Here is a 72,089-nt window from a genome sequence, read left to right as displayed (position 1 = left end):
GGAGTTCGATACCGTCGTCCATATAAAGCTTCAAAAGATGCCATCTTGATACTTTCTTGATAGCTATTATTATATGAAAACTCCGCTAAGGGCAAACATTCATCCCATTTTGGTGGGGAATTCCAGAACACATGCCCGCAGCATATCTTCCAGTATTTGGTTTACCCTCTCAGTCTGCCCACTGGTTTGAAGATGATAGGTCGAACTGTGGAACAACTTAGTACCCAGGGATTTATGAAGTGCTTCCCAAAACTTGGCTACAAATTGAGGTCCACGATCCGACACTATGGTCTTCGGAACACCATGCAGACGAAGAATACGAGCAATGTACAATTGGGCATAGACAGTAACTGGGAATCGGTCTTGACTGGCAGAAAATGAGAAATTTTCGTATGCCGATCAATAATAACCCCGATAGAGTCATACCCTTTTGTAGTCCTGGGTAATCCCACAACAAAGTCCATACTAATGTCTTCCCATTTCCATGTTGGGATTGGCAAAGATTGCAATGGACCAGCAGTTTTCATGTGTATGGCCTTGACACGTCTGCAAGTGTCACACTTCGCCACATAGCGTGCAATCTCAATCTTCATTTTTGCATACCAAAAGAACACATAAGGTTCTATGTGTGCAACTTGCTTTTTCTGATGACACTGTACTATCTGAGTCTGTTGGGTGGCAATTATGCAACTTTACCCAAATAGAATCAGATGCACCATCTTGGGTAAAACACACAAGAAGAGGTTTACCAACAAGTGGTTTCAGTAGGTTCATAGCACACGAGACGGGGTGAATGTCGAATAACATCACGGTCCACTCGTGTTAGCTAGGGAATCCAAGTCCACGTAAGGTGATATTGTTTCAAGAAAAATCACCAGTGGAGGGATCTATAGATGCGGACTTTGCAACTAGTCCATTTTATCGAGCACTAGACATGGCTCGACCCAATCACTTATGCTGGAAAAGCATACATGAGGCAATCGAGGCACGACTAGAGCGATGGTTAGGTGGTTATTGACCGACTTAATCTTGATTCTTGAAAATTCTTCCTTAAGAGGGGTTGTACAAAAGTGAGCTTAGACAACTCGACAAAACGATCTCTAAACTCAACCTTCGTTCACCAGGCAGTTGCACGTTAGTGAAACCAACTTGTTGAACTACTTTTGACATTGAGCAAGTCCTCTCAGTACCATCGGTAAGCCAAGGGTTGAGAGTTCACATTTGCAAGCCAAAGGTCATGCATTTGGATAGAAATCCATTTGGTCAGGTTGTTCATCCGTTTCTTCAAGCGAGATGAATTATCCACTTGGTTAGGGAATACATAGATTAATTAGGAAAGCGAATGAACAAACTCCTGCATTTCAGCAGCAGGGGAAAGTCAATCTCCAATTTGAGAGCTAATTAGTTGTTTTCTTACACTAAAAAGCTCCAAGGCTTCACCTTTGCACAAAGGATGCAAAGGGAACTTGTGTGAATAGTCACTACCAAGATCAAAAGAAATAAGACCACACATGAAAGTGGTATGCCCTTTTGATCCAATGGAAATGACAGATGTTGCTTGATCTCTTCAAGACAACATAGAGAGTGTTTCAAGGAAAGGTCAATGGAAGACAACACATCAGTGTAATTCCATAATGGATCATGACTAGAGACCTCGATACCGACATGCGCCAAGCAGCAAAATCCTGGGTGCACATTCATAGGAGCCTCTCAGCTTCGCCGCGGTACCATAAGTTCTTAACCATGTCCCCAACAGATTGAGCAAGGGTGATTATACACAACGAAATACTCCACTTAGTAAAGATGGTTACAAGTAGAGAGCCAAATAGATCATGGCCCAAGGCATGGCCATAATCTAAACTTGATAGAAGGAGTACGATGGGAGACTGTTAATTCAGCCCAATCATATTTCTATGCCCATCGCAGAGATAACAAGGTCAAGGCTTAAGTTGGTATGCCTTCGATAGATATGAAGAAACCAAAGGCATCAAATTCAAGGAAATGGTCGGACATGTCTTTCCTAGGTTGGGTTAATAAAGTAACCTGACGATCCACAAGGAGAGGCCAACTATACTAGAGACTTCAACCTGCATCAGCTGATCAAGAGAATGGCTCTAAAAGGAGGCACAACTTGAGATCCTTGTTTGAAGTCTAGGTATACTCTAGGTCCGACAAAGAAATTATCTAGGCATTTACTTGTACGGGTGTGGTCATGAAATGATAATGGAAAATTCGACTTTGGGTCGGGTCATGGTTCACTAAAGCCTAATTCTTGGGTTTAGGCAACCAAGTCATCAACTCTCTATTGGTCATAACTCAACCTGATGGTTCTCGGATCAAGGTTGAGAATTGCTTTTTGCTGGGCTAACCAGTTCATGCCCAAGATGACATCCATGTCTTGGCTTTTCAGAACAATCATATTAGTAGGAAAGTCCTGTCTGGCCAATGTTAAGGGCACCTGATAAGCCACTTCTTTTCACTTTTGGTAGCTTTACCGTCGGGCGTAGAAGACCATTCGTCAACCAACTTCATAGAGGGAGGGGGCCTGAAAAGGTCCGGTTCACCATCACGTGCTTCTCCCGCTACATGAGAAGGTCCGGCTTCTGTCCCGACAAGATTCGCAGGGACGTTCGGGTACAGCTGTGAATACAACACATGCACTTCTTCATGTAGTGCATTACAACAGACCTGCAAGTTATCCATGGCTAAGCTAAGCTCCTCCACACGGGCTCGAGCTTTGGCTTCCTTAGCCCAGACGAGTAAACGAGAGTTAACCACCCAATCGAGTGCTAAATCTCGTTTCGCGAGTTGGTCTTGCAAGTAGCGGATGGCTGCATCCGCGATCCATAGATCATTCTTGTGACGGAATCCTGACTGAAGCAGTTCGACTTGTGCTTCAGATCCCCGATAGGATCGTTGCTACCACAACTACTTTCTTCATGTCTTGGGGCAAGTTAATGGCAGGGTACGCCAATGGGTCTAGCAGATTTGCGCGCGGTCTTTCTGATGCGCGACAACATTTCTCTAAGGGGGAAATTTTATTAATATAGTGCTTAGCATGATGCATGAGTAAGTACAGAATCAACCTTGGTTGATTCAACCTTCTATACATTGCACTCTTCCTATCTGGTCTTTAAGATAAACTCTTCAGAATACTTAGGTAAGAAGAGAAAAGAACCTTTTTAGGTAAGACTTTTGAAAATCCTTTTGAAGATGCTTCATAATATCTGCCAAGAAGGGCTACGCTCCGATACCAGCTGTGACGGAACCTCCCAAGTAATTAGGCCCACCTACAGTTGTCCTTGTCCAACGGACATCAGACAACCCTGTAGGTGCCCCTGAACTACTTGACAAGTTCGGTATCTTTCCTTACCTCACCAGGAACGTCTCACCCATCTTGTAGACATTACAGAACATCGGAGATGAAGAAATGCGGAAGCGAATTACATAAACTTACATTTTATTTCGAAAGCAAGCTGGAGTTATTTTTATTACAGACCAGACTAAAAGTGAGTGCATAGAGTAATATTATACAAACCAGGGAGGCACAAACTCCTCCCGAGAAGCTAAAAGCAAAAGATCCTAGGTGGAGGACCGAGTCCTCCCGCACTTCAGTCTTGATTTTCTTCTTTTGGAACCACCTTGGCACAGAAGCAGCAAAAGTCTGCTACTTCCTCACCTAAAAACAACGAAGGGATAAACCCTGAGTATGGAATACTCAGCAAGTCTTACCCGACTAAAGAAAAGACTCTCAAGGGTATGCTGGTTATATGGGAGTCAAGGTAAGGCTTTTTAATAATCAAAGACTCTGTTTTGCAGAAATGCTTACTAAAGTGGATCCTTAAAAATCCAGTTTTAATTTGTCAAGTTAAGTAAAATTACCTGTACTAGAGTTCTTTCTACCCTAGTTCAATCACTGGTCCTGCACTAGCCAATTTCTTAACAAGAGCCCATCGTCTTTAGTGGAATGCTACGTGTAGGGCAGTGACCAAGTCTTCATAACCGCGAAGGTACGGCGATCCGAATCGATTATACTCAGCTGAGGATCTCCAATCACACGACATATGTAGCACTTAACCCTTGCATATGTCAACCCGCCACCGGGGTTCTTAAGACCGGATCAGGTTCACGCAGACCGAGAGCACAGATACACCACTGTCCAGCCTCTTGCCACGGAGGGTACACGCTACTCTCGCCACCGCTCCACGGCCATCTCGTGTTGTCTTATTCCGGCCTTAGTCTGCCCGAGGCAAGGCTTACCCATGACGAGGCATGTGACCAGTTAAAGGGTCCTCGATCATCAAGCCTACATCGAGACGGTCCTTAATCGACTCAGACGGAGACACTACACCGAGACTCTCTTCTCGTGCAAGTCACCCGCCCGGTCTCAGCTTAATCATTTAACCCAAAACTTGGTACCTGGCAGAGGTACATCTTTTCCGATGTTGAATCCATCACGGCCATGATGAATCCACCATCAAGGTTTATTTTTGAAAACATCCCACCCACTTTTGCCATATCATATTTGGTAAAAACAAAACCTTTTGTTTTTCTAAAGCAAAGCTAAGCAAAGTAAAACCTTTTGTAAAAACAGGATTTCAAGGGGGGGTAATCAAGATCAAGGAAGGTAATGCAGGAATTGTTTAACAATCAACTCCTATAACTTAATGCAGCAAGCAAGTGAGAAAGATTTTAAAAACATCAAGGGAGGTGGCAAATGCACCGGGGCTTGCCTTCGTTAACAGGTGATTCAGGCTCGGATCCACAAATGTCGAAGTAGAAACTATTCCCGGCCTGAGTGTCCAAAGGTGGTTGTACTTGCTCTTCGGTTACTTCTATCTCTTCTTCTCGTTCTAATCATAACCATACATATGTATAAGAATGGATGCCATGGGATGCTCATGAGGATGCAAAGACAACATAAACTTATTATTTATGTCTTGAATACAACTTGCCTTCACGGAGTTCCGGGAACTTAGGGTTTCCGGAGTCGGTAAAGGAGTTCATAGGGCAGGGGGGGTGGTTTTGGGGTTTGGTGATCAAACAAGGTCCAAATCAATTCAAACTTTACCCAAGGCTTCTCAATATTGAATAACACTCATATAAAAATTTTGGGCATTTTAGGACTTACCAATTATTTTCTAAAAATCTATAACCAAGACTTTTAACTACTTTAAATACCCTAAAATTTCTTACTTTCACTAAAAATCACCAACTTATTTTTATTAAATACTATGGAAAATAACAAACCTAGGAAAATTAGTTTCACAATTTTAGCATTTTTCTACATTTTCTACAGTTTTTCAAAGTTCTGCTGAAAAGAAAAAGGAAAACGATAAAACAGTACTGGGCCGATTCTGGCCCAACAAGCCCAGGTCCAGGGAGAACAGCGCGCTCGCGCCCGCGCGCGCGCGCCCGCGCCCAGGCGATTTTGCAGAAAGGGCCTCGCGCTTCTGGCTAATCCGAAAAAGGTCCTTTTACTATTGTACGCAGTCACTGACGATTGGCAGAAACGCCCTCAAGCTTCTGTTTCTTCCCCGCGATAGCCCCTGACCACGCCGCGCCCTGGATTCTTCCCGGCGTGACCCGTACTGGACATGGCCGGCGAGGACTACTCAAGCTAACGGTCGGAGAGTCTCTACGGACCTAAGGCGACCTAAGAACGGCCCTCAATTTCGAACGGTGCTCCAAGAAATTGCTCTGCCCACGCTCAGGGCGGAAACCGGGGCGTCGAGCTCACGTTCCCGTACAACCATGGCCGGACTGAGCAAACGGACGCCACCGAGAGCATCACAAGCATGCAGAGGCACGAAATCAGTATACGAATTGGATGGCGACTCACCAGAACGAGCTGGCCACGGGAGGGCTAGTTTTCACGGTGCGGCGGATGGAATTGGGGGAAACTTGGAATTAGAGCTCGTCGGTGAACCACTGGGAGCAATACTGGACGTCGAGGTACTTGACTACCATACGGAGCGTGTGGTGGCTTCAATTTATAGAGTTCATGGGCGGCGGCGATCAATTTGAGCAAATTGCGCTGGCGGCCGGATGGGAGGAAGAAGCTTGGCGCACGGAGTACGTGTCCCATAGCGTGGCAGTAACTCCGGTGAGCTACGGAGGGTTCAGAGAAGGTCATGGCGACACGGTGAAAGTGTAGAGCCACGCGGCACCCGGCCGAGAGGCGGCGGTCGACGGCGAGTACTTACCGCGGGCGGTGAGCCAGGGGGGAGAACGTGCCGTGGCCGAGCGGGGTGACTTCCAGCTCACCGCCTTTGAGGACACGTATCGGCAGTGCTTATCCAAAGACCACCGAGCACGAATCGTGACGAGTCGCGATCAACGGCGGCGGCTACCGGCGGTGAGGACGAACCCGATCTTCTTCAGTTAAGCGGTCACTGTACCATGGGAATACCGGTTCAGAGTGACTGAGAGTCCAGTTTCCAGAGCCCATAACTTCCAATTTTGTGCAGCAACTCGATTGCCTTTCTTAAACAAAATTGTAGAGCAATATACCATCTACAATTCGACTATAGGACTTGAACATATTTGAGCACTGGATTATGCGCAAAACCTAGCTTGAAGTCGAGGTCAGTTCACTGCTAGTCTGAAAATTCAGACATAACAGCCTGACAACCCAACTTTAGGCTTGGTTTTCTCTAAATTCTTCTTAACAACTAAGCTCACAACCTTAAGCAAAGTTGTTCTCCTATAATGGGTCTTCAACTTTGATGTGGTGACCTAGGGTAAAAACCCTATACTTTGTAAGTTACAAAGCCCCAAAGTTGAGCCCATTCACTGATTTTCAGACTTAGAGCAAAACTCAAATGAGGTCCATTTTGCATTTAGGTCCAAAACCTTGGGTTTTGCTTTCAAGTACACATTTTTGTGAACCAAGGGACTTAAGAAACCTATTTGGCTTGGTTTTTGCACTTTAGCCCAAAAGTGGGCTAATTTTGCACAGAAGCCCCTAGGGTTTGGTTTAGGGTTTTCCAGGGTTCCAATTAGGGTTTCTGGCATCCCAGGGGTATAAATGTGATTCAACTTAGTGTTTGGGGATATTTTATGACTTTTCTCACAAGCCCTAAAGTTTTTTCTCAACTTGGGTTAAGTTTTACCCCTTTAACCACTAGTTAGGGTTAAGTTCTTTAACCAGGGTCCTAATTTGTAAAACTTTAAAACAATACAACTTGTTTGAAATTTTTGCCTAGTGAATGCACTCTAGGTGTATCAAACATATGCAATGCCAATGCTATGATGTCATGCTCAAGTTTTAGTTATAGTAACACCAGGGATGTTACAGGCTAGCTCCGCCAGTAGCCCGTGAAGCTCGCCAAGCCCTCGGACCAGGCCGGACTTCACTGGAGGCCCGAGATCGACCTCACCGGACTTCGGTCTTCCGCCGCCGCGCGTGGACCGAGCTATCCAGTGAGTCTCCGACCAATTCCTTGCACCCATATCTTCTCTGGCATCCCGTGAACCTCTCTGACCCATCCAATTGCTCTATCTCGCCGTGACCAGGCCGGACTCCTCGCCGCCGACGAGCATCCCCGCCTGCGCGCGTGGACCGACCGACTCTGGCCATCTCCGACGGCGACCCGCACACCGTTGTGATCCCCGAGACCTCCCCTACGTCCTCGACCACTTCACCGGAGCAATCTCGCCTCCGGTAAGCCCATCCGCCCTTTCTTCCGCCGCGGTTACTGTTTAAGATAGAAGAAGGACCTCGGGTTAGGATTTGTAGAACCCGAGGGGTTTTCTGTAACGTCAGTGACTCATGTGAATAGTAGCTTAAGGACTGATTCACGAGGAAAACTTAAAAACCCGCCAGGGACCCCAGTGCAAAGTGGACTACCATTAAACCAATTCTGTTATTCTTTTTAAAATGACCAGAGAACTTAGAAAACCCATAACTTGATGAATTTTTCATAAAAAGTTGTCAAACCAATTTTGCTAGCTCCTGAATCTTATGAACTATCATTTAAAAATGATAAACCATATACTCTCTGTTCTAAATTTTAGAGTTTAAAATTAAAAACAGAAACCCACCAAACCTTGTTTAATTAAGGAAAATTAGTTTTTCATCTGTGCTGAACTTAAGAAAATTTGTAGATGTTCAAACCTCATTTAGACACTGTTTAAAAATAGTAGGAACCCCAGCATTGAAAAATATGATGTAGTTGTTCATTTAAAACTATTCTGCCCAAAACTTAGGAAAAATCAGAAAGGCATTAGAAATTAATGAACAGTGATTAAAATTATTTTTTCTAGTTTTCTTATGTCACAGAGAACCTAGGAAAAATACAGAGACCATTAATTCAGACCAGTGTTAATTTAAAATGTTTTATTTAGCCTTATATGGACTGAAAATCAATTATTAGAGTTGCAAAACTATAACCAAAATGAGTCATAAAAATCCAGTGGACTTACAACCACCAGAGCCCCACTACAAAAATAAAGAGCACCTCAGCCCAACTTTTTAAGTAAGGAAAATAAATACAAAGTGATAATAAGGCTTTTTCCCAATAATTCTTGAATAACCCCTAATGATGCAATAATGGGCAACCAAAAATTTGCTAAGTCCATAATGAGATGAACTACCAGATAAAAATGCAAACCCATGAAAAAGAAGCAAACTCATACCTATTGCTAATGACATAAGAGAAAGGCCACTTAATTCAAATAATGCATACCACCCTTTCCCTTAAGCAAAAAGATGCCAAACCTCAAAATGACTGCTCTTGCACAAAATAATAACCAAGAAAAATAAGAACTTTGTTGTTTGTTGTTTTTCAAATATAGTGGTAGTAGAAAGCACCCATTTGGCTAAAAACTTGAGAAAACCATAGAAAAATAATTAAAAGGTATTAATGACTAGAAATTTGTATCAAGTCATGTCATAACACCTAAAAGCCAGCAAAAATAAGTTTTGGAGAATTACCCACTGTTAAATAAGAGTTGTATTTCAAAGCACCCATTCTGCCCTAGAATTTAATAATTTTGTCCAGAGAAAACTATTCACTTTCTAATCCTCAAATTTCGAGACAGAGAAACATACACGAGTACCCAGCCACTGTAATTTTTGCAGAATTTTTAGAATTTTATAAAAGCAACTTGTAGTTCAAACCCCCTCCAAAACATTAAAAAGAATAAAAGAAAAGGGAAGAAGAAGTAAACCTCACCCCAATAAGTCTAACTTGAGAACATATCAATTCTCCCTAAGACTTAAAAGGAGTTCAGTAGAACCCCAAAAGTAAACCTACCACTTACCTTAGCTAAGTTTGAACCAATTTACCAAGTATACCACCCAAGGGACTTGCATAAGTAAAGTTAACTTAGTTTAACCCAAGGGATCATACACCTTTAAAGTGGTAATTTCTAGAAGCACATATCATATCATGCATATATCTTACGCATTGCATTCATTAGATTGTAATCTTGTCGACGGAGAGTACGTGCTCATCCCCGAGCAAGGACCTGTCCAAGAGGAGGACCAGGAGCAGGCTTCAGAGGCTGCTATTGAGGATCTCCCCGCAGCCCCAGCAATTGAAGGCAAGCCCCGGTTTATATGCATAACCATTTATATATGCTACTTTACTACACTTAATGCTTGTAGGATTGTAATGTGCACTTAAGTGTAGGAGTTGCTTGAAACCTCTAGTTGCATGAACTTAGGATTCCTTTTTGAGATGAATACTAGTATGCTAGGTTGAGTAGCTGCTTGCTAATCAGGATCTCGGTAGAAGTTGAGTGATTTTTCTAGCACTCGCGCGATGTCAGGAATTGATTGTATTCATCTTAACAATGGGATCTATGTTGGTCTATGGACTTGGATCCAGGGAGGATGCCTTGTCCATGAGACGGGAAAAACGAATTAAGGATTAATGTGTGGATACCTGAGTCAAGCTTTTGAACGTACTAAGCACATGCCGGGAAAAATGGTAACCGGTAAACCTAGTACCTGAGTGAAGCCGGGCGCGGACTTTATCCCTCATGCGACCTGAGACTGGGTCTCCCATGCTAGCTATGGTGGGTACAAGTGCGGTCACTGCACGGCGGCAGCCGGGGTTAGTGGAGCATTGTATGCCAAGGCGGTGAGGCCTGGACGCGAACGGGGAATCGATGGGGGCGGTTGACATGTGTGGGGACGGAGTGCCCTGACATGTCGTGTGTTTAGGTTTACCTTGCAAGGTTAAAACTCGATTCGAATCGTCTGCTTCTCGCAACTAATGAGACTGCTTGACCCCTTGTACTGCATCGAGTAAGAAGTGAAATGTGGTTACATGAGATAACTTGTTGATTGAACTAAATGATTTTTACCATGTATGCTTAGAAGGAGCAAATCTAGCTAAGTTAATGATGATAGAATTTGAAAAGCTAAAATTTGCTTTTAGAAACAGCTAGTGCTTTTGGCAAACCAAACCCCTCAGCCAAACAGCTGCATAGTCTAGAGGTAGAGGAGTAGACTCCTCACACCGGTTAAGTCTAGCTGAGTATTAGTATACTCAGCCTTGCTTGTGGCACAATTTTTGCAGGTACCATTCATGATATGGTTGATGGTGTGACTTGGCCTACCACCCTGCCACCGGGTTGGACGGTCGAGTGGGATGTTGCTCCGGCAGGAGAGGAGCACGAGGAGTAGTGGGCTAGGCCTTGCCCAATTCCTCGATACCGACGACATCGATTATCCACTGCACTTTATTTGAGAACTTTATTTACTACGCAAAAACTCTGATTTATGTAATAACTCAGTACTTAATTTGAGGTTTCCTATTTTATTGTATTTCTTTTGTGACTCACCTTCGAGTGAGATTGTGGAATTTGATCCTGGGTAAGTGGCTCTATCAGACTAGATCTGAGGGACTAACGGGTTATTCCGATTTAAGTGTGTTACGGCCCCGGGGGCGTGACTTAGGCACTTAAGCTGGAATAATTCGGGCGGTTACGCCACAGCTGGTATCGGAGCAAATTCCACCACAGAGAAGGACAATAAACCATGAATACCAATTTTCAAAATCTAAAACTTGCCTAGAAACTGCTATGGATCGTCAGGACTAGACCGCTAGACCTAGGACGAAAGGCCTTAGGCATAGAGGGAGAAATAGGTGGCTAACTAATTAGGCCCCGTGGGCCAGTACTTATATTTTTAAGGATGCCCTAAAAAGCACCCTATTTTCTTTTGAGAGGCAACGTTTCTTCCAGCATGCATGCATTATAAAACACAAAGAGGAATTAAAAATTTGAGCTAACCCACTTTCTTTAAAACCATCCGGGCTCTCTTTTCTTTTTCCTTCCACCATAATCTTTACCTTTGATTCCCTTCCGCAGATGAATTCACCCACCCCCGCCAGTGGAGGAGACTCTCGTTTCAGTTCTGACTTCCTTTCTCGCGATGGCTTTCCTTCCATCTTGTGGGAAGTGCTTAACTCCGCCGGTTACCCTACGCCCCCTTCGTACACGGTGCAGCTGTATGAGGAGCATCGGGTACCTCGTTGTCGGGTCTGGCTGACTTTGGAGGCTCATCCCCTTCAGCCGGGTTGGCGTTCTCTTGACTCTGAGACGATTGGACTCAGGACGGACGACACCGTTGAAGCAGCAGCCATGAAGACTCTGACGACTTTCTGTGGCTACCATCCCCTGGAGATGGTGATGCACCCCTTGGGACTCTTCCCTGCTGAGAAGAAGGATGATCCCATGTGGTGTAACCGTGTGAGCCATGTGAAGGATGTGTGGGCAATGTATCCTGACTTGGTTGGGAGGGTCACTGTCCAGTGCATGAGTGTGCTGTACCACCTTCAGGCTCTTCAGAGCGATGCTATGGCACTCCTTGCTAACACCGCTCAGACTGCCAAGCTCACTCTCGACAGCCGAGAAGATTTTGTGGTCGACCTATCCACCGAGTTGGTGGAGAAGGATCTGCAGGTGGAGAGGCTGAGCCAGCGCATCACCACCTTAGAGCAGCAGGTGGAGATCCGAGACAACACTATTGATGTCTTGGAGAATCAGCTTCACGATGTGCAGAGGGAACTCGAAGAAGCAAACGACCACTTGGACATGCACCACCTGGAGATGGAGGCCAATGAAGCAGGAAGCTAGGGAGAAGAGGCTCCCGAGGAGCTAGGACCAGCCCCTGGTGCCAATGGGACTACCTCCGCGATGCCTCCTTCACCCGTATCCAGTGTCGCTTCCACCGCTCAGGGTTAAGCAGTCACTTCGACACTTTTAGGCGGATAGAAACCTATGCGAGCTTAGTAATATCACATTTTGGACTAGGCTTATGGGTACTTTCCCTTGATTGATGTAACCCTGTGAACTTTTGAAATCTGTGGGATATTTGTCACCATGTTATCTTCATTTCGGACCTAATATTATGATTATGGCATTTTTCCTTCCATATGAGATGATATCTTGTTGTTCGAACTGTGAGTCGGGATAACAATGGCGACAATCTCTGTTTTCAGATGGCAGCTAGGCAGCGTCGCGGGCATAACGAGCAGGTTCCCCTGCCACCTCCTCCAGCTCCCATAGTGCAGGAGCTGATGACCCAGCAGAATGAGATTCTGCGACAGCTCTTGCAGCGCCAGCCCCACCCTCAGCAGCATGGTGGAGGCCAGCATCAGCGACCTCCGGCTATGGCAACTTACCAGGAGTTTCTGAGCACGCAGCCGCCCTTGTTCACCAAGGAAGAGGATCCGTTGGACGCCGACGTATGGCTTCGCGTCGTTTAGTCCAAGTTTCCCCTCCTCACGGGAGACTGCCCTGATGAGGCCAAGGCTCGCTTCGCCGCACAGCAGCTTCGCGACCCTGCTCGGACTTGGTGGGACCACTTCCGTGCTATGCTCCCCGCTGATCGTGAAGTGTCTTGGGAGGAATTCAAGACTGCCTTCAGAGGACACCACATCCCAGCTGGCATTCTTGATCGGAAGTTGAATGAATTTCTGGCTCTTAATCAAGGAACCCGCACGGTACTGCAGTATGCGCAAGCCTTCAACGACTTATGCCAGTATGTAGGGTATCATGCTGATTCTGATGAAAAGAAGAGGGATCGCTTCCGCAGGGGTCTCAATACCAAGCTGCGGGAACGACTCAGCACTGTCCGGGCTGATAGCTTCAATGAGTTGGTCAACATGGCCATCTCCTAGGAGGATTGCATTGTTGCTCACCGGGCAGAGAAGAAGAGAAAGGCACCAATGGCAGCACCATCCGCTCAGGCTCAGAGGTTCCAGATTGTTTCTCACAATCAGGGCAGGGGTTTTCAGCAGCAGGCAGGCAGATGGGTGATCAGGCCACCTCAGCAGCAGCAGCAGCCGGCACCCATCCGCTACCCAGCTCCCGCCCCAAGGAACAATCAGCCTTCGCAGCAGCAGCAGTTCCGCCAGGGCAATGGGAACAAGTGTTTCACTTGTGGCAATGTGGGCCACTATGCCAAGAATTGTCCCAGGAACCAGCAGAGGCAGATGCCAGCACCAAATCAAGACAAGGGAAGAAAGCAGAAGGTGCAAGTCAGGCAAGGGAAGCTCAACTTCACTACCCTGGAGGAAGTACCAGAAGGAGCTCCTATCATGACCGGTACCTTTTCAGTTTATAATCAACCTACTTTAATTCTGTTTGATTCTGGTGCATCTCATAGTTTCATTAGCCACAATTTCAGTGCTAAATGTAAACTGCCATTCTCTCACTCAAAAGGGTCATTCATGATAGTCACACCTGGGGGTAAAATTGCAACTAATCAATTAAACCAAAGTGTGACTATTCAACTGGGAAGCCACATTGTCAAAACCACTCTTCTTATGTTGGGTTTGGAAAATGTGGACATTATTCTGGAAGCTAATTGGATGACCTTGCACCAAGTTGTGCTTGATGTAGCCAGCCGTACCGTGGAAGTTAATTCTCCGTTCTGCGGGAACTTCACTTTAATTCTGCCTAGTCTGGATTCTACTCAGTCATGTGCTTTCTCTATGACGGAGCTACCTCTGAAGAAGATCCCAGTGGTCTGTGAGTATGCAGATGTCTTTCCTGATGAATTGCCAGGAATGCCACCGGACCGGGATATTGAATTCGCCATCGAGTTGCAACCGGGAACGGCCCCAATTTCCAAGAGGCCCTACCGAATGCCACCCGCTGAGTTGGCAGAGTTGAAGAAGCAATTGCAAGAGTTGCTGGATAAGGGTTTTATTCACCCAAGTACTTCGCCTTGGGGATGTCCAGCACTGTTTGTAAAGAAGAAGGATGAAAGCTTGAGGCTGTGTATAGATTACCGCCCTCTTAATGCGGTAACTATCAAGAACAAGTATCCCTTTCCTCGTATTGATGTTCTCTTTGACCAGTTGGTCGGGGCCAAGGTGTTTTCCAAGATAGACCTTCGCTCTTGCTACCATCAGATCAAGATACGAGCAAGTGATATTCCGAAGACGACATTCTCAACCAGATATGGGCTATATGAATTCTTGGTGATGTCATTCGGGCTGACAAATGCACCAGCATATTTCATGTATCTGATGAATTCTGTTTTTATGCCGGAATTGGACAAGTTCGTGGTGGTTTTCATCGATGATATTTTGGTGTACTCAAAGAACAAAGAAGAACATGCCGGGCATTTGCGTGTAGTGCTTCAACGTCTGCGAGAACACCACCTTTATGCCAAGTTATCCAAGTGTGATTTTTGGCTAAAGGAAATCAAATTCTTGGGTCACACTATCTCTCAGGCTGGAATAGCTGTTGATCCTGATAAAGTGCAAGAAGTGATGAACTGGAGGCCACCAACAACTGTTCGCCAGATTCGGAGTTTTCTGGGATTAGCTGGTTATTACCGAAGATTTATTCCGGACTTCTCTCGAATTGCGAAGCCTATCACTGAGTTGCTGAAGAAAGAAGTCAAATTTGTGTGGAGTCAGAAGTGCGAAGATGCCTTCCATGCATTAAGGCAGCATCTGACCACAGCACCAGTATTGGCGCAACCCGACAACAGCAAGCCTTTTGATGTATATTGTGATGCCTCTGGCACCGGGCTAGGTTGTGTCTTGATGCAAGACAACCGAGTCATTGCTTATGCCTCAAGAGCACTCAGGCCTCATGAGCAAAACTATCCCACTCATGACCTCGAGTTAGCAGCAGTGGTTCATGCATTAAAGATGTGGAGGCACTATCTAATGGGAACCCACTGCAACATCTTCACTGATCATAAGAGCCTTAAGTACATTTTTACTCAGGCTGATCTCAACATGAGGCAGAGAAGATGGCTAGAGCTGATCAAGGATTATGACCTGGAGGTACATTATCACCCAGGAAAAGCTAATGTGGTAGCAGATGCCTTGAGTCGGAAAATGCAATGCAATTGTGTTCTGATGGATTCTCGTATTAACACCTTGTGTGATGAGTTGAGCAAGATGCAAATTGAAGTGATTCCTTCTGGTTCTTTGTCTCACATTTCTGTTGAGCCAGCTTTGCAAGACCAGATTATCATGGCCCAGCTCAGTGACAAGGGAGTGCAGATTATCAAGAAGAATCTCCATCAGAAGGTTGAGAAGTATAATTGTTTCCGCCAGGATGAAAAAGGTGTACTATGGTTCAAGAGCAGATTGGTGATTCCTAAAGATCAGGACCTCAAGAGGAAAATTTTGGATGAGGCTCATCTCTCCAAATTCTCTATGCATCCGGGAAGCACCAAGATGTACCAAGATCTGAAGCCTTTGTACTGGTGGACCAGAATGAAGAGGGAGATAGCCCAATATGTATCAGAATGTGAAACCTGTCAGAGGGTAAAGGCAAGCCACTTGAAGTCAGATGGAGCTTTGCAACCACAGTCCGTACCTTCGTGGAAGCGGGATGACATCAGCATGGATTTCATTGTGGGTCTGCCCAACACCTCTCGTCATCATGATTCCATTTGGGTTATTGTGGACCGATTGACGAAAGTGGCACATTTTCTTCCTGTGCACACCACTGATAAGGCTTAGAAATATGCAGAATTGTATATTGACCGGATCGTGTGTTTGCACGGATTACCTCGGACCATTGTTTCTGACCGAGGAGCCCAATTTGTTGCCAGATTTTGGGAACAATTGCAAGAGTCTTTGGGAACCAAGCTAATCAGGAGTTCAGCTTACCACCCACAGACTGATGGTCAGACGGAAAGGGTAAACCAAATTCGGGAGGATATGCTGAGAGCTTGTGCGATCGATAGTGGCAAGATCTGGGATAAGCACCTCTCCTTGGCAGAGTTTGCTTATAACAATAGTTATCAATCCAGCCTAAAGATGGCACCTTTTGAAGCTCTCTATGGAAGAAGGTGCAGGACACCACTCAAATGGTCTCAACCTGGTGAGAGAGAAGTTTTTGGACCTGACTTAGTGACTGAAGCCGAAAGGAAGGTCAAACTAATCAGGAAGAATCTAGAAGCTGCTCAGGCCAAGAAGAAGAGTTACCATGATAGAAGAAGGAAACCTCTCCAGTTCGAGGTGGGAAGTTTTGTATACCTCAAGGTATCACCCACCAAGGGAGTGCAGAGGTTTGGGATCAAAGGCAAGCTAGCCCCTCGTTACATTTGACCTTATGAGATCAGAGAAGCATGTGGACCCGTGGCATACAAGCTGAAGTTACCTTCAAAGATGTCTGCGATTCACAGTGTATTCCATGTATCTCAGCTGAAGAAGTGTGTTCGATTGCCGACCGAGATCATAGCAGAGCCAGAATTGGAGATAGAGCCAGATCTATCGTACCAAGAGTACCCCTCCAAGATTCTGGATTGCAAAGAAAGATCCACTCGGGCTAAATCGATCAAGATGTACAAGGTCCAGTGGAGTAATCACTCAGAGGAGGAAGCTACTTGGGAAACCGAGGAATTCTTGAGATCCAACTTCCCTGATTGCCTACCTAAGGAAGCTGGTACGTAATCACCCCCAACCCCTCCTCCTGCCCTTCGAATCTAATTTTAAAAAATATGATCTTAATTCAGAATGAAGTAACTATGAAGTAAAAGTTTAAAAGGACTTCCTTCTGAAGTTGCAAAGAGAATGACATTCGAAGAGCAGTTTTACCCTAATAATAGCAACATTCACCCATTTCCAATAAGTCTCACCCTTCGCTTCACCCTGGAGGACTCTGGCCCGAATCTCGGGACGAGATTCCTTTAAGGGGGGAAGGCTGTGACACCCCAGTGTCACCTAGGGTTTCTCTCAAATACCAACCTAAGAGCCATTATTTTATGTGAACCAAAGTAAGCATGAGCATCAAATTAACTTAAGTAAGAAAGAATTCACCAAGTATATACTTAAATGTATCATGATCAAAACAATTGAGTCTTTAAAAAGATAAGAATGTACAACCCTAATGAAAAACCCTAAGTGAGCCCCATGAGCAAAATTCAAGAATTTAAGAAAAAGGGGATGAAAAGTTTAAAATTATGAATTGAGCCAATTATAAAAATTGAAGTATATTTAATGAGCAACAAGAAATGTTGAGAAAGCTTAGCCAAAATAACTCAAATAAAACCCCAAATCAAGCTTCTCATGTGGGGACTTAATGGGAATTCTGAATTTCAGAATTCTGAAATTCAGACCTTAAGCCAAAGATCAGGGATGTTCACCTTGATCCCTAACTCGAATCCTAATGGCCCCATTAACAAAATTGTGTCTAACTAACCCCTCTGTCGTGTGCCAGAAGATGGCATTGGGACGCGAGCCCTAGACACGACAAAACCTTGGATTTGCCTCGGGTTTGGGCAGGGAGACAGACCGGATTTCCTGGCTCCATATCTCTGCAACCAGTAGGCAAAATCCTATGACTCCCACACAAGAATGGTAGCTTGTAGGGAGGAGAAGAGGTTTTGTGCACTGACCAAGGCGAGAGCAGGCTCGGATGAGCGACCACACGCGCCAGAACTTGGGCAGAACGCACGGGCACACGTGTTCGACCCTAGTCGGCACGCCAGAGCTCGCCCAACCCGCGTGCGCGCTCACCCCGGCGTCCGGTCAAGTCTGCCGCGCGCCCACGCCCTCGGCCGTGCCCGCCCGCGCCTATAAAGCCTCCCCGGGCGCACCTCACTTTGCCCCGCACTCACCCTCACCGGCCAGCCCCCTTTCCTTAGCTCCAGCGAGCTCAATTCCTCCCGCCATTGCCGCCAGAGCTTCGGCCACCGTGGCCAGCCCACTCCAGCCACCCTCGAGTCGAGCCAGTGCTTCGGCTAGCTCCGCCAATAGCCCGTGAAGCTCGCCAAGCCCTCAGACCAGGCCGGACTTCACCGGAGGCCCGAGATCGACCTCACCGGACTTCGGTCTTCCGCCGCCGCGCGTGGACCGAGCTATCCAGTGAGTCTCCGACCAATTCCTTGCACCCATATCTTCTCTGGCATCCCGTGAACCTCTCTGACCCATCCAATTGCTCTATCTCGCCGTGACCAGGCCGGACTCCTCGCCACCGACGAGCATCCCCGCTGGCACGCGTAGACCGACCGACTCCAGCCATCTCCGACGGCGACCCGCACCGTTGTGATCCCCGAGACCTCCCCTACGTCCTCGACCACTTCACCGGAGCAATCTCGCCGCCGGTAAGGCCCTCCGCCCTTTCTTCCACCGCGGTTACTGTTTAAGATAGAAGAAGGACCTCAGGTTAGGATTTGTAGAACCCGAGGGGTTTTCTGTAACGTCAGTGACTCATGTGAATAGTAGCTTAAGGACTGATTCGCGAGGAAAACATAAAAACCCGCCAGGGACCCCAGTGCAAAGTGGACTTCCATTAAACCAATTTTGTTATTCTTTTTAAAATGACCAGAGAACTTAGAAAACCCATAACTTGATGAATTTTTCGTAAAAAGTTGTCAAACCAATTTTGCTAGCTCTTGAATCTTATGAACTATCATTTAAAAATGATAAACCATATACTCTCTGTTCTAAATTTTAGAGTTTAAAATTAAAAACAGAAACCCACCAAACCTTGTTTAATTAAGGAAAATTAGTTTTTCATCTGTGCTGAACTTAAGAAAATTTGTAAATGTTCAAACCTCATTTAGACACTGTTTAAAAATAGTAGGAACCCCAACATTGAAAAATATGATATAGTTGTTCATTTAAAACTATTCTGCCCAAAACTTAGGAAAAATCAGAAAGGCATTAGAAATTATTGAACAGTAATTAAAATTATTTTTCCTAGTTTGATTATGTAACAGAGAACCTAGGAAAAATACAGAGACCATTAATTCAGACCAGTGTTAATTTAAAATGTTTTATTTAGCCTTATATGGACTGAAAATCAATTATTAGAGTAGCAAAACTATAACCAAAATGAGTCATAAAAATCCAGTAGACTTACAACCACTAGAGCCCCACTACAAAAATAAAGAGCACCTCAGCCCAACTTTTTAAGTAAGGAAAATAAATACAAAGTGATAATAAGGCTTTTTCCCAATAATTCTTGAATAACCCCTAATGATGCAATAATGGGCAACCAAAAATTTGCTAAGTCCATAATGAGATGAACTACCAGATAAAAATGCAAACCCATGAAAAAGAAGCAAACTCATACCTATTGCTAATGACATAAGAGAAAGGCCACTTAATTCAAATAATGCATACCACCCTTTCCCTTAAGCAAAAAGATGCCAAACCTCAGAATGACTGCTCTTGCACAAAATAATAACCAAGAAAAATAAGAACTCTGTTGTTTGATGTTTTTCAAATATAGTGGTAGTAGAAAGCACCCATTTGGCTAAAAACTTGAGAAAACCATAGAAAAATAATTAAAAGCTATTAATGACTAGAAATTTGTATCAAGTCACGTCATAACACCTAAAAGCCAGCAAAAATAAGTTTTGGAGAATTACCCACTGTTAAATAAGAGTTGTAGTTCAAAGCACCCCTTCTGCCCTAGAATTTAATAATTTTGTCCAGAGAAAACTATTCACTTTCTGATCCTCAAATTTTGAGACAGAGAAACATACACCAGTACCCAGCCACTGTAATTTTTGCAGAATTTTTAGAATTTTATAAAAGCAACTTGTAGTTCAAACCCCCTCCAAAACATTAAAAAGAATAAAAGAAAAGGGAAGAAGAAGTAAACCTCACCCCAATAAGTCTAACTTGAGAACATATCAATTCTCCCTAAGACTTAAAAGGAGTTCAGTAGAACCCCAAAAGTAAACCTACCACTTACCTTAGCTAAGTTTGAACCAATTTACCAAGTATACCACCCAAGGGACTTGCATAAGTAAAGTTAACTTAGTTTAACCCAAGGGATCATACACCTTTAAAGTGGTAATTTCTAGAAGAACATATCATATCATGCATATATCTTACGCATTGCATTCATTACATTGTAATCTTGCCGACGGAGAGTACGTGCTCATCCCCGAGCAAGGACCTGTCCAAGAGGAGGACCAGGAGCAGGCTTCAGAGGCTGCTATTGAGGATCTCCCCGCAGCCCCAGCAATTGAAGGCAAGCCCCGGTTTATATGCATAACTGTTTATATATGCTACTTTACTACACTTAATGCTTGTAGGATTGTAATGTGCACTTAAGTGTAGGAGTTGCTTGAAACCTCTAGTTGCATGAACTTAGGATTCCTTTTTGAGATGAATACTAGTATGCTAGGCCGAGTAGCTGCTTGGTAATCAGCATCTCGGTAGAAGTCGAGTGATTTTTCTAGCACTCTCGCGAGGTCAGGAATTGATTGTATTCATCTTAATAATGGGATCTATGTTGGTCTATGGACTTGGATCCAGGGAGGATGCCTTGTCCATGAGACGGGAAAAATGAATTAAGGATTAATGTGTGGATACCTGAGTCAAGCTTTTGAACGTACTAAGCACATGCCGGGAAAAATGGTAACCGGTAAACCTAGTACCTGAGTGAAGCCGGGCGCGGACTTTATCCCTCATGCGACCTGAGACTGGGTCTCCCATGCTAGCTATGGTGGGTACAAGTGCGGTCACTGCACGGCGGCAGCCGGGGTCAGTGGAGCATTGTATGCCAAGGCGGTGAGGCCTGGACGCGAACGGGGAATCGATGGGGACGGTTGACATGTGTGGGGACGGAGTGCCCTGACATGTCGTGTGTTTAGGTTTACCTTGCAAGGTTAAAACTCGATTCGAATCATCTGCTTCTCGCAGCTAATGAGACTGCTTGACCCCTTGTACTGCATCGAGTAAGTAGTGAAATGTGGTTACATGAGATAACTTGTTGATTGAACTAAATGATTGTTACCATGTATGCTTAGAAGGAGCAAATCTAGCTAAGTTAATGATGATAGAATTTGAAAAGCTAAAATTTGTTTTTAGAAACAGCTAGTGCTTTTGGCAAACCAAACCCCTCAGCCAAACAGCTGCATAGTCTTGAGGTAGAGGAGTAGACTCCTCACACCGGTTAAGTCTAGCTGAGTATTAGTATACTCAGCCTTGCTTGTGGCACAATTTTTGCAGGTACCATTCATGATATGGTTGATGGTGTGACTTGGCCTACCACCCTGCCACCGGGTTGGACAGTCGAGTGGGATGTTGCTCCGGCAGGAGTGGAGCACGAGGAGTAGTGGGCTAGGCCTTGCCCAATTCCTCGATACCGACGACATCGATTATCCGCTGCACTTTATTTGAGAACTTTATTTACTACGCAAAAACTCTGATTTATGTAATAACTCAGTACTTAATTTGAGGTTTCCTGTTTTATTGTATTTCTTCTGTGACTCACCTTCGAGTGAGATTGTGGAATTTGATCCTGGTTAAGTGGCTCTATCAGACTAGATCTGAGGGACTAACGGGTTATTCCGATTTAAGTGTGTTACGGCCCCGGGGGCGTGACTTAGGCACTTAAGCTGGAATAATTCGGGCGGTTCCGCCACAGCTGGTATCGGAGCAAATTCCACCACAGAGAAGGACAATAAACCATGAATACCAATTTTCAAAATCTAAAACTTGCCTAGAAACTGCTATGGATCGTCAGGACTAGACCGCTAGACCTAGGACGAAAGGCCTTAGGCATAGAGGGAGAAATAGGTGGCTAACTAATTAGGCCCCGTGGGCCAGTACTTATATTTTTAAGGATACCCTAAAAAGCACCCTATTTTCTTTTGAGAGGCAATGTTTCTTCCAGCGTGCATGCATTATAAAACACAAAGAGGAATTAAAAATTTGAGCTAACCCACTTTCTTTAAAACCATCCGGGCTCTCTTTTCTTTTTCCTTCCACCATAATCTTTACCTTTGATTCCCTTCCGCAGATGAATTCACCCACCCCAGCCAGTGGAGGAGACTCTCGTTTCAGTTCTGACTTCCTTTCTCGCGATGGCTTTCCTTCCATCTTGTGGGAAGTGCTTAACTCCACCGGTTACCCTACGCCCCCTTCGTACACGGTGCAGCTCTATGAGGAGCATCGGGTACCTCGTTGTCGGGTCTGGCTGACTTTGGAGGCTCATCCCCTTTAGCCAGGTTGACGTTCTCTTGACTCTGAGACGATTGGACTCAGGACGGACGACACCGTTGAAGCAGCAGCCATGAAGACTGTGACGACTTTCTGTGGCTACCATCCCCTGGAGATGGTGATGCACCCCTTGGGACTCTTCCCTGCTGAGAAGAAGGATGATCCTATGTGGTGTAACCGTGTGAGCAATGTGAAGGATGTGTGGGCAATGTATCCTGACTTGGTTGGGAGGGTCACTGTCCAGTGCATGAGTGCGCTGTACCGCCTTCAGGCCCTTCAGAGCGATGCTATGGCACTCCTTGCTAACACCGCTCAGACTGCCAAGCTCACTCTCGACAGCCGAGAAGATTTTGTGGTCGACCTATCCACCGAGTTGGTGGAGAAGGATCTGCAGGTGGAGAGGCTGAGCCAGCGCATCACCACCTTGGAGCAACAGGTGGAGATCCGAGACAACACTATTGATGTCTTGGAGAATCAGCTTCACGATGTGCAGAGGGAACTCGAAGAAGCAAACGACCACTTGGACATGCACCACCTGGAGATGGAGGCTAATGAAGCAGGAAGCGAGGGAGAAGAGGCTCCCGAGGAGCTAGGACCAGCCCCTGGTGCCAATGGGACTACCTCCACGATGCCTCCTTCACCCATATCCAGTGTCACTTCCACCGCTCAGGGTTAAGCAGTCACTTCGACACTTTTAGGCGGATAGAAACCTATGCAAGCTTAGTAATATCACATTTTGGACTAGGCTTATGGGTACTTTCCCCTGATTGATGTAACCCTGTGAACTTTTGAAATCTGTGGGATATTTGTCACCATGTTATCTTCATTTCGGACCTAATATTATGATTATGGCATTTTTCCTTCCATATGAGATGATATCTTGTTGTTCGAACTGTGAGTCGGGATAACAATGGCGACAATCTCTGTTTTCAGATGGCAGCTAGGCAGCGTCGCGGGCATAACGAGCAGGTTCCCCCGCCACCTCCTCCAGCTCCCACAGTGCAGGAGCTGATGGCCCAACAGAATGAGATTCTGCGACAGCTCTTGCAGGGCCAGCCCCACCCTCAGCAGCATGGTGGAGGCCAGCATCAGCGACCTCCGGCTATGGCAACTTACCAGGAGTTTCTGAGCACGCAGCCGCCCTTGTTCACCAAGGCAGAGGATCCGTTGGACACCGACGTATGGCTTCGCGTCGTCGAGTCCAAGTTTCCCCTCCTCACGGGAGACTGCCCTGATGAGGCCAAGGCTCGCTTCGCCGCATAGCAGCTTCGCGGCCCTGCTCGGACTTGGTGGGACCACTTCCGTGCTATGCTCCCCGCTGATCGTGAAGTGTCTTGGGAGGAATTCAAGACTGCCTTCAGAGGACACCACATCCTAGTTGGCATTCTTGATCGGAAGTTGAATAAATTTCTGGCCCTTAATCAAGGAACCCGCACGGTACTGCAGTATGTGCAAGCCTTCAACGACTTATGCCAGTATGTAGGGTATCATGCTGATTCTGATGAAAAGAAGAGGGATCGCTTCCGCAGGGGTCTCAATACCAAGCTGCGGGAACGACTCAACACTGTTCGGGCTGATAGCTTCAATGAGTTGGTCAACATGGCCATCTCCCAGGAGGATTGCATTGTTGCTCACCGGGCAGAGAAGAAGAGAAAGGCACCAATGGCAGCACCATCCGCTCAGGCTCAGAGGTTCCGGATTGTTTCTCACAATCAGGGCAGGGGTTTTCAGCAGCAGGCAGGCAGATGGGTGATCAGACCACCTCAGCAGCAGCAGCAGCCGGCACCCAACCGCTACCAAGCTCCCGCCCCAAGGAACAATCAGCCTTCGCAGCAGCAGCAGTTCCGCCAGGGCAATGGGAACAAGTGTTTCACTTGTGGCAATGTGGGCCACTATGCCAAGAATTGTCCCAGGAACCAGCAGAGGCAGATGCCAGCACCAAATCAAGACAAGGGAAGAAAGCAGAAGGTGCAAGTCAGGCAAGGGAAGCTCAACTTCACTACCCTGGAGGAAGTACCAGAAGGAGCTCCTATCATGACCGGTACCTTTTCAGTTTATAATCAACGTGCTTTAATTCTGTTTGATTCTGGAGCATCTCATAGTTTCATTAGCCACAATTTCAGTGCTAAATGTAAACTGCCATTCTCTCACTCAAAAGGGTCATTCATGATAGTCACACCTGGGGGTAAAATTGCAACTAATCAATTAAACAAAGTGTGCCTATTCTACTGGGAAGCCACATTGTCAAAACCACTCTTCTTATGTTGGGTTTGGAAAATGTGGACATTATTCTGGGAGCTAATTGGATGACCTTGCACCAAGTTGTGCTTGATGTAGCCAGCCGTACCGTGGAAGTTAATCCTCCGTTCTGCGGGAACTTCACTTTAATTCTTCCTAGTCTGGATTCTACTCAGTCATGTGCTTTCTCTATGATGGAGCTACCTCTGAAGAAGATCCCAGTGGTCTATGAGTATGCAGAGGTCTTTCCTGATGAATTGCCAGGAATGCCACCGGACCGGGATATTGAATTCGCCATCGAGTTGCAACCGGGAACAGCCCCAATTTCCAAGAGGCCCTACCGAATGCCACCCGCTGAGTTGGCAGAGTTGAAGAAGCAATTGCAAGAGTTGCTGGATAAGGGTTTTATTCGCCCAAGTACTTCACCTTGGGGATGTCCAGCACTGTTTGTAAAGAAGAAGGATGAAAGCTTGAGGCTGTGTATAGATTACCGCCCTCTTAATGCGGTAACTATCAAGAACAAGTATCCCTTGCCTCGTATTGATGTTCTCTTTGACAAGTTGGTCGGGGCCAAGGTGTTTTCCAAGATAGACCTTCGCTCTGGCTACCATCAGATCAAGATACGAGCAAGTGGTATTCCGAAGACGACATTCTCAACCAGATATGGGCTATATGAATTCTTGGTGATGTCATTCGGGCTGACAAATGCACCAGCATATTTCATGTATCTGATGAATTCTGTTTTTATGCCGGAATTGGACAAGTTCGTGGTGGTTTTCATCGATGATATTTTGGTGTACTCAAAGAACAAAGAAGAACATGCCGGGCATTTGCGTGTAGTGCTTCAACGTCTACGAGAACACCACCTTTATGCCAAGTTATCCAAGTGTGATTTTTGGCTAAAGAAAATCAAATTCTTGGGTCACACTATCTCTCAGGCTGGAATAGCTGTTGATCCTGATAAAGTGCAAGAAGTGATGAACTGGAGGCCACCAACAACTGTTCGCCAGATTCGGAGTTTTCTGGGATTAGCTGGTTATTACCGAAGATTTATTCCGGACTTCTCTCGAATTGCGAAGCCTATCACTGAGTTGCTGAAGAAAGAAGTCAAATTTGTGTGGAGTCAGAAGTGCGAAGATGCCTTCCATGCATTAAGGCAGCATCTGACCACAGCACCAGTATTGGCGCAACCCGACAACAGCAAGCCTTTTGATGTATATTGTGATGCCTCTGGCACCGGGCTAGGTTGTGTCTTGATGCAAGACAACCGAGTCATTGCTTATGCCTCAAGAGCACTCAGGCCTCATGAGCAAAACTATCCCACTCATGACCTCGAGTTAGCAGCAGTGGTTCATGCATTAAAGATGTGGAGGCACTATCTAATGGGAACCCACTGCAACATCTTCACTGATCATAAGAGCCTTAAGTACATTTTTACTCAGGCTGATCTCAACATGAGGCAGAGAAGATGGCTAGAGCTGATCAAGGATTATGACCTGGAGGTACATTATCACCCAGGAAAAGCTAATGTGGTAGCAGATGCCTTGAGTCGGAAAATGCAATGCAATTGTGTTCTGATGGATTCTCGTATTAACACCTTGTGTGATGAGTTGAGCAAGATGCAAATTGAAGTGATTCCTTCTGGTTCTTTGTCTCACATTTCTGTTGAGCCAGCTTTGCAAGACCAGATTATCATGGCCCAGCTCAGTGACAAGGGAGTGCAGATTATCAAGAAGAATCTCCATCAGAAGGTTGAGAAGTATAATTGTTTCCGCCAGGATGAAAAAGGTGTACTATGGTTCAAGAGCAGATTGGTGATTCCTAAAGATCAGGACCTCAAGAGGAAAATTTTGGATGAGGCTCATCTCTCCAAATTCTCTATGCATCCGGGAAGCACCAAGATGTACCAAGATCTGAAGCCTTTGTACTGGTGGACCAGAATGAAGAGGGAGATAGCCCAATATGTATCAGAATGTGACACCTGTCAGAGGGTAAAGGCAAGCCACTTGAAGTCAGCTGGAGCTTTGCAACCACTGTCCGTACCTTCGTGGAAGTGGGATGACATCAGCATGGATTTCATTGTGGGTCTGCCCAACACCTCTCGTCATCATGATTCCATTTGGGTTATTGTGGACCGATTGACGAAAGTGGCACATTTTCTTCTTGTGCACACCACTGATAAGGCTCAGAAATATGCAGAATTGTATATTGACCGGATCGTGTGTTTGCACGGATTACCTCGGACCATTGTTTCTGACCGAGGAGCCCAATTTGTTGCCAGATTTTGGGAACAATTGCAAGAGTCTTTGGGAACCAAGCTAATCAGGAGTTCAGCTTACCATCCACAGACTGATGGTCAGACGGAAAGGGTAAACCAAATTCTGGAGGATATGCTGAGAGCTTGTGCGATCGATAGTGGCAAGATCTGGGATAAGCACCTCTCCTTGGCAGAGTTTGCTTATAACAATAGTTATCAATCCAGCCTAAAGATGGCACCTTTTGAAGCTCTCTATGGAAGAAGGTGCAGGACACCACTCAATTGGTCTCAACCTGGTGAGAGAGAAGTTTTTGGACCTGACTTAGTGACTGAAGCCGAAAGGAAGGTCAAACTAATCAGGAAGAATCTAGAAGCTGCTCAGGCCAGGCAGAAGAGTTACCATGATAGAAGAAGGAAACCTCTCCAGTTCGAGGTGGGAAGTTTTGTATACCTCGAGGTATCACCCACCAAGGCAGTGCAGAGGTTTGGGATCAAAGGCAAGCTAGCCCCTCGTTACATTGGACCTTATGAGATCATAGAAGCATGTGGACCCGTGGCATACAAGCTGAAGTTACCTTCAAAGATGTCTGCCATTCACAGTGTATTCCATGTATCTCAGCTGAAGAAGTGTGTTCGATTGCCGACCGAGATCATAGCAGAGCCAGAATTGGAGATAGAGCCAGATCTATCGTACCAAGGGTACCCCTCCAAGATTCTGGATTGCAAAGAAAGATCCACTCGGGCTAAATCGATCAAGATGTACAAGGTCCAGTGGAGTAATCACTCAGAGGAGGAAGCTACTTGGGAAACCGAGGAATTCTTGAGATCCAACTTCCCCGATTGCCTACCTAAGGAAGCTGGTACGTAATCACCCCCAACCCCTCCTCCTGCCCTTCGAATCTAATTTTCAAAAATATGATCTTAATTCAGAATGAAGTAACTACGAAGTAAAAGTTTAAAAGGACTTCCTTCTGAAGTTGCAAAGAGAATGACATTCGAAGAGCAGTTTTACCCTAATAATAGCAACATTCACCCATTTCCAATAAGTCTCACCCTTCGCTTCACCCTGGAGGACTCTGGCCCGAAGGCTGTGACACCCCAGTGTCACCTAGGGTTTCTCTCAAATACCAACCCAAGAGCCATTATTTTATGTGAACCAAAGTAAGCATGAGCATCAAATTAACTTAAGTAAGAAAGAATTCACCAAGTATATACTTAAATGTATCATGATCAAAACAATTGAGTCTTTAAAAAGATAAGAATGTACAACCCTAATGAAAAACCCTAAGTGAGCCCCATGAGCAAAATTCAAGAATTTAAGAAAAAGGGGATGAAAAGTTTAAAATTATGAATTGAGCCAATTATAAAAATTGAAGTATATTTAATGAGCAACAAGAAATGTTGAGAAAGCTTAGTCAAAATAACTCAAATAAAACCCCAAATCAAGCTTCTCATGTGGGGACTTAATGGGAATTCTGAATTTCAGAATTCTGAAATTCAGACCTTGAGCCAAAGATCAGGGATGTTCACCTTGATCCCTAACTCGAATCCTAATGGCCCCATTAACAAAAATGTGTCTAACTAACCCCTCTGTCGTGTGCCAGAAGATGGCATTGGGACGCGAGCCCTAGACACGACAAAACCTTGGATTTGCCTCGGGTTTGGGTAGGGAGACAGACCGGATTTCCTGGCTCCATATCTCTGCAACCAGTAAGCAAAATCCTATGACCCCCACACAAGAATGGTAGCTTGTAGGGAGGAGAAGAGGTTTTGTGCACTAACCAAGGCGAGAGCAGGCTCGGATGAGCGACCACACGCGCCAGAACTTGGGCAGAACGCACGGGCACACGTGTTCGACCCTAGTCGGCACGCCAGAGCTCGCCCAACCCGCGCGCGCGCTCACCCCGGCGTCCGGTCAAGTCCGCCGCGCGCCCATGCCCTCGGCCGTGCCCGCCCGCGCCTATAAAGCCTCCCCTGGCGCACCTCACTTCACCCCGCACTCACCCTCACCGGCCAGCCCCCTTTCCTTAGCTCCGGCGAGCTCAATTCCGCCCGCCATTGCCGCCAAAGCTTCGGCCACCGTGGCCAGCCCACTCCAGCCACCCTCGAGTCTAGCCAGTGCTTCGGCTAGCTCCGCCAGTAGCCCGTGAAGCTCGCCAAGCCCTCGGACCAGGCCGGACTTCACCGGAGGCCCAAGATCGACCTCACCGGACTTCGGTCTTCCGCCGCCGCGCGTGGACCGAGCTATCCAGTGAGTCTCCGACCAATTCCTTGCACCCATATCTTCTCTGGCATCCCATGAACCTCTCTGACCCATCCAATTGCTCTATCTCGCCGTGACCAGGCCGGACTCCTCGCCGCCGACGAGCATCCCCGCCTGCGCGCGTGGACCGACCAACTCCGGCCATCTCCGACGGAGACCCGCACATTGTTGTGATCCCCGAGACCTCCCCTACGTCCTCGACCACTTCACCGGAGCAATCTCGCCACCGGTAAGCCCCTCCGCCCTTTCTTCCGCCGCGGTTACTGTTTAAGATAGAAGAAGGACCTCGGGTTAGGATTTGTAGAACCTGAGGGGTTTTCTATAACGTCAGTGACTCATGTGAATAGTAGCTTAAGGATTGATTCGCGAGGAAAACTTAAAAACCCGCCAGGGACCCCAGTGCAAAGTGGACTTCCATTAAACCAATTCTGTTATTCTTTTTAAAATGACCAGAGAACTTAGAAAACCCATAACTTGATGAATTTTTCGTAAAAAGTTGTCAAACCAATTTTGCTGGCTCCTGAATCTTATGAACTATCATTTAAAAATGATAAAACATATACTCTCTGTTCTAAATTTTAGAGTTTAAAATTAAAAACAGAAACCCACCAAACCTTGTTTAATTAAAGAAAATTAGTTTTTCATCTGTGCTGAACTTAAGAAAAATTTGTAGATGTTCAAACCTCATTTAGACACTGTTTAAAAATAGTAGGAACCCCAGCATTGAAAAATATGATGTAGTTGTTCATTTAAAACTATTCTGCCCAAAACTTAGGAAAAATCAGAAAGGCATTAGAAATTAATGAACAGTGATTAAAATTATTTTTCCTAGTTTGCTTATGTAATAGAGAACCTAGGAAAAATACAGAGACCATTAATTCAGACCAGTGTTAATTTAAAATGTTTTATTTAGCCTTATATGGACTGAAAATCAATTATTAGAGTTGCAAAACTATAACCAAAATGAGTCATAAAAATCCAGTGGACTTACAACCACCAGAGCCCCACTACAAAAATAAAGAGCACCTCAGCCCAACTTTTTAAGTAAGGAAAATAAATACAAAGTGATAATAAGGCTTTTTCCCAATATTTCTTGAATAACCCCTAATGATGCAATAATGGGCAACCAAAAATTTGCTAAGTCCATAATGAGATGAACTACCAGATAAAAATGCAAACCCATGAAAAAGAAGCAAACTCATACCTATTGCTAATGACATAAGAGAAAGGCCACTTAATTCAAATAATGCATACCACCCTTTCCCTTAAACAAAAAGATGCCAAACCTCAAAATGACTGCTCTTGCACAAAATAATAACCAAGAAAAATAAGAACTCTGTTGTTTGATGTTTTTCAAATATAGTGGTAGTAGAAAGCACTGATTTGGCTAAAAACTTGAGAAAACCATAGAAAAATAATTAAAAGGTATTAATGACTAGAAATTTGTATCAAGTCATGTCATAACACCTAAAAGCCAGCAAAAATAAGTTTTGGAGAATTACCCACTGTTAAATAAGAGTTGTAGTTCAAAGCACCCATTCTGCCCTAGAATTTAATAATTTTGTCCAGAGAAAACTATTCATTTTCTGATCCTCAAATTTTGAGACAGAGCAACATACACGAGTACCCAGCCACTGTAATTTTTGCAGAATTGTTAGAATTTTATAAAAGCAACTTGTAGTTCAAACCCCCTCCAAAACATTAAAAAGAATAAAAGAAAAGGGAAGAAGAAGTAAACCTCACCCCAATAAGTCTAACTTGAGAACATATCAATTCTCCCTAAGACTTAAAAGGAGTTCAGTAGAACCCCAAAAGTAAACCTACCACTTACCTTAGCTAAGTTTGAACCAATTTACCAAGTATACCACCCAAGGGACTTGCATAAGTAAAGTTAACTTAGTTTAACCCAAGGGATCATACACCTTTAAAGTGGTAATTTCTAGAAGCACATATCATATCATGCATATATCTTACGCATTGCATTCATTAGATTGTAATCTTGCAGACGGAGAGTACGTGCTCATCCCCGAGCAAGGACCTGTCCAAGAGGAGGACCAGGAGCAGGCTTCAGAGGCTGCTATTGAGGATCTCCCCGCAGCCCCAGCAATTGAAGGCAAGCCCCGGTTTATATGTATAACCGTTTATATATGCTACTTTACTACACTTAATGCTTGTAGGATTGTAATGTGCACTTAAGTGTAGGAGTTGCTTGAAACCTCTAGTTGCATGAACTTAGGATTCCTTTTTGAGATGAATACTAGTATGCTAGGTTGAGTAGCTGCTTGCTAATCAGGATCTCGGTAGAAGTCGAGTGATTTTTCTAGCACTCGCGCGAGGTCAGGAATTGATTGTATTCATCTTAACAATGGGATCTATGTTGGTCTATGGACTTGGATCCAGGGAGGATGCCTTGTCCATGAGACGGGAAAAATGAATAAGGATTAATGTGTGGATACCTGAGTCAAGCTTTTGAACGTACTAAGCACATGCCGGGAAAAATGGTAACCGGTAAACCTAGTACCTGAGTGAAGCCGGGCGCGGACTTTATCCCTCATGCGACCTGAGACTGGGTCTCCCATGCTAGCTATGGTGGGTACAAGTGCGGTCACTGCACGGCGGCAGCCGGGGTCAGTGGAGCATTGTATGCCAAGGCGGTGAGGCCTGGACGCGAACGGGGAATCGATGGGGACGGTTGACATGTGTGGGGACGGAGTGCCCTGACATGTCGTGTGTTTAGGTTTACCTTGCAAGGTTAAAACTCGATTCGAATCGTCTGCTTCTCGCAGCTAATGAGACTGCTTGACCCCTTGTACTGCATCGAGTAAGAAGTGAAATGTGGTTACATGAGATAACTTGTTGATTGAACTAAATGATTATTACCATGTATGCTTAGAAGGAGCAAATCTAGCTAAGTTAATGATGATAGAATTTGAAAAGCTAAAATTTGCTTTTAGAAACAGCTAGTGCTTTTGGCAAACCAAACCCCTCAGCCAAACAGCTGCATAGTCTAGAGGTAGAGGAGTAGACTCCTCACACCGGTTAAGTCTAGCTGAGTATTAGTATACTCAGCCTTGCTTGTGGCACAATTTTTGCAGGTACCATTCATGATATGGGTTGGACGGTCGAGTGGGATGTTGCTCCGGTAGGAGAGGAGCACGAGGAGTAGTGGGCTAGGCCTTGCCCAATTCCTCGACACCGACGACATCGATTATCCGCTGCACTTTATTTGAGAACTTTATTTACTACGCAAAAACTCCGATTTATGTAATAACTCAGTACTTAATTTGAGGTTTCCTGTTCTATTGTATTTCTTCTGTGACTCACCTTCGAGTGAGATTGTGGAATTTGATCCTGGTTAAGTGGCTCTATCATACTAGATCTGAGGGACTAACGGGTTATTCCGATTTAAGTGTGTTACGGCCCCGAGGGCGTGACTTAGGCACTTAAGCTGGAATAATTCGGGCGGTTCCACCACATAGGGGCACTCCATCCCCACACATATCAGTCGTCCCCATGGATTCCCCGTTCATGGCCAGGGCTCACCGCCTTGGCCTGCAATGCCCCACTTACCCCGGCTGCCGCCATACAGTGGCTGCACTTGCACCCACCATACCTAGCATGGGAGACCCCGTCTCAGGACAAGTGAGGGATAAAATCCGCACCCGGCTTCACTCAGGTACTAGGCTTACCGGTTGCCATATTTCCTAACATGTGTTTGGTACTTTCAAACGCTTGACTCAGGTATCCGCACATTAATCCTTAATTCCATTCTCATCTCATAGACAAGGCATCCACCCTGGATCCAAGTCCATAGACCATCATAGATCCCATTATCAAGACGAATACAATCAATTCTTGACCTCGCGCGAGTGCTAGAAAAATCACTTGACTTCTACCGAGATCCCTAATTAGCAAAGCAGTTACTTGACCTAGCATACTAGTATCCATGTCAAAAAGGAATCCTGAGTTCATGCAACTAGGGTTTCAAGCAACTCCTACACTTAAGTGCACATTACAAACCTACAAACATTAAGTGTAGTAAAATAGCATATATAAACAGTTATGCATAAAACCTGGGCTTGCCTTCAAAAGCTAGGGCTGCAGGGAGGTCCTCGGTGGCAGGCTCTGGAGCTGGCTCCTGGACTTCTTCTTGGGCAACTCCTTGCTCGGGTATGAGCATGTACTCTCCGTCAGCGAGGTTGCAATCTAATGAATGCAATGAATAAGATACATGTATGATATAATATGCAAATTTAGTAACAATGATGCAAAGTGAAGTAACTAAGTTAGCACGACAGAGCTTAGTCTTACTACTGAAGGCTTTAGTAGTATACTTAGTGATTAGAACCAGGTGTGGCCAAAGACTAGGAGGTTGGATTAATTAGTACTAAACTAACCTTTAATGTCTTAGTGAAGACTTAACAAGGTTTTTGTTGAAGTTATTATGGGTAAGATTTATCACTTCACCTAACCCTCTCTTTTTCTATTTATACTTTTAGAGTGGATTTGAACTACAATATTGATTTAAAAATTACCAAAAATCCTATAAAAATTACAGTGGCTTCCCACTGGATCACATAAGGTTGTCTCAAAAATGGAGGCCTGAAATGAGAACGGTTTGCACTGTAAAAAAATATTAAAACCTAGGGCAGAGGGGGTACTTTGAACTACAACTCTTATCTAGGAGTGGATTCAACCCTAAGGGTTATTTTTGCTGGTACCTAGGTGTATAAACATGATTCTATGCCAAATGTTAGCCAAAGATACCTAACGGTTAATTAATGGTAATTTTCTAAAGTTTGGGGGCTTAGTGGTGCTTTCTACTACCACTCTATTTGAAAAATGACAAACAACAGATTTCCCAATTTTTCTAGTTTCTTCTTTGCCCAAGAGTAATCATTCCTAAAGTTGGTTATTTTTACATATAGGGGATGGGTTGTATAATTTCTTAGAATATATGATCTTTCTCATGGGGCAGGGGGTGGGGTGTATTCCACTGTATTTTCACCTTAGTTTTATATTTTTCCCTTATAGTACATATCATAAGTACTTGGGGAAAAATAGTGTTGCTCACTGTTTCCCACTTTTAGTCTCTCTTTTGATTTATTTGAAGTATTAAAAAATCCAAGTTTTATTTGTTTAACCCACTTACTTTGATATTCTGGGTTGGTTACTATTTTTACAGTGGTACAATAGTGGTCAAGGGTCTACTAAATTTTCTTATCACTTTTGCATATATCTTCGTATTTTTAATGATTATCATTCTTAAATAATTAATACCTAAATAAAATCATAAATTCCATATCAGTACTGGACTAGGGTTTCATATATTTTTCTTATGAACTTTATCACTTAATCATGCTAAGAAAAATAATATTGCTCTCAGGTTTCCATATTTAGTGTTCTTTTTTATTTTCGCAAGGTTTGGGCAGAAATAGGTTTTAGTGAACAAACCTTGTTTAGCCTTGTGTACTGGGGTAATTAGTATTTTTTGATGGTGTAACTACATGCTAAGCAACTTCACAAATGTTCTCAGTTCCAGTGTAGCTGATCTTCTATTTTTCCCTCTATTTTCTTGTTTTATGCAGTTTTCAACATTAAATCAAAAGTCCTTAATTAGATACATAAACTACCTAGTTTTATATTTTTAACAGGTAGATAACTTTATTTTCGGTGGAGCAAAATTGGTTTCACAATTTTTGGGCTAGTATTACTCAAGTTACCAGTTTTTGAAGTTCTCTGCTGAAATAAAAGGAAAGTTAAAACGAAAAAGAAAAGAAAAGCAAACTTGCGCTCGGGTCCCTAGGCTTTTCTACTATTCATATTAAATCTAGGTCCCTATAGCACTATTCATTCGCGTCACTGACATTGCGGAAAACCCCCTCGGTTCTTCCCCTTCTTAACCGTCCGGGGTATGAGGAGATTTAAAGTTAAAGGCAAGTTATCCCCTCGCTTTATTGGACCCTTCAAAATCCTTAAGCGAGTTGAGGAGATGGCCTACAAGCTTGAGTTACCAAATCATCTATCTGATGTTCATGATGTGTTCCACGTATCTGAACTTATGAAGTGTTTTCGTGTCCCAGAGGAACAGTGGCCAATAGAAGAAATTAATGTGCAAGGAGATCTAACCTACCCTAAGTATCCTATCAAAATCATTGACACCTTGACCCGTGGCACAAGAAACAAAGTGATCAAAATGTGCAAAGTGCAATGGAATATGGAGAAGATGAGGCTACTTGGGAAAGAGAAGAGGAATTGCAAGTAGAGTTTTCCCACCTTTTTCCTAGATCGTAGTAATCTCGAGGTTGAGATTATTTTTAAGAAGGGTAGAATTTGTAAAGCCCAAAAATTTGTATAAAAAATATAATAAAGTAAGTAAATAAATATATTTATATGTTGGAAATTTGGGATTATGGAACCCTGGGGATTATTTGGTTACTTTTTCTTTTGTTTGCATATACAATTGATGTGAATAAATTAGGCAAATAACAAATAAATAAATAATGAAATATGCATCTCATGCTCAGATCTTGTATTTTTGCATTTGTATTCAAATTAGTGAGACAAGTTTAAATTTGAAAAATTAGAAATTTGAAAATAGAAATAGAAAAAAAAGAATAGAAATAATAAAAGAAAAAAAGAAAAGAAGACCTCCAAACCGAACCTGGGCCCGAAGTTTGCACCTCGGTCCATCAGCCCCCTCAGCTACGTGGCCTAGTTGGCGCGTCGGTGCCGACATCTGGGTCCCACACGTCAGCCGCAGTCCGGTGTCCAACTGGGGAGGATCGCGCTGACTACTGGGACCATGGTGTCAGCCTTTTCCTCCCTTTTCCTTTTCCCCGTCTGAGTGACTTACATGTGGGCCCGGTGGGTTAGTCAGCTCGGCTGGTCCGTGTGGCGCTGGTTTATCACCGGTAGGTGGACCCGAGCCGTCAGCCCATCCATCCAACAACCACGCCCGACCATGGTGGAACCTCGTCGTAGACTCGGGAGTCCGTTGCCTGCGCTCGGACCGGCCTACGAGAACCATAAAAGCTGAGTACCTTGGGTCCCAAATCCTCTCTCCCCGTCGTGTTTCATTCATCATCGTCGTTGTACAGTAATTGTGAGGGGAAACAAGAGGACTTCACCGCCATTGACGACCACGATCCCCAGCCTCGGCACACCATTGGAGGGAGATCTTAGGGCTTTGCCGCACTCACCGCGCGTGATCGTGGTTCACTCGGGTTGGATTGCCCATCGGCGTGTGGGAGATTGCTCATCGGAGCAGGAACCTCGCCACCGTGCTACATCTCGCCGTGGACTGGGCCATTGCTCCACGGTCTCTAGTAAGATTCTTCCCCACCTACTCAAATTGGTTATGGTAGCACTTAGTAGCCATCGAAAGTCGAGTTTGGGTTATGCGGGGGAGCATAATTGCTTATCGGACTAGGGCATCCCAGTGCTTCCGCCATGCGCCGTGGTTGGTGCATATGAGTGAGCGATCCGCGACACGATTCCCTTAACCCTGATCGTCGGGTTGCACTCTTCCTGTAGCACCATGGGTGTCGAGTTTGGATGCAGGGGGGCTCGTGGGGGTGACCCTCGGCAATGGTGCCGCCGTGTGGAACCTTCGCCGGTGCGAGCAGGAGTGACGGGAGAGGGAGAGAAACCAGTACCATTGATCTGGCGATGATTGGCTTGGATTAGATGGAGGGAAGCGTTTTGCGCAGATGAATCTGTGTCATCCGATCCAAATCAAACGAGTATAAGAAGATCTCTAATGTTTAAAATCCATGCCGTTGAACTCTGATCCAACGTGTTGTATCATGTTCCGGTTCAGGAGGAACCCAATTTAATCCGTGTCGTCCACCTTTGATCCGACGGCCGGGATCGACTCATACCCCTTTGTTGTGCCCTTTTTCTTAAGAGACCCTGGCTTTCTTCGAAATTAACCCGCCATCCGGATGTAGATGAAAATAATATAAGATAAGCCCTAGAATTTTATAAAGCGACCCCTGAGCTCTCGAGTTTTTATATCTACAGTCCATACCGAACCTACTCTTAATAGAATAAATTAGAAAAATGAGTTTTATATAGAAATTAATTCCTAGAAATTAATAAACTCACAACTTCTTTAATTTAACTCCAAATTGAACCATTCTAGTTGCATTAAATTCATAACAATATTTTTTATCATCTGATAACTTTATTTCATTATGAAACATAGATTAAAATTTATGCACTTACTTTATTCTATGTCAAACACTTAAATCATCGGAAAATCATAACTCTCAAACTGTAACTCCGAATTTAATGGTTCTCGAGCCTACGATCTCATTACGATGTGTAGATATTATTATGCAGTATGTTCTCATGTTTGGTGTGATGTTAATTTCTCATGTACCATGTTTGTTTGTATTGTTGCGAGTAGACAAGCAAGCAACTGAGGACCCAGGTGTTCAGCATGTGGAAAGTGCTGAGTAGGAGCTCATTGAAGGCAAGTTGTGCCCTTGACCACTTTTATTTACCCTATAATGTTCTCTATAATCACTTTGGCTTGTTTAGGCTTAATTTTGACGGGACCCAATAGGTCACCCTAGTCTGCTTTACCTTATGCCTTGAACACAACTGAACTTTTGGGTAGTCCTGCTATTGCTATATGTGGTTTTTGGTGTTAAGATAAATTTGACACATGACCATTCTTTATTATTACTATTGATTATTTATTGTTCATGATAAGATTACTGTGTTAATTGGAACATGCAGAACCACCCGGGAAAACAGTGCTACCACAAGGGTGGAATGGGACACCCTTGGCCAAGTAATTAGAAAAGTTAGGGAGAGATTACCTTACCTGAAAGGGGCAAGCGGGGAGGCATTGCTGCAAAGTATAGAGGGAGGTTCTCGGGTCGGACTGTCTGTCTAGCTTTTCGGACGGGGGATTCCTATGCTTCCTTCGTTGTCACACCCGGGTTTCAGGGTCCAAAACCCGGGCGCGAACATAATCACCAGGTGTGCTGGGACCAAGTCTCACACATATGATGAATCATGGCACATGATCAAATGTCACATCTTTACTATATAATAGGAGTTCTATATAAAATAAATAAATAATTACATTATAAGGAGACAACGGTCCAGCAACCCAAAGTTGACTGGGAGACGACGGCCTAGACCTCTCACGAACACATCACAACATCCTCCATGCGCCTCAACCTGTGGTACCTGCTCTTGACCTATGGGGGAGGTGTGAGACAGCAAGAGTGAGCTCACATACGTTCATAGCTCAACATGTTGTGGGGAATAATGTGCATGAACTCGCCAAAGGTGGGAGTTCATGTGAAGTGTAAGGCTTACCAAAGAGGATGGCTGAAGTTGAGCATTGCTTTTAAAGTTGGTCAAAATTTTATTAGCAATTACTAAGTACAAGTAAATACCAACCCAATTAAATAGTAGAACAAAAGTAATAACAATACCTGCGATGCAATGCATATGACAAATTGAATTTAAGTTCCATAGATTAATCATGTGAGTGTCCGAGCTGCTCATGACCGTGAGCACGGCTACTATACCAGTTTTACACTCTATAGAGGTTGCGCATCTTTACCCACAAGTCATGTTACCCATCTGCCAAGAGACGACCAATCCCATACACCACTACTGAGGAGGCGAGGCAGGGTAACACTACGAGGCCTTTACAAAGTTCCACTAGCTTCAGAAAACCCGCTACAGTTTATAGGAAGCTCCAGTGCAGGAATCCCTCGCCTGACCGCCATCGCAGCAAAATCAACCAAGGACCTCCCTACACTGACCACTCCCCTACTGCCCTTGCCCCTTTCGGGTAAGGTAGTCATCCACTAGTTTTCCTAGTTAATCAGCCAAGGGCATCCCATTAAACCCTTGTGGTAGCACTGTTTTCCCGAGTGGTTCTCTATGTTCCAATTAACATAATAATCTTAACATGAACAGTAAATAACAACTGATAATAAAGGTATAATCATGAATAATGTATCTCTATACCCAAAACCACATAAAGCAATAGCATGTACTACCCAAAGATTCACTGTTAAACAAGGTATAAAGATAGTCAAACTAGGGTGACCTATTGTGTCCCATCAAAATTAACCTATGCAGATCATTATGATTAATCAGAACATGACTGGGTAAAAGAAGTGATCAAGGGCACAACTTGCCTAGGACTTGAGATTCCAGGTACCAGGATGATCTTCAGGTGACATGTGTCCTCACACTAGTCGTAGCAATACAAACATATATGGTATAGGCAAAATTAACATCACACCAAACATAAGAACAAAATATACATATTAATAATATACATATTAAAATAAGATTCTAGGAACAGAAATCATTAATTTTGGAGTTATAGATTTTGAGTTATAGATTTCTAAAGATTCTATGTGCTTTGTACAAGATTAATTAGGATAACAATTTTAATGTGGCTTTTATGTCAAAACAGTAGCACTAAATGATAAACAATAATATTACAAAATTATAGGAACTAAAATGGACTAATTTGAATTAACATGAATTTTCTATGAATTAAACCAATTCTAGCATTTATTTCTACATTAAAAATCCATTTCTATATTTATTATCTGATTTTTCCAACTCTCTGGACTGGGCGCAAATAACAAAGAAACACAGCGGCTATTCCATAAACATTCCTTAGACTCAGAAGTATCCCGCGGTGGACGGCGGGTTGATTTATAAAAAGAGCAGGGGCTCTAATGCAAACCCACACAACCGAAGGGGTATCTGTGAAGATTAGCCGTTGGATCCGAAATCGATGGCACAGATTAGATTTTCACTTTATCGAACCGGTACGCAATTCTACCCATTGGATCTACGATCAACGCTTTAGATTTTATGAAGTCCGGACCGTTCCTAGCCCACTGATTCAGATCCAATGGCCCCAATGCAACGCTGAACCGGTACGCGGACCTTATAATCGCGGGTGTAGATCCCACAATCGACGATCGACGCGCGCCACAACGCTTATCTCCTACCTCGCGCTAGCCCGAGCGGCGCCGCACGCCTGTCACGGCGGCGATCCCACCGGTGATCGGCAACCCAGCAACCCAGTGCACCAAACGGACAACGACGAGGCGATACATGATTCGGAGATGAAAGCGAAGCGGCTGGTGAATTTCTTACTGGGTTGAGGTGACGATGGAACCATCCCCTCGGCACGGTGTGGATTAGTGAGCGCTGTTGTGCAATTGTCGGCGTCCCGACCATGGCCCACGCCAGACGAGTCCATATACGTGCGAGGCGAAGTCCCGCGATGCTCTAGCACCACCCATCGCGGTCGGGAGGGGGTCATCCTACGGGTGCGCCAATGGTGGCGGCGCCAGTTTCTCTCTGCACCATGGCGAAGCAGCACCCGCGGCGCGGTGCAAGTGTGGAGGTCACGGGGCGCCGGGTTCAGCTTTTATACCTAGAGAGATCGAGTCCAGGTCGCGGTTAGCGAGGAGTTTGTTGCGGCCAACATCGAGGATTCCGACGGCGTCTGTTGCGGGCGGCGTTGGTTCGCTTCTGAGAAGCACGAAGAAGATGATAACTCAGCCCCATACGTCGGTCGAGGTGAGCCCGTGCGCGAGCATGTGGCTGAGGGGCTGCGGCGTGGGTCCAAAGGTGCAGCGGCAAGCGCACAAGTAGATCGGACGGTGGGACACGCGCGTCGGCCAGGGAACTCAAGCGCACTATGGGACGTTGAGGGGATGATGCCAAGGTCCCACAAATCAGTGGCTGAAGGGCTGGAGTGGGCTGGCGCGGGGCCGACTGGCAGGCCAGTGCTGCGGGAGATGGGCCAGCACGAGGAGAATATGGCCCATGGCACCAAATGGTTTTCTTTTTTTTGTCCTATTTTCTGATTTCTACTTCGAAAACAAATCAAACTCAAGTTTGAGTTCCAACTCTTTACCTTTAGATGCACCAATAAAACACCAATATGATTACAAACCTATATATATTATATATTTGTTTTATTTTAGTTCTTTTATACATGGTTCCAATCATGAAATAGAGAATAGTTCACATCTTATGAAATTTTAGGGAAATATAATTTATATTGTAGATTATATATTAAGAAGTAGTTTAATCATAATTCTTCTATATAATTTCAATCCAAGAATAATTTAGTTTATCTAGGTATCTTTTTATTTTAGTAAAATATTAATTTTGGGAGTAGCAACTTTGAATTATGAACATTCTTAAGGAAAGGTGTTTTGATTTAAAATCTTCACCATGATTTGATTCAAATATTGTTAAGGAGTGTTTTAATTATAAAGTTATAATGAATAGATTGAAAGTGTTTCTTTTAAGTTTCCAATTTTGGTATTTTGAACTCAAATTTGTTGGTGCGTTTCACAGATTAGGTGCAAGAATAAAGAACAAGTATGAAGAATTACAATTATTTATTTACATATATATGTATTTTTTTACCAATTTTAGGACTTACATTCGTCCTGAATCCATATCGGGTTTTCTCAAACTAGTGGAACTTTGGAAAGACCACGTAGTGCTACCCTGCCTTGTTTCCTCAGTAGAGATGAATGGGACTTCTAGACCCCTTGGCAAATGGGTAGCATGGCTTGAGTGTAAAACTGGTATATCAGTCATGCTCACGGTCATGAGCGGATCACACACTCACATGATTAATTTATGGAAGTAAATTTTATTTGTCATTTGCATCGATTCTGGTTTATTATTAATTTTGATCTTTGGGTTGGTATACACTTACATTTACTAACTGCTAATAAAATTTGACCAACTTATTAAACAATGCTTAGCTTTAAAATTTGACCAACTTATTAAACACTTGGTCATTATATGTGTTTGTTCTTCTTTGGCGCACATATGAGACGCACCCAGCTTTACCCCTTAAATACGGGTGTGACAACGATGTCGGTATTTTACTCAGGTATCCAGAACCACGTAAAGTCCTAGTGGATCCTCATTGGTGCCCCTATGAAAAGGGTAGCCCATGCGAGGACCAAGCACCACGGACGAGTAACTCCGTAGACAGTCACAGGTCTTCTCCACATGCAAGTGGTGCTCCACTTCTGTCCTTCTCTCGAACGCTCCTCGCCGTCTTGATTATCGAGTTTCTGGCCAAAACACCACGGGCGACGTTCCCACCAGTACACGGTGGCGATCGCACCACAAACTCTGTTGGTACGGTCTCGCAAGACTCTCGCCCCACTCGGTACAATTACAACGACTCGCACAAGAGATGAGGGTTTTATGGGTTTTGCTAACCTCACTCACACAAGTAGGAATACACCTAGAGCAAGCATAATAGCAGTCTAACTAGCCTAAGCACTTCGCAAAGCACATACACTAATCACCGAGTGACTCTATTTAGCACTTGTGTGATGGAATGTAAAGCCCAAAATTTCGATGTAATAGAAAATATTATTTGTATAATAATGTCTTAGGCATTATTAAACCCTAGGGAATTATTTTGTTTCCTTTTCTTTTTGCATACCCAATTAATGGGGTCAAGTTAGACAACTAGCAACTAAATAAGGGAAGAAATGTGCGTCCCATGCTGTTATTTTTGTATTGTGACATTTGAATTATGAAAACAAAATTTGAAATGAATTCAAATCAAGTTTAGAAGCCTTAGAAATAAAACAAGGAAAAAGAAAGAATAAAAGAAAGGAAAAAGAGAAAGTATTAACCGAAGCTAGGCCCAAAGCATAACACCTCAGCCCAATTTCCTTTGTTGCGTGGCCCGACTAGCGCTTAAGTGTCGACTCGCTCATCACTGGGGTACGTTTGTCAACCTCCTCTGCTTCAGCTGGCGCGCGCGCTCCTCATCAACACCCTACTGGCTGAATATGGGCTTGGGATGTCAGCTCCTCCATCTCAAAAGAATCACCCGTCTATGGCGGGACGCACCATAGACCTCGAAATCCATTGCGAGACCCAATTGACCTCGTGCCTATAAGATGCGCCACAGTCCTAGGTCAGCCCCCTTTCCAATTTCTTGACCACCATTGCATAATAGCGTGTGAGTTTAGCGGAACCACACATATTATTCCAGCTTAAGTGCCTGAGTCACGACTTGAAGGCAGCGACACACTTAAATCCGAATAACCTATCAATTCCTCGGATCTAGTCCGATAAAGCCACTTACCAAGGATCGAGTACCATTAGCTCACACGATTGTGAGACTTAGAGAAAATGCAATAAACATGAAAACACCAATTAAAGTACTTGAGTTATTACACAAATCGATGTTTGATAAAAGATAACAGTGTCCTTCATATTGCAGCGGATGATAAATAACGTCGATAACGAGGAATAGGGCAAGGCCTGTCCCACTACTCGTCCTAGTCCTCTCCTGCCGAGGCGGCATCCCACTCGACCATCCAACCCGGTTGCAGGGTGGGTAGCCAAGTCACACCATCAACCATGTCTTGCAGTGAACCTGCAAAAATGATGCCACAAGCAAGGCTGTGTATACTAATACTCAGCTAGACTTACCCGGTGTGAGGAGTCTACTCCTCTACCTTTAGACCATGAAGCTATTTGGCTGAGGGGGTTTGTTTTGCCAAAAGCACTAGATGTGTCTAAAACAAGTTTTAGTCTTTCAAGTTCTATAATACTTTTCACACTAGATTTGCTCCTTTCTAAGCATACATGGTAACAAACATTTAGTGCAATCAACATATTATCTCAAGAAACCTAATTTCACTTCTTACTCGATGTAGTACAATGGGTCAAGTAGTCACATTAGCTGCGAGAAGCAGATGATTCGAATCGAGTATTTAACCTTGCAAGGTAAACCTAAACACATGAAATGTAGAGGCACTCCGTCCCCACACACATCAGTCGTCCCCATCAATTCCCTATCAACAGATCAGGGCTCACAATCTTGGCGTACAATGCTCCACTAATCCCGACCGCCAGCGTGAAATGGCCACACTTGTACCCACCATAGCTAGCATGGGAGACTCTGTCTCAAGTCCAATGTGGAGGAAAGTCTGCAGGCTGGTTCAATAAGGTACTACGTTTATCGGTTACCATTTTTCCTGACATGTGTTTAGTATGTTGAAACACTTGACTTAGGTAGCCAAACATTAATCCTTAAGTCCATTCCCGTCTCATCGATAAGGCATCCACCTAGGATCCATGCCCATAGACCATTATAGATCCTAACCTCGCGCGAGTGCTCGAAAAATCACTCGACTTCTACCGAGATCATCAATTAGCATAGCAGCTACTCGACCTAGCATAGTAGTACTCATCTCAAAGGAAATCTGAATTCATGCAACTAGGGTTTCAAGCAATTCCTACACTTAAGTGCACAATACAAGCCTACAAACATTAAGTGCAATAAAATAGCATATATAATTGTTATGCATAAACTGGGTCTTGCCTTCAAATGCGGGTGCTGCAGAAGGTTCCTCGGCGACGGGCTCGGGAGCTAATTCCTGGGTTTCTTCCTGCTGGATCTCTTGTTTTTGGATCAACACGTACTCTCCATCCGCGAGATTGCAATCTAATGAATGCAAATGCATGAGAATGTGTGTAACATATATACCCCTTGTGCATGCTAGGAATTTAAAGCTTCTTTCATCCTTTACAATATTATCATTTATTTTCTTTGTCATTTGTTTATAGAAGGAATAAATGGTTTTTATTGGAAATTCCCTTTCTCATTTTCCCATTTCATGTTTTTATTTAAAATTGGAGGTCTAATTTGTGTTGTCGATAAAATACATCCCCACAAATTCATCATCTAGAGATCAACCCTTTTCTTTATCAATTTATTAGTTACTAATTTAATATTATTGTTTGAATGTGAGTAGGAAGAATCCTAATAGATTAAAGGTCTTAAAAAATTCTCACCACACTACTATATATATTTTTATCTCTTTATTTTATTATTTCATGATATATTATTATTATTGTTTTATACCAAATTTTATGCTTTACAAATCCTACCCCCATTAAGAATAATCTCGTCCTCGAAATTTGTAAGAAAAAGGATGTATAATCATGTTGTTTCAGAACATATGCACAAACAAAAATCTCGGCATGATACATAACTCATTAGCAAAACATAGGGTCAATCAGACCTTATTATTATTCCTAAAATAGTAAAATACTAACAACTAACTAAAGTAATATTTTGGTCTTACAAATAGTAATATATATATATATATGTGTTTATGTAGCTTGGTGGTGGTGGTGGAGGTAGTGGGTGTTGTTGTTGTTGTTGTCTTTCCAACCGTGCTTGCCTCATTTCTTAACGCATCTCCAAGCGGTCCTAACGTATTTCCTGGCGTTCTTGACTTATCTGATTTTGCATTTCGTTCACCATGTTTGTCATTTGTTGTAGTACCAGCATTTGGGCGGCAACCACTCGATCAGTTCCAGCCGGTGGAGGATTTGGAGGATTCATTTTTGTTTGTTGTTGCCTGATAATCCTCCGGTCCTGGTATTGACCATCGAAGTTAGAAGCATATGGTACGATAGTTTTGCAAGGGAAATTATTTGGTAGGAAGAACGAATAGGCTAGTAGCTGGTTATGAACTGAAGATTCTTTGGCAGGGCTTAATATGTTGTTTTATGTTCGAATTGGGATAACTAGTCATATAAGGTGAATATCCAAAGATAGAATAGAATTTATCAAGATGAGATAGACTACATGATGTTGATCAAAAGTTTGTTTGGGGATTGTCTGATTATGCAATTGATCATGACTCTATTGGTTGGGTTAGCTCTTCTGCTCATGGTTGAGTTGGTCTAATGTATCTGGCTAGTAGGATCTAATCTCTTCTACTAGTATCACTAATCTGTTTAAGTAGATCACATTAGATTAGATCATATTACATTAGATCACATTAGAATATCATTTAGTTAAGCATATCAAGCTGACTTTATCTTTACGAAGTTCTAGTATATTTTTTTATCTAAGTGGAACTTCCAATGTATATTAATTTTTTTATACACCTAAAATTTTCATGTTATTAGCAAGTGTGGCATAGAAAGCAAGGGTACATCAAGTTTTAACTATTAGGTGAGTGTTGACATATAATGTACTGTGGCATAATCGAGCTTCCTTTGGGGTCTAGCTTGATTCCTGTTCTTCTTTAATTAGATTGATCTCTTCCTTCTTGAGCTTGGGTGTCACCCTTCGGGTTTGAGACAAGAGGTCAAGATAGATCTGTTGGTAATAGATGGGTAGAGGGTTTAGTGGGTAGCTATATGCTAGATGGGATTACTTATGTAACCTGCTTTTGTAGGTCAAGTTATTGGGTAGGGTCAGGTTGATCAAAGATCTCAAACTTGTTTATAGGAGTAGGGTCTAATGTATTTCCTCAGCATTAGCTAATCACGTTTGAGTGACTTACATTAGGTTTGATCATAATAGATTAGATCGGATTGGGCATGACTAGAATAGACTAGTTTAGGTTAGATAGATCTACTAGGGTAGAATTTATATTATTAGGATATGTTAGAATCTTTTGAGATAGGATGGATTATATGGTGTAGGTAGATCAGCATCTCTGTTAGGCTAAAACAGAGGGGTTATGCAACTATCGGATGGTTAAGGTAGTTGCATAAGGCCGAGTTGGTCTATCGTTCTTAATTTAGTGCAGAGTAAACTAAGTTAAAACATATTTTATAGGAGTAGAGTCTCATTTATTTCATCAGTATTATACTTCCTGTTAAGCAACTTTCATTAGATTAGCCCAACCTATGGTTAGCCTTCGTTAGGTTAGATTAATTTGTCACATTAGATCAGATCTAGGTTAGATTGGTGTGACTAGTTTGGACTAGATAAGATCTAATTGAATTTTGGGATTAGCTCATGGTTGTTACCCAATTTATAAACAATGTGAAGAGAGTAGTTCTCATTATGTGTTTCTACCCCATATTCCTTGTAACCTGGTAATCACCATATATAAAGGAAATAAATAATTAATAACACCTAAAGTAAGCCATTGCATCATATTGGATCTTTGTTTGTGCATTTAAAAAAAATAATAATATGAATAAAAATAAAATATAGTGAGAAGAAGATTTTAGGAAAAAGGAGAAAAAAGAGAAATGATATGAAAATAAATAATATGTATGTAATTATATTTCTAAAAATTGGTATTTCTAATCTCACAATATAATGTGAGGATAATGTGGCACAAGATTTGAATTTAAATCTGAATTTAAAGTAGAATTTGGGAATAAAGAAAAGAAAATAGGAAATGAAAAAGACAAGTCGTGCACCTGGGCCATTTCTGTAAAATCTCGGCCCATTCCGAATTCTCCCCGTGCGGCCCAGGTTCTTAACACCGCACACGCCGCTGGCCCTGACACTAGGGGTCCACAGGTCAGCTTCTGTACTCTCCTTGCGCGCCTCTCGTTCGCTGCGGGTGGGTCCTAGGGCAGACTCGTTCTACGCGGACGCTCTCTCTCTCTCTCCGCTCATATGTGTCACTAGGAAGTCAGGTCGGGTTGTCAGTTATCTCCCCGCAACGAATCCACCGCGCATGGTGGAGGCATGCCGTGATCCGCATCCGACTTCGGTTCACCTGGCCGCTGACCTACCCATAAATTGGAGCCGCGAGCACCTCTTAACCCCTCCGCTGGGCGCTGTCACGGCATTTCTTCGCTTGGATTTCGATCGGAACCGAAGAGGGCGCGGCGGTGGACTACTAGCGTGGTGCGCCGCTAGGGATTCCGGGCTTCTGCTTCGACCGAACCCTCGAGGTAAGCTCTGAACCTTCCTAGAGACCGATAGGAAGTAGTCAACGTTGCGCCGCGTAGAAAGCACGGTTGATGCCTCCGAGATTTCTCGCCGGAGATCTCCGACCGCCGTAAATCCTCATCTCGTCGTGGGCAGGGCCCTTGGTTGCAGCATTACCGATGATAGGTCCACCTTAAGGTTCACGGTCGATTGTAGTTTTTATAGAGCTATTCGCGTGGAGATCGAATGCACTGGTGTGCCGGGGCGTGGTCTCAGGTGATTGCGCCACCGTGGCGTTGGGCGCCGCTGTGCGCGTAGGTGTAGGGGGTGGCGCGTGCACCGGAGCACTGTGACCATTGGATCCGTGATTAGCGGCTTGGATTGGATCTGGTGGCCTCCTTTCGGCTTAATCGATCCCAACTATCGATCAGTGATCGGACGGCCAGGTGCGCTTGTGGATTATAATGGACGAGATCCGATACTGGCCCTCGGATCTGATCTGAGCGGTCTGAAATCCTTGATACCCCTTCAGCCTGCGCTCTTTGCAAAAGAACCCTCATGCATTCCAGAAATCAACCAGCAATAATTGGACAGGGTCGCCCGTGTCTCGGTACATTTGCGCCAGAACCCCCTGGCCTTTCGGGAATTCGATGCTCAGTCCAGAGGACAGAAAACCAGAGAAAATAAAATATAAATAGATTTTTAATGTATAAATAGGTGCTAGAACATATCTAATTCATAGAAAATCCATTTTTAGTCCAAATTGGTCCATTCCAGTTCCTAAACTTTTGTAATATTATTGTCTATCCTATAGTGCCACTGCTTTGGCATGAAAGACACATTAAAATTTACCTAGCACTTAATCATGTATTAAATACATAAAACCTGTGGCGGAACCGCCCGAATTATTCCAACTTAAGTGCCTAAGTCCCGCCTTAGAGGCTAGACCACACTTAAATGGGAATAACACGTCAATCCCTCGGATCTAGTCCGACGAGGCCACTAACAGGATCAAGTACCACGTACTCACTCGATGGTGAGGCACAGAGCAAATACAATAAAGCATAAAACCATACATTAAGGGAGTATTAAATTTATTACATCATCATCGGAGTTTTAGCAAAAGTAGTACTCATGGTTCGGAATGCAGCGGAAATAAACTAACGATAAATGAACAGAGAGATGGGGAAGCATGTCCCATCACTCCTCATGCTCCTCCTCGGCCGAGGTAGGGTCCTACTCGACTGTGCAGCCTGGTGGCAAGATGGACGGCCAAGTCACTCTAGCAACCATGTCCTCCAGGGAACCTGTAAAATTATGCCACAAGCAAGGCTGAGTATACTAATACTCAGCTAGACTTACCCGGTTTGAGGAGTCTACTCCTCTACCTCTAGACATGCAGCTGTTTGGCTGAAGGGTTTGGTTGCCAAAAGCACTAGCTGGGTCTAAAAATCCAGTTTTAGCTTTTTCAAGTTTTAGTGTGACTCTCTTAAGACTAAATGTGTACTATCTAATCATTCATGGTATCAAGCACTTTAGCAATCAACATCTTTTGCCAAATCATCACGTTTCCACTTGTTACTCAATGCAGTACAATGGATCAAGCAGTCTCATTAGCTGCGAGAAGTAGACGATTCGAATCGAGTTTTTATCCTTGCAAGGTAAACCTAAACACACGACGTGGCGAGGCACTCCGTCCCCACACACATCAACCGACCCCATCGATTCCCCGTCAGCAGATCAGGGCTCACCGCCTTGGCATACAATGCCTCACTGACCCCAACTGCCGTCGTGCAGTGACCGCACTTGTACCCACCATAACCGGAATGGGAGACCACGTCTCAGGTCGCGTGAGGGGCAAAGTCTACTGCCAGGTTCAATCAGGTACTAGGCTTACCGATTTACCATATTTCTCGGCATGTGCTTAGTACGTTCAAACGCTTGACACAGGTATCTGCACGTTAATCCTTATTCCAATTTCATCTCGTAGACCACGCATCCCCATGGATCCGTGTCCACAGACTATCATCATTCTTGATATAAAAATGGATACATTCAATTCCTGACCTCGTGCGAGTGCTAGAAAAATCACTCAACTTCTACCGAGATCCCTAATTAGCAAAGCAGCTACTCGACCTAGCATACTAGTATCCATCTCAAAATGAATCCTGAGTTCATGCAACTAGGGTTTCAGGCAACTCCTACACTTAAGTGCACAGTACAAGCCTACAAACATTAAGTGTAGTAAAATAGCATATATGAACGGTTATGCATAAAAACGGGACTTGCCTTCCAAGGCTGGGGCAGGTAGATCCTCAAGGGTAGGCTCTGGTGCTGGATCCGGGGCTACCTCCTGAGCAACTCCTTGCTCCGGCACGAGGATGTATTCTCCGTCCGCAAGGTTACAATCTATCGAATGCAATGAATAAGATATATGTATGCTATGATATGTAGAATTTAGTAACAATTATGCCTAGTGAAGAAAAACTAAGTTAGTTAATAACTTAGGGTTTCCTTGTTATAAGAGGCTCTTAGGGGTTTATGCTTATCAATTTAGGTTTGAGGTTTTGCCTAGAGATAAGCATAATGGATTAAGACTTGGATTGCCCCTTAAATGTTTTAGTAGGCGCTCAAGGGGTTTTGCTGGTTTGGTTAATGTAACATTAGTCTCCACTATTAATTCCCCTTTTCATTTTCTATTTATGATTTTTGGGTGGGTTTTAACCACAACAGTGATTTAATTTTTTCAAAAATTTTTGTAAAAATTACAGTGGTTTACTATTGGTCACTATAGTCTATGCTATAAACTTGAGGTCCAGAATAATTAGAATATGCCCTGGACAAAAATAACTAAAGTTAGGGCAAAGGGGTCACTTTGCACTACAACTCTTATCTGGGGGTGGGTTCTGCACTAAGAGTCATTTTTGCTGTTATCTATAAGTAATAACATGCTTCTGTGCCAAAAATCACAGAGGGCTACTTAGTGGTTATTTAGTTAGGATTTTCTAAAGTTTAATGTTAAAAAGACACTTACAACTAACTTGTTATTTGAAAAATGTCAAACAACAGAACTCATAATTTTTCTATGTTTATAATAACAAAACGTTTGTTATCCCAAGGTTTGGGGTGTTTTCTCCTCAGGGTTATTTTTCTAGGGTTTTTCTAAGTTTCCCTTGTTTTCCTAACATAAAAGGTATCTCATTTATTTTGTACTAAACAAAGGTCTAACAAAACTTTCTAGTGAACTATACTGAATAAGGGAGCTAACAGAAATGTGGGTGCTCCTTGGTTCTTATTTTAAACTACCTATTATATTTTCTTTAACTTTAATCTGAAAATGATTTAAATAGCAAACTCTACCTTAATTTGGTGTACAGAGGGGTTTATTATTTTTAAACAGGTTAGGAAGTGATTAAGTACTTCTCTGAATTCTCTTAACCCCAGTCTAATAGTGTAGCTATTTTTCCCTATTTCATTTAGCTTTTGACCAGATAATCATTTAAATTAAAACCTCGAAGTCTTCTGCAACACTTAGGGGTTTTATATTTTTCCTAAGTAGTTTACATTATTTAGAATTTGGCAAAATTGGTTTGACTCGATTTGGGTGAACAAAACTGAAGTTATGAATTTTTCAAGTTTTGTTTGTATTTAAATCAGAAATATTAAAAAGGTTTTATGGAAAACTCATTTGCATCGAAGACCCTGGGTTCTTTCTAAAACAATCCCTTCAGTTATACCCTGCGCCAATATTCCTTTGAGTCGTTGACACTTCAAAAATCCCCCTAGCCTTTATCTCTTCTCCCCGAGGTCCCTCCCCTTATTTAAATAGTACCCGTGGGAGTAAACATGGTGGCGCGGCTTACCGGCGACGAGGGAGGTCCGGTGAAGGGCAGGGTTGGCTCCGGGAGGTTCTTGCGGTCACAGTGAGGTATGGCTCGATGGCGGTGGTGGCCGGAATCGGCCAGTCCACGTGCGCAGGCGGGTGAACTCGTCGGCGGTGAGTGCTCCAGCCTAACCACGGCGATACAGGTCAATCCAAGGGCACGGGGAGCTCCACGGGATGTCAAGCAATCAACTCGTGCAAGGAATCGAAGAATGACTTACCGTGGCGCTCGGTCTACGCTTGCCGGCGGTCGGGTGAAATCCGGCCACCGTGGACTGGCTTCTCCGGCGAGGCAAGGTTCGATTCCTCGCTCGGGAGCTTCACCGAGGCACGCAGGGTCTACTCTGAGGGTCGGACGGGGTTGGGAGAGGCTATGCTGGCCGGTCTACGATGGCGGGGGGATCGGGTGGCCGCGGGCACGTCGTGCGCGGGGCAACGCCGGTGATCTAGTGCTCCGGTGAGGTCGACTGCGTGCTGGGGAGTACGATCAAAGCCTCTAGTGGCTTTATAGGCGTGGGCACGGGCAACGGCGCCGGCCTGGCTTGGCACGGCGCGGGGCACGCGGGGGCGGGCGTCGGGCGTGCACTGGCGAGCGTAGTGCACGTCGAACACGTGGAGGTTTGTTTCTGCTCTTGTTCTATCCCCTGCTGAGCAGCCAAACATGAGAATCTTTCCCTAAGACCTTTGAGAGATCTCTTCCCTGCACCTAGGGCTACCTAGTTCATGTGAGTTCCAAGGGGAGATGTGGTCGAGTTTGAGAGATATGGGGGTGGGAAGTTGGCTCTGTCCTAGCTATCCACACCGAGACAAAACTCGTGCCAAGTCGTGTCAAACGACTTAGGGTTGGGTTCAAACTTTTCCAAGGTCTTCTAGAGGTCTTTAGGCGCCACTTTGTCAATTGGGCCAAGTGGTTTTGAAGTTTGAAAAAAGGTGAACACGTTTGATCTTTGGAAGAGGATTGGTTTTGAACTTAGAAAAAATTCTGATTTTTCTCTTAGGTTCTTCCCTTTGGTGAACCTTTTGGGGTTTTTCTAAAACCTTTTTGGGGTCACTTTCTTACTATTTTTTGTAGGGTATTTAGTGTACTACATCTTTTATAATTGGCCCAAGACATGATCATGTGGTTTTCATAGCCTTTTGGTCATACTCACTTCTAGGGCTCCAATTGTCCAAAAGGGTTTGAATTAGGGTTTGGGCAATTCTCCCCACTATATGTGCATGATAAACAAGGCATGACTTCTAAGATGGGTTGCACTTACTTAGGATCTTGATTTCCAAGTTTGGTGTCCTTTCCTCAATTTAAGTGACATGTGATGATGGGCTTTACTTGTGTAGTCTTGACTGAAAACCCTAAGTAACACCTGGGGTGTTACCGCCCTCCCCCCTTAAAGGAATCTCGTCCCGAGATTTTAGGTAGAGTCATTTGGAGGGGTGCCATGAAGGTGTGCTGGTGTGTTGTTCCTTCCTTTATCCAAGTTTCTTTAGTTAACTGCTCTTCGAATGTCATTCTCTTTGCGACTTCAGAAGGACAGGTAGGGGTGGGGTTTTGGGGTTACGTACCGATTCCTTTAGGCAGAAAGTCGGGGAAGCGAGAACGTAGAAAATCCTCAGTCTCCCACATAGCTTCTTCTATTGAATGGTGACTCCACTGAACCTTATACATTCTGATCGACTTTGCCCGCGTTGATCTCTCCTTTTGATCCAATACCTTGATGGGGTGCTCTTGATAAGACAAGTCTGGTTCTATCTCAATTTTCGGTTCAGGTAGTACTTCAGTGGGTAAGCGGACACACTTCCGTAGTTGAGATACATGGAACACATCATGAACTGCTGACAGGTGGAGTGGCAACTTCAATTGATATGCTACGGGTCCACAATTTTCTTTGATCTCATAGGGTCTAATGTAGTGAGGAGCTAACTTGCCCTTGATTCCAAATCTCTGAACACCTTTGGTGGGTGACACCTTAAGATAAACATGATCTCCCACTTTAAACTGTAGAGGCTTCCTCCTCTTGTCATGATAGCTCTTTTGCCTGGCCTGAGCAGCTTCTAGGTTCTTCTTAATAACTCTGACCTTTTCCTCTGCTTCATGTACCAAGTCTGGTCCAAATATTTCCCTCTCTCCTGCTTGAGACCAATTTAGCGGTGTCCTGCACCTCCTCCCATACAAGGCCTCAAAAGGTGCCATCTTTAGACTGGACTGGTAGCTGTTGTTATATGAAAATTCTGCCAAGGAAAGGCACTTGTCCCAATTTTTACCATAGTGTAGCACACAAGCTCGCAACATGTCTTCGAGGATTTGATTCACTCTTTCTGTCTGACCATCTGTCTGTGGATGGTATGCTGAGCTTCTTACTGCACGGGTCCCAAGTGATTCTTGGAGCTGCTCCCAAAAGCGTGCCACAAACAGTGCTCCTCTGTCAGATACAATAGTCTTCGGAATTCCATGCAAATGCACTATTTGATCAACATAGATTTCTGCATATTTCTCTGTCTTGTGGGTGGTATGCACTAGCAAGAAATGAGCTGTCTTGGTCAACCTATCCACGATGACCCAAATAGAATCATGGTGTCGGGAGGTATTGGGCAATCCCATGATAAAATCCATGCAAATATCCTCCCATTTCCAAGATGGTATGGGAAGGGGCTGTAAGGTGCCTGCTACTTTCAGATGGCTGGCCTTGACTCTCTGGCAAGTGTCGCATTCAGATACATACATAGCCATCTCCCTCTTCATTCTGGTCCACCAGTACAAGGATCTGACTTCATGATACATCTTGTTACTGCCGGGGTGCATGGAGAATTTTGAAAGGTGAGCTTCATCCAATATTTTCTTTCTGAGCTCGGGGTTTTTGGGAACAACCAATCGGTCTCCAAACCATAGGATCCCTTTGCTGTCCTGACGGAAGCATTTGTATTTTTCCGCCTTCTGTTCGATCATTTCCTTGATAACTTGAACACCCTTGTCACCAATTTGTGCCATGACTATTTGCTCATGTAAGGTGGGCTCCACTGAAATATAACATAAATCACCAGAGGAAACGACTTCTATTTTCAGCTTGCACAACTCATCACATAGGGTGGTGATCCTTGCATCCATATTCATACAATTGCACTGGGCTTTCCTGCTTAAGGCATCTGCCACAACATTGACTTTGCCAGGATGGTAATGCACCTCCAAATCATAGTCCTTGATTAGTTCTAACCATCTTCTCTGCCTCATATTAGGATCAGCCTGGGTGAAGATATATTTGAGACTCTTATGATCAGTGTAAATATTACAGTGAGCTCCCATCAAGTAATGTCTCCAAATCTTGAGAGCATGAACTACAGCTGCTAACTCCAGGTCATGGGTGGGGTAGTTCTGCTCATGGGGTCTGAGTGCTCGGGAGGCATAAGCAATGACTCTGTTGTCTTGCATCAAGACACATCCCAATCCAGTACCGGAAGCATTGCAATAAACCTCAAAGGGCTTGGTGTTGTCAGGTAGAGCTAGCACGGGTGCTGTTGTCAAATGCTGCCTCAGTGTATGAAAGGCATCCTCACACTTCTGGCTCCATTCATACTTGACTCCTTTCTTCAACAATTCAGTCATTGGCTTGGAAATTCTGGAGAAATCCGGGATAAATCATCGATAATACCTTGCCAATCCCAGAAAACTACGGATCTGTCGTACTGTGGTAGGAGGTTTCCAATCCATTACTTCTTGTACCTTCTTAGGATGAACTGATACCGCATCCTCAGAGATGGTGTGACCCAAAAATTTTATCTCCTTCAGCTAGAAATGAAATTTGGACAGCTTAGCATATAGACGATGATCGCGCAGTCGCTGAAGCACGATGTGGAGATGCTCAGTATGCTCGTCCTCATTCTTGGAATAAACCAGAATATCATCAATGAAAACCACCACAAATTTGTCCAGCTCTAGCATGAATACCGAGTTCATCAAATACATGAAATAAGCCAGGGCATTGGTCAGCCCGAAAGACATTACCAAGTACTCATAAAGCCCGTATCTAGTAGAGAAAGCCATCTTTGGAATATCACTAGCCCTGATCTTAATCTGATGATAGCCAGAGCGAAGGTCTATCTTGGAGAATACTCTTGCTCCCACCAACTGATCAAACAATACATCAATGCGAGGCAATGGGTATTTGTTCTTGATGGTCAACGCATTGAGAGGGCGGTAATCGACACACAATCTCAGACTCTCATCCTTCTTCTTTATGAACAAGGCTGGACATCCCCATGGTGAAGTACTTGGGCAAATAAACCCCTTGTCCAACAACTCTTGCAGTTGCTTTTTCAATTCCGCCAATTCCGCTGGAGGCATCCTATAGGGTCTCTTAGATATAGGTGCAGTTCCGGGTTGTAATTCAATTGCGAACTCTATGTCTCTGTCGGGTGGCATCCCTGGCAATTCGTCAGGAAAAACATCTAGGTAGTCACAGACTATGGGGATCTTCTCAACAGGTGACTCTATCATGGTGAAGGCACAGGAACGGGTACATCCCTGGTCGGGTAGGTACAAGGTGATCTCGCCATCCAGTGGGGAGTGGATTTCTATGGCTCTAGCTGCGACATCAATCACCGCATGGTGTCACGATAACCAATCAGTCCCTAGGATGATATCCACACTATCCAATCCCATTATCAAGAGAGTGGTTTTAAATATGAAACTACGCAACTTTATTGGTACGTCTCTATTGATCTGATAGGTGGCAACCCCGCCTCCGGGTGTAGAAATTGTAATACCCCCATTGGTGTGGTGAAAAGGTAACTGGCACTTGGCACTAAATTTGGTACTGATAAAACTATGTGATGCACCAGAATCAAAAAGAATAATTGCGGGATAATTCAAAACTGAAAAGATACCAGTCAACACTGGTGCACCCTCTAGAATATCAGCCATGGTGATGAAGTTCCGCCGGCCCTGCCTCACTTGCATCTTCTGCCTCTTGCCTTGGTTTTCGTTGGAATTCTGTCCCTGCCTTTGCTGGTTTCTGGGCAATTCTTAGCATAATGTCCGGTGTTACCACAAGTGAAACACCTGTTGTCATTTGCCTGACGGTACTGCTGCTGCGGTGGCTGATTATTGTTCCTCTAAACTAGGGGCTGAGAGCGGTTGGGTGCCTGCTGCTGCTGCTGCTGTGGTCGAATCACCCAACGTCCTTGCTGCTGCTGGGGTCCCCTATTCTGAGTGTCAGATACAATCCTTTTGCGCTGAGGCTGAGCTGAAGGTCCTGCCATAGGGGTCTTCCTCTTCTTTTCTGCCTGACGGGCTGTGATGCAGTCCTCCTGAGATATGGCCATGTTGACTAACTCATTGTAACTGTTGGCCCTGACGGTGTTGAGACGGTCGCGGAGCTTAGTGCTGAGCCCCCTCCTGAATCTGTCCCTCTTCTTCTCATCGGTGTCTGCATGATACCCGGCATACTAGCACAGGTCATTGAAGGCCTGAGCGTAGTCTAACACTGTCCGGTTCCCCTGAGTGAGTGCCAGAAATTCATTGAGCTTGCGGTCCATAATGCCTGCTGGTATATGATGCCCCCTAAAAGCTGCCTTGAACTCTCTCCATTCCACCTCATGGTCAACTGGCTGCATAGCAAGGAAATGGTCCCACCATGTCCACGCGGGTCCGCGAAGCTGCTGGGTGGTGAACCTGACCTTAGTCACCTCTGAACAAACTCTATTGAGTAGTGGGAATTTGGATTCCACTACCCTAAGCCATACATCAGCATCAAGTGGGTCCTCTTCCCTGGTGAACAACGGTGGCTGGGTACTGAGGAACTCCTGATAAGTGGCTACCACTGGGGGACCCTGATGGTGGTCACCACCACCATAATGCTGAGGTGGCGGCTGCCGCTGAGCCAATTGTCGCAAGATCTCATTCTGCTGAGCCATCAGCTCTTGCAGAGTAGTAGGCGGTGGCGGTGGTGGAGGAATGTGTTCATTCTGTCCACGACGCGCTCTTCCTGCCATCTGAAAAAATCATGGATATTCTCAATATCATATTTCTGAGGTTCAAGGTTCAATCGTGGTGAAAGAGTCGAAAGGGGGTAAAACCAATATATTCTTGCATAATTTATAAAAGATACCGTGTGACATAAACTTTTCTTCTTAAATTAAAGCTGACATCATTAATCATCCATACTTCAAAAATAGTTTGTCACGATTACATCAGTAACTCAAAAGACTCAACTCTATCTAGCCTAGTACCCCAATGGTGCAAAAGCTAAGCTAGCCTCGAGGAGTTCTACCGCCACAAACTTCTAACTTTAACTCTGCGACCTAGTGAGCAAACGAGGCAATGCTCGACTCGAGGGAAGGTGGTCTCCCTGAGCCAGCAGTGTCCAAGCTGGAGGCAGGCTCCTGCTCCTCTCCTCCCTCGATGTTGACATCCTCGTTGGCCTCCATGTCCTGGATCTCCTGGTTGTGCATATCCAGATGCTGGTTAGCCTCCGCAAGCTGCTACTGAGTGTTGATTAGCTGATCCTCGAGAACCTCGATGATGTTCTCCCTGGTTCCCACTAGCTCCTCAAGCTGTTGGATCTCATTTGACATTTGTTCCACTTGTAGGTCTTTTTCCACCATCTCAGTGGACAAGTCTACCACAAGTTCCTCCCTGTTATCCAAGGTGATCTTGGTAGCCTCCAACAATGCCATTAGATGAGACATTGCCTCTCCTCGCATCACTTATAGACGATACAGGGCATTCATGCACCGCACCGTCAAGTGAGCATTCTGACCTGGGTAGATAGCCCATATATCCTTGGCATGCTCCACTCGGTCCTTCCACATTGGGTCGTCCTCCTCCGCGGGGAACAAACCAATGGGGTGAGTGGACAACTCCAAGGGGTGGAAACCACAGAAGGTGGTCAGCCCGTGGAGAGCAATTGCCTCGATAGTATCCTCAGCCCAGTATCCGAAAGACTCAGAGTCCAGCGAACGCCAGCCTGGCTGTAAGGGATGAGGCTCTAGGGTCATCCTCACCCTACAGCAGGGCACTCGGTGCTTCTCAAACAGCTGCACCGCGTACTGGGGAGGCGTCGTGTAACCAGCTCCCTGAAGTACCTCCCACAAGATACGGGGGAAACCCTCTCGTGCAAGTCCGTCTCTGTGGGACTGTGCGTTCCCTTCGTTTGAGGATTCGTGAGAAGCCATCTGTGCATGGTTAAGCGTAAGTGAAAAAGAAAAAGAATTATAAAATAAAGGAATCAAGGCTTTGCCTATGGAAGGTCACGATAAGTTTGCCAAGTGTACTTAATCTGTTATTATCAAGTATTAAAGTTTTACCCAATTATTAATTAATTTAAGTAAGGATGCATGCATGCTCATCCTAAACTACCTCATTTCAACTTAGAGGTAATAGGAAAGAACTCCTATCCCTTATCATAGCCTGTAGGGCTTACTCAAATAGCCACCTAGCTACCCCTCTATCATCCTAAGGCTTCACGTCCTAGGTCTATCCTGATCATCCTAACGACCTGTCCAACATTTGTTTCTATCAAGTTTTACTTTTAAAAAGGATGGTATTTATAGTTTATTGATTACTCTGTGGTGGTACGAGCTCCGATGCCAGCTGTGGCGGAACAGCCCGAATTATTCCAACTTAAGTGCCTAAGTCCCGCCTTAGAGGCTAGACCACACTTAAATGGGAATAACACGTCAGTCCCTCGGATCTAGTCCGACGAGGCCACTAACAGGATCAAGTACCACGTACTCACTCGATGGTGAGGCACAGAGCAAATGCAATAAAGCATAAAACCATACATTAAGGGAGTATTAAATTTATTACATCATCATCGGAGTTTTAGCAAAAGTAGTACTCATGGTTCGGAATGCAACGGAAATAAACTAACGATAAATGAACAGAGAGATGGGGAAGCTTGTCACATCACTCATGCTCCTCCTCGGCCGAGGTAGGGTCCCACTCGACTGTCCAGCCTTGTGGCAAGATGGACGACCAAGTCACTCCAGCAACCATGTCCTCTAGGGAACCTATAAAATTATGCCACAAGCAAGGATGAGTATACTAATACTCAGCTAGACTTACCCGGTGTGAGGAGTCTACTCCTCTACCTCTAGACATGCAGCTCTTTGGCTGAGGGGTTTGGTTGCCAAAAGCACTAGCTGGGTCTAAAAATCCAGTTTTAGCTTTTTCATGTTTTAGTGTGACTCTCTTAAGACTAAATGTGTACTATCTAATCATTCATGGTATCAAGCACTTTAGCAATCAACATCTTTTGCCAAATCATCACGTTTCCACTTGTTACTCAATGCAGTACAATGGATCAAGCAGTCTCATTAGCTGCGAGAAGTAGACGATTCGAATCGAGTTTTTATCCTTGCAAGGTAAACCTAAACACACGACGTGGCGAGGCACTCCATCCCCACACACATCAACCGTCCCCATCGATTCCCCGTCAGCAGATCAGGGCTCACCGCCTAGGCGTACAATGCCTCACCGACCCCGACTGCCGTCGTGCAGGGACCGCACTTGTACCCACCATAACCGGAATGGGAGACCACGTCTCAGGTCGCGTGAGGGGCAAAGTCTACTGCCAGGTTCAATCAGGTACTAGGATTACCGATTTACTATATTTCTCGGCATGTGCTTAGTACGTTCAAACGCTTGACACAGGTATTCGCACGTTAATCCTTATTCCAATTTCATCTCGTAGACCACGCATCCCCATGGATCCGTGTCCACAGACTATCATCATTCTTGATATAAAAATGGATACATTCAATTCCTGACCTCGCGCGAGTGCTAGAAAAATCACTCGACTTCTACCGAGATCCCTAATTAGCAAAGCAGCTACTCGACTTAGCATACTAGTATCCATCTTAAAAGGAATCCTGAGTTCATGCAACTAGGGTTTCAGGCAACTCCTACACTTAAGTGTACAGTACAAGCCTACAAACATTAAGTGTAGTAAAATAGCATATATGAATGGTTATGCATAAAATCGGGGCTTGCCTTCCAAGGCTGGGGCACGCAGATCCTCTGGGGTAGGCTCTGGTGCTGGATCCGGGGCTACCTCCTGAGCAACTCCTTGCTCTGCACGAGGATGTATTCTCCGTCCGCGAGGTTACAATCTATCGAATGCAATGAATAAGATATATGTATGCTATGATATGTAGAATTTAGTAACAATTATGCCTAGTGAAGAAAAACTAAGTTAGTTAATAACTTAGGGTTTCCTTGTTATAAGAGGCTCTTAGGGGTTCATGATTATCAATTTAGGTTTGAGGTTTTGCCTAGAGATAAGCATAATGGATTAAGACTTGGATTGCCCCTTAAATGTTTTAGTAGGCACTCAAGGGGTTTTGCTGGTTTGGTTAGGGTAACATTAGTCTCCACTATTAATTCCCCTTTTCATTTTCTATTTATGATTTTTGGGTGGGTTTTAACCACAACAGTGATTTAATTTTTTCCAAAAATTCTATAAAAATTACAGTGGTTTACTATTGGTCACTGTAGTCTGTCCTATAAATTTGAGGTCCAGAATAATTAGAATATGCCCTGGACAACAATAACAAAAGTTGGGGCAAAGGGGTCACTTTGCACTACAACTCTTATCTAGTGGTGGGTTCTGCACTAAGAGTCATTTTTGATGGTATCTATAGGTAATAACATGCTTTTGTGCCAAAAATCACAGAGGGCTACTTAGTGGTTATTTAGTTAGGATTTTCTAAAGTTTAATGCTAAAAAGACACTTACAACTAACTTGTTATTTGAAAAATGTCAAACAACAGAACTCATAATTTTTCTATGTTTATAATAACAAAACATTTGTTATCCTAAGGTTTGGGGTGTTTTCTCCTCAGGGTTATTTTTCTAGGGTTTTTCTAAGTTTTCCTTGTTTTCCTAACATAAAAGGTATCTCATTTCTTTTGTACTAAACAAAGGTCTAACAAAACTTTCTAGTGAACTATACTGAATAAGGGAGCTAACAAAAATGTGGGTGCTCCTTGGTTCTTATTTTAAACTACCTATTATATTTTCTTTAACTTTAAGCTGAAAATGATTTAAATGGCAAACTCTACCTTAATTTGGTGTACAGAGGGGTTTATTATTTTTAAATAGGTTAGGAAGTGATTAAGTACTTCTCTGAATTCTCTTAACCCCAGTCTAATAGTGTAGCTATTTTTCCCTATTTCATTTAGCTTTTGACCAGATAATCATTCAAATCAAAACTTTGAAGTCTTCTGCAACACTTAGGGGTTTTATATTTTTCCTAAGTAGTTTACATTATTTAGAATTTGGTAAAATTGGTTTGACTTGATTTGGGTGAACAAAACTGAAGTTATGAATTTTTCAAGTTTTGTTTGTATTTAAATCAGAAATATTAAAAAGGTTTTCTGGAAAACCCATTTGCATCGAAGACCCTGGGTTCTTTCTAAAACAATCCCTTCAGTTATACCCCTGCGCCATTATTCCTTTGAGTCGCTGACACTTCAAAAATCCCTCTAGCCTTTATCTCTTCTCCCCCGAGGTCCCTCCCCTTATTTAAATAGTACCCGTTGGAGTAAACCGGGCGGTGCGGCTTACCGGCGGCGAGGGAGGTCCGGTGAAGGGCGGGGTTGGCTTCGGGAGGTTCTTGCGGTCACAGCGAGGTACGGCTCGATGGCGGTGGTGGCCGGAATCGGTCGGTCCACGTGCGCAGGCGGGTGAACTCGTTAGTGGCGAGTGCTCCAGCCTAACCACGGTGATACAGGTCAATCCAAGGGCATGAGGAGCTCCACGGGATGTCAAGCAATCGACTCGTGCAAGGAATCAGAGAATGACTTACCGTGGCGCTTGGTCTATGCTTGCCGGCGGTCGGGTGAAGTCCGGCGACCGTGGACTGGCTTCTCCGGCGAGGCAAGGTTCGATTCCTCGCTCGAGGAGCTTCACCGAGGCTCGCAGGGTCTACTCCGAGGGTCGGACGGGGTTGGGAGAGGCTCTGCTGGCCGGTCTACGGTGGTGGGGGATCGGGTGGCCGCGGGCACGCCGTGCGCGGGGCAACGCCGGTGATCTAGTGCTCCGGTGAGGTCGAGTGTGTGCGGGGGAGTACGGTCGAAGCCTCTAGTGGCTTTATAGGTGCGGGCGCGGGCAACGGCGCTGGCCTGGCTTAGCGCAACGAGGGGCACGCGGGGGTGGGCATCGGGCGTGCTCTAGCGAGCGCAGTGCACGTCGAACATGTGGAGGTTTGTTTCTGCTCTTGTTCTATCCCCTGCTGAGCAGCCAAACGTGCGAATCTTGCCCTAAGACCTTTGAGAGATCTCTTCCCTGCACTTAGGGCTACCTAGTTCATGTGAGTTCCAAGGGGAGATGTGGTCGGGTTTGATAGATATGGGGGTGGGAAGTTGGCTCTGTCCTAGCTGTCTACCCGAGACAAAACTCGTGCCAAGTCATGTCAAACGACTTAGGGTTGGTTCAAACTTTTGCAGGGTGTTCTAGAGGTCTTTAGGCGCCACTTTGTCAATTGGGCCAAGTGGTTTTGAAGTTTGAAAAAAGGTTAACATGTTTGATCTTTGGAAGAGGGTTGGTTTTGAACTTAGAAAAAATTCTGATTTTTCTCTTAGGTTCTTCCTTTTGGTGAACCTTTTGGGGTTTTTCTGAAACCTTTTTGGGGTCACTTTCTTACTATTTTTTGTAGGGTATTAAGTGTACTACATATTTTATAATTGGCCCAAGATATGATCATGTGGTTTTCATAGCCTTTTGGTCATACTCACTTCTAGGGCTCCAATTGTCCAAAAGGGTTTGAATTAGGGTTTGGGCAATTCTCCCCACTATATGTGCATGATAAAGCCAAGGCATGACTTCTAAGATGGGTTGCACTTACTTAGGATCTTGATTTCCAAGTTTGGTGTACTTTCCTCAATTTAAGTCACATGTGATGATGGGCTTTACTTGTGTAGTCTTGAGTGAAAACCCTAAGTAACACCTGGGTGTTACAAAACCTTGGAAAATTCATATCTTAAAATCTATAACTCCAAATTTAATGATTCCTGTTCCTAGGAACTTATTTTACTGTCTAGATTTATATTGTGTATTTTATTTACATGTTTGGTGTGATGTTATTTTTTGCTATACTATGTACGTATTGTGTTGATGCGAGTAGACGAGAAAGCTACGGAGGATCCAGGGCCTCAACTGGTAGAGTAGCTGAGCAGGAGCTCATTGAAGGCAAATTGTGCCCTTGATCACTTACTTTTTCCCAGCCATATTCTTATTAATTATAATGATCTGCATAGGGTAATTTTGATGGGATCCAATAGGTTACCCCAGTTTTGGCTATATTTATACCTTGTTGCCACTGAATATTTTTGGGTAATACTTACTATTGCTTATTGTGGTTTTGGGTATGGAGATACACTATTCATGATTTCATATTTATTATCTTTTTATTATTACTGTTCATGTTAAGATCATTATGTTAATGGGAACATGGAGCGACCACCCGGGAAACAGTGCTACCACAAGGGTTTAATGGGACGCCCTTGGCTGATTAACTAGGAAAGCTAGTGGATGTCTTCCTTACCCGAAAGGGGCAAGGGCAATAGGGGAGTGGTCAGTGTAGGGAGGTCCTTGGGTTGATTTTGCTGCGATGGCGGTCATGCGAGGGATTCCTGCACTGGAGCTTCCTATAAACTGTAGCGAGATTTCTGAAGCTAGTGAAACTTTGTAAAGGCCTCATAGTGTTACCCTGCCTCGCTTCCTCGGTAGAGGTGTATGGGATTGGCCATCTCTTGGCAGATGGGTAACATGACTTGTGGGTAAAGATGTGCAACCTCTGCAGAGTGTAAAACTGGTATACTAGTCGTGCTCACGGTCATGAGCAGCTCGGACCCTCACATGATTAATTTATGGAACTTAAATTTAATTTGACATTTGCATCGCATTTGGGATTATTTTACTATTACTTTATTTATTATTATTAAGGTTTGGTATTTACTTATACTTAGTAATTGCTAATAAAATTTTGACCAACTTATAAAAGCAATGCTCAGCCTCAGCCTCTATTTTGTTGATCAGCCTTACACTTCACATGAACTCCCACCTTTGGTGAGTTCATGCACATTATTCCCCACGACTTGTTGAGCTATGATCGTATGTGAGCTCACTCTTGCTGTCTCACACCCCCCACAGGAGAAGAACAGGTGGTCGAAGAGGAGCCGCCTAACTCTGAGGCATTCGACTTGATATAGGTGGCGTCTCCCAATCAACTTTGTGGCGCCAGGGAATAATAATTAGTTCATTTTATTTTATCATTTATTTTTGTAAGACTTCCGCTATGTAATAAGTACATTTATGATATTTATGACATATATCTCTATGCACTCTGTTATTATATGTGTTGTCTTCTCTAGCGCATATATGAGATGCTCCCGACTTTGTTCCTTGAAGCCCGGGTGTGACATTAGGATAGGATGAATCTTCCAAAATAAGATGAATCTTTTGAGATAAGAGAGAATCCTTTAAGATATGATGGATCTATTAAGATAAGAGAGAGTCTTTTAAGATAAGATGGATCTATTAGGCTTGATATATTCTAGTGGTGGTATTCTTAATTGGTCTAGTTTATCTTATAAACAATTTTTTCGTATATGTATATGAAGATGTAATTGTGGACATTACTCCACAACTCATCACACTCAATCAAAGATCTAAATTAGACATGTATCATAAGAACAAACATTGTAGTACATAAATATCTATATATTAGAAAAAAATAATTTTGTTTTTGTTCCTAAGAGTAGGTCTCCTATTCCTAAAGGTCACTTTAGGTACAGGATTTCAAAGTGTGAAATCCACTTTTATCTTTAGAGTGAAAAGGTAAGAATAATTAGAGTAAAGCAGCAGTGGATGAGAAAAGTTTAAGAAAAGTTTAGAAAGGATCAGAGTAGCAAAGGTAAGTAGATAATGGTTGTCCCGTTCTATCTAGGTTTCATCCTACAGTCAACATTGCTCTGATACCACTTCTGTCACACCCGAGTTTCGGGGGCACCAAGGCTCGGGCGCGAAATAAACACCAGGTGTGTTGGGACTAAGTCTCACAAATATGATGAATAGTGGTACAGAAACAAATGTCACAACTTTACTGTATAATAGTAGTTCTGTACTAAATATATAAATAATTACATCATAAGGAGACAACGATCCAACAACCCAAAGTTGACTGAGAGACGACGACCTAGACCTCTCATGAACACATCACAGCATCCTCCATGCACCTCATCCTGCGGTACTTGTTCTTGACCTGTGGGAGGTGTGATACAGCAAGAGTGAGCTCACATACGTTCATCATTCAACAAGTTGTGGGGAATAATGTCCATGAACTCGTCAAAGGTGGGAGCTCATTTGAAGTGTAAGTCTTACCAAAGAGGATGGTTGAAGCTGAGCATTGCTTTTAAAGTTGGTCAAAATTTTATTAGCAATTACTAGTTTAAGTAAATACCAACCCAATTAAGTAGTAGAACAAAATGTGACAACAACACTCTCAATGCAATGCATATGACAAATTGAATTTAGTTTCATAAATTAATCATGTGAGGGTCCGAGCTGCTCATGACCGTGAGTACATCTGATATACCAGTTATACACTCTGCAGAGGTTGCACATCTTTACCTACAAGTCATGTTACCCATCTGCCAAGAGAAGGCCACTCCCATACACCTCTACCGAGGAGGCGAGGCAGGGTAACACTACGAGGCCTTTACAAAGTTCCACTAGCTTCAGAAAACCCGCTACAGTTTATAGGCAGCTCCAATGCCAGGACCCCTCGCCTGACCGCCTTCGCAGAAAAATCAACCCAAGGGACTCCCTACACTGACCACTCCCCTACTGCCCTTGCCCCTTTCGAGTAAGGTAGTCCTCTACTAGCTTTCCTAATTAGTCAGCCAAGGGCATCCCATACCACCCTTGTGGTAGCACAGTTTTCCCGGGTGGTCCCTCCCTATTCCAATTAACATAATGATCTTAACATGAACAGTAAATAACAACTGATAATAAAAGTATAGTCATGAATAATGTATATCTCTATACCCAAAACCACATAAAGCAATAGCATGTACTACCCAGAAAATCAATGGTGAACAAGGTATAAAGATAGTCAAACTAGGACCTATTGGGTCCCATCAAAATTAACCTATGCAGATCATTATGATTAATCAGAACGTGACTGGATAAAAAGAAGTGATCAAGGGCACAACTTGCCTGGGACTTGAGATTCCAAGTACCAACTTGCTCTTCTGGTAACTCATGTCCTCACTACTAAATGTAGCAATACAGATGTAACACCCTGAATTCGGGGGTATAAAATTTCTTTCTAATGATCACCCAAATTCATGTGTTACTCTTCTCTCTCTCACCCTAGGTTCTATCTCTCTCTAGATTCTCTCTCCCTTTTCCCTTTTAGGTGGAATTAGCTTAAAGTTAGGGGGATTTAATTATTTATTTTTGCCAAAACATTATGGGTCATGACATGTTGCATCATGCTGAGCTTAAAATATTCTTTGAAGTGATGCATATGTTTGAATTTATTTGAATTTGAAACCTAATTAGAATTTGGAATTGAAAACCCTATAGAAAGGAAATAGAAAAGGAATTAGAAAATCAAGAGAAAAATAAAAAGGAAAAGCAGCCCAGCCGGCCCAGCTTGGCCCTGCCGGCCCAGCTCGGCCCAGCCAGGCCGCGCGCCCGTGCGCCCGAGCCGCCTAACATGCAGGCCCCACCTATCAGCGGCAGCTCTCTCTCCCGCACGCTCTCTATCCCGCTCTTGCTCTCTGCCCGTTGGGGCCGACCTGTCGGCGCCAGTTGCTTCGCCACGCGTGTCCCTCCTCTCTCTCTGTCTCGCGGGCCCGGTTCGCCAGACGCTAAGCCGTTGCCCCACACGTCCCTCTTCTCTCTCTCTGCGCCATGGACCCTCCCTGTCAGTTCCGCCCTCCCCACGCTCGCCGTGGACCAGCGCGTGTGCACTCGCGCACGTCGCCGGATTTCTCGGCCACGACGCCCGCCCACGGGCCCAACTTCCCTCTTAGAGCCCCGCAAGTGCCCACGCTCGCTCCCCCGCCTCATTTCGCACAGCATCGCCCTCTCTCTTGCTCTGCCCTCGCCGCTAGACGCCGCCGAAGACCCGCGCCCGCGTTCCCGGCCATCTAGGTCGCCGAAGACCGCGCCAAGCCTCCCCGAGCTCTGCCCCAAGGTGAGACACCTTTGTCTGTGCCTAATTTCTCTGATTCCACTCTCTGCTTGGTCAATTTTGGCATCTGTCGGTGCTTTGGGTCCGACCACGCACCCGGGGTAGCCCCTCGAGGTGCTTTTAGGAGTAGGACGATGTTATCGACTGTAGCTCAATGGTTTGTGCTAGATGCACGAGAAACAGTGGACAATGGTTTACAGGTTCGGGCCGCTTTGAAATGTGTAACACCCTACGTCCTGGCGAGAGTGCTTTAGGTGGTGGGTTACAAGAGGGTTCTCTAGCACCGAGAGCACAGAGAATTGGGTGGATGGCTAAGTACTGAGCATGTGTTCTGAGGCGGTGCCCCCTAGGCCTTATATATTCGACCGTGGGGCAATACATGCAGGTATGATAACAATGTGCACCTAAGAAATAGTGAACCGATTGAGTCTATCTTCCTATAGTTCCACCGACCCATCCTCGCTCGGTTCCGTTGTACGGGGCTCCAGCACGGAAAGGTCGGGTCACTGTTGTGATTACTTGCTCGAAGTCATTGGGCCGTCTGGGCTTGCACCGATCTGGCCTTATGTCGATCCGCTTCACTGGTCGTCTCTCCCAGGCTCACAAGGAGATGACCTTACGAATTATGGGGCCCTTGGGCCTTTTGTGAGGTCTTTTATCCTTCTGGTGGACCCGGGGGATATCTGTCCCCCACAAGCCCCCTATCTTTGGGTCAATTTTGAAATAAATGACCCAATGATCCTAGGTCCAGCTTGCGGTATTTGATTTTACCAGGGAATGCTTTTGGAAATAATTCTGCCGGTCCACTGCTCCAGAATTCCGAGCGATCCGGTTAACACGTCTTCTTTTTATTGTCTTCTCCTGCTATTATTCCTCAAAATTTGGTGTTCTGTCTTGGGTTTGTGCTTCGAAGGTCAGCATTTTGCACTTCAGGGCTTCGATATTCGTTGGGTGCACCAAAGGTGCACCCAATGGGTGTAGCCCCTGAGCTTCGAGTGGATTGTTGCGGATAATCAACTCGAAGGTCTTCACTTCGAGTATTATCAGAAATCATTTTTATCTTTTATTTGTGCCTTTTTAGAAGTCAGCCTTATCTTGATCTCGCCTTATGCTTTAGAGGTCAGCATGTAGCTTCTTTGGGGATGACGATTTATTGGGTGCACCAGAGGTGCACCCAATGGGTGTAGCCCCCGAGCTTCGAGTGGATTTTTGAGGATAATTCACTCGAAGGTCTTCGTTTCAAGCCTTTTTCCGAGAATCATCCTTCCTTTATGCTGGATGCTTTGGAGGTCAGCATTGTACAATTGATATTGCGCATTTAGAGGTCAGCACGCATTTCTGTCCTTGAGGTCGAATACGCGATCTGCCCATATCTTGCTAGGTCTTGCAATTTATTTGATCTGCAACTGATTGGACGTTCGATAGACGTCCCTTGGCTAGTCTTCATGTCACTTCTATCGATCAGACTTGTACCTCACCGGCTATATTTGGCTTTCCTTTGATCCTTGCTGATATCTCACTTTTGTCTTGAGGTATTCATTGTATGCACTGCACGGATGTGACAGTTTTGAAAAATATACTGATAATTCCTGGGCGTCCCCCCAATGGGTGTAGGCAAGGGACGACTTGGTACGCTGAGTATTTAGCAAACTGCTTCTGAGTAGTAACTTGATGTGACCGCGGATGTAATCATATCGCCCGCGCAGTTGACTGGAGTCCCAATGGGTGTTGTGTTGCGTGAAACGGCGTCAGCCGCCTGACGTGTCTTCAGACGGTTTGAATTGCACATTGAATTTTTGCGACTGTTCAGTGGCCGTGGTAGGAGGTGATTGGTTGCCTTCTTCTTCTATAAATAGTGCCTTTGCTTCTCCGGCTTTTTCACATCTCTTGTTGTTGTTTACTCTCCTCTTCTTCCCTCCACTGCCACCATGGGCAAGAGTAAGAAAGGTAGCGGTTCTTTGCCTCGCTCTGGTGACAAGCGCAAACGTGAGCCGACTCCTCCCTCGGAGGAATTCGGAAACTCGGAGTACTCGGAGGAGGAGTTCTCCTCCGAGTCCGAGGGATCTCCGGCTCCCGTCTCTCCCCCGGCGTCGTCTGATGATTCAGACGACTCCCAGGGGATTGCCGCGGAGGTCTGGACCTACATCCGGGCCGTCTAGCACTCTGGGCTCGAGGGCTCGGATGAGTCGGAGTACTCCTCGGACGAGGAGGACTCCTCGGACTCGTCCGAGGAGGGCAGCGACGACGATGGTGGTGATGACGACGACGACGGAGGCGACGGTGATGGCGGCGGCGACAACGGCAGGGGTAGTGACGGCGGCAGGGGTGGTGACGGCGGCAGCAAGGGCAGCAGCAAGGGCAGCAACAAGGCCAGTGGCTAAACACCACTGGTTTTTAGATGTTAGTGTAGATTAGTAGTAGAAATAGTATTAACAAAATAATGTAGTAGTAGTTAGTAGTATAGAGTAGTGGAATGTAATGTAGTAGTAGTAGGGAAAGCATCAACTCATAACGAGTTGATTTGTAAGTTCTGTAGCTTCCCTTTATGAAGAATGATTTCGTCTCCTCCTCTGTTAATTACTTTGCCTCCTGGTCAGTTGACGATTGTTGCAATATTTATTGTCCATGATGTTCTCTGTCTGCTATGTTTGGGTAGTAACTTGGAGTTCTCGAATCATTCTTCCGTTCGCTTTACCTGCGACGTCGGTGCCTCAGAAGTAGTGGCCGAGTCACTCGGGGTCACATTGTCGCTTTTAGGGGCGACGGCCGAGTTATTATTGACAACATTGGCGCTTCTGAAGTAGCGTCCGAATGATGGCGGGGCCACATCGGTGTTTTTTAGAATTAACGACCGAGTGGTTACTGGTGATATCAGCGTTGTAGAGGTAACAACCGAGTGACTGATGGCAACGTCGGTGTTTTAGAGGTAACAGCCGAGTGACTGACGGCAACGTCGGTGTTTTAGCGGTAACGGCCGAGTGACTGATGGCGACGTCGGCGTTTTAGAGGTAACGACCGAGTGACTGATGGCGACATTGGCGTTTTAGAGGTAACAGCCGAGTTAGTACGGGCCGCGTCGGCCACTTTGAAGGTAATAGCCGAGTGAAGTCAGATGATGTCAGCGTTTTTAGAAACACCAGCTGAGTCAATTTGAGCCGCGTCGACCGTTTTGGAAATAACGGCCGAGTGTGTGACACCCCAGGTGTCACTTTTGCGTTATGTCGGGAGATTAATCCTAATCTCGGATGCTCAGTAAAAATTTCTATTTCTCGATCGTGCCTATCTCTGTTTATCAGGCTTTCTCTTGGAAGTTCACCGAATTCAGAGTTAATCGATCGCGAGAAACAGCCAATTTTGGAGCGTGTTAAAACTTTTAATTCTCGGAACTAATGCAGACTCGAAGATCATTCTCGAATTATAAATCTCATCTGAAGCTTTTTAAATCAAACTCTCGACGACTGTTATCTGATCTGAGCCCGAATCTAATTCCTCGAAACTTCGATCTATGTTCGATTATTTTGATCCGAGTCCGTACTCTCACACGGAATACTCAGTACGCCGTCCTCTAATTATTTCTTACTCGACTCGGCCAAATATCTCATATCTGAACCAAACTCAAAACCCCGTATCGACTGCGATTTTAAAATGTCACGATCCGATTTCTCCGACTAAAAATCCGAAGCCGATCGGAAGTCTGAGAGAAACTTTTATTTCTAAAATAGTGCGCGAGGAATTATTTCCGAGCCAAATCAAATCCAACTCTCGGCCGAATTAATCGCTCAATCGTTCGTTCGTCGAAACTCTAATTCGCTCTATTCTTCGTAGAGACGAAATCCGCAGGAACATTTTTAGTCCGGAAAATAAATTAGCGCAGCCCGAATTCGTATTTTGGGCCAAGCCCAACCCAGCCCATTTGGCCCACTAAGAAAAACCCTAACCCTAGGGCTCATCTATAAATACGGATCCCTCTCCCTTGCCCTTGGTCATTTTGCACTCCCACCCCTCATTTTCTTCCGGCCGCCACAACCATTCTTCCTCCCTGTTCACAGCAGCAGCACGCTAGCGCAGGGAGCTCGGCTCTTTCTCGCCATGGCGCTCGGCACCCATCCGGCAGGGCGCCCTTCTTCCCCAGCGCATTGAAGCACC

Source organism: Zea mays, chromosome 3 (genome assembly GCF_902167145.1).
Source record: "Zea mays cultivar B73 chromosome 3, Zm-B73-REFERENCE-NAM-5.0, whole genome shotgun sequence".
Taxonomy (NCBI): domain Eukaryota; kingdom Viridiplantae; phylum Streptophyta; class Magnoliopsida; order Poales; family Poaceae; genus Zea; species Zea mays.
This window is presented reverse-complemented; position numbering follows the sequence as displayed.